A 52,620-nucleotide genomic window follows, 5' to 3' on the forward strand; every position below is an offset into this window, starting at 1 on the left:
ATATTTTAAGTTGGCTGAAATGAAGAGGGTTTATAATGTGGCTTTTTAAGGTATTTACTTCACCATTTGTGTTCTCATAGCAGTGTTTAAACACACCTGAACACCAGTTCTGCTCCCTGCTGGTATCCCAGCCCTAAAGAACAGCTTTGACATCATCAGTCAGGCAGCTCTTATTTAGTTCTGCTCTTACCTGTAGAAACTCACAGACTCGGCAGAGCAGCTTCCCAAAGGAATTCTCTCTCCCAGGAACAAAAGAACTCACAGCACCCCTGTCTGCAGTCTGGACTGGGGCTTGGACTTTTTTTTTTTTTTGAGGGGGTTGTTTTTTCCTTTCTTTCTTTTTTTCCCCCCATTATGTTGCAGGTAGTTTATTTTTTTTTTGGTGCACGGGTTAGAGATCGCTGGCTGAGAAAATTTTTGGTTCCTAATGTGCATAATTAATTGCTAATTTGCATAATTGCTAATTTCCATCAGAAAGCAGCAGATGGTAGTGTCCAAGGAAAACCCTAATTCTAGGAATCTTCTCTGCAGCAGGAGAGACAGTGAGGGTTAAAGTAAATCATACCCCAGAGATACTAAAAAAAAAAAAGCAAGTGACCCTTCCCTTCCACATCACCTCAGGACCCCAAAGGCCAAAAGGGCTGTGGCTGGTGCACTGTGGGAGGATTGATTAACAGCAAAGAGCATTTAAGACATTCTGACAGCAACAGTACAGGAAGCAGAGGCATGGACTCATCAATGAGCTAAGAAGTATAAAGGTTTAAGAGCAAGAATTTGACCCAGAGCTACCTTTTTTCTTCTTTTTTTGGAAACCCACCAGCACAAACACTGACTTGTTATCAAGAATTACAAAATACAAACACCTCAGATTCCCCTTGGAGCACTATAACAAGTAGGTTAAATAGAAATTTCTTAGGAAACCAGTTGCATACAGCCTATATTTTACAGAGTGCTGCCCATGGAGCCTGAGAAGGTAAAAGAGCAGTTTGCCCAGCTTTGGGGAAGCACCAACCTTTGCTGGCCATAATGCCATGGAAATAAACAGGGCTCACACATCTGCCTGAACACACTCAATGAATTCTAGCCTAAAATAAAGCCTTTTTGCTTTCTAATAAGCCTCTGCACAGCAGGCAAGCACTGGCTAATGCAGCCCCACTATTCACTGGCCCTTTGCCCTCTCCAAATGCTGCCCAGGCAGGCAGACACTGCTTCCTGCACCTGCCACAGCCAGACAGCCAAGGGCACACGGGAGGGAAAAGAGAGGAGACTCCCCTGAGGAATGGGGCAGCAACCTGCTGTCACGCTGCCTGTGGCAGGGAGAGGACTCCAAAGCTGGATCTGCCTCCCCACAGGGCAGGTTTGGAGCCTAAAGGATCCATGAATCCACAGCAAAACCAGAATATTGCACTCAGCATTATTTGGGACAGAAAAGAGGTGTCTGCGATACGATGAAAAATCACAGCACAGCAGGGAAAAAGGAGCAGCACAGCCAAGAGCTGGAGTCACGTCAGTGCTGTCCTACTGTTCTGAGCACAGGATTTCACCCAACACTCCTCTCTCCATGTCTGGCTCAGACAGGAAGTTTCCCATGTCCATCTCCAGCTCTCTCCATCCACAGCCCTCACTCTAACACAAAGCACTGACCAGAAATCACACACTGTGTGTAGTTTTAGGGCTCTCACCAAGAGACAGGCTTGTGATTCAGAGATGAAGTAGGACTGACATAGCCCAACAAAAATCCAGACCTAGAAGTTAACAAAGCAACACTGCCAAGGGAATTCACGACAGCCAAATGGAAAAGACACAACTTCCTCCTGCCTTGCCCTTCTCCAGTGCACCAGCCTTTGCTTTCCAGACAGCTCCCTTCTCCCTCACACACCTCTCCTGAGAGCACATCCAGCTCTCAGCAGCCTCAGCTTCCCTGGTTTTCCCTCCTCCCAAATCCACCTCCGAGGTCAGCTCGCTCCAGCTGTCAAAACAGCTCACGGGTCTCCGAGCACACAGGATGATTCCACTGACAACTAGGTCACATCACCCACCACCTGCAGGGAGCTGCTCAGCCAGACGTAGCTGCCACATTTGCCTCCAATTAGCCACAGGACCCCCATCACTTGGGCACAGGAGATGAGAGGGTGAACCTGCTGCAGTGTGATCAGCAATCCAGGGAGCACCAGAACCTTGCAGGTTTAAAACAGCCCTGAGACACTGATGGATCTGGTTACTGGGTTGTGCGAAGACTTGTCCCCCCACTAGGAAAGGCACAGCTGAGCTGGCTTAGCTGGGATTAAATGTACACTCTGCAATTAGTGGTACACCCAGCTCCTTCCAGCACTCACAGCCCCATCTGCTGGGAGTCCGGGTATGGAGAGCCCAGAAACCTGCTCTAGTCACAGGGAACCAGGCTCACACCTGATCAAACCCACCCAATCCTAACAATTCAGAGATGCAGAACTCACTCTCCTGTGTTTTGTTTTTTTTTTTTTTTTAGTGCATTCCTGGCCACAGAAAGACACACACTTCTGCCTCGCTGTTGGATGGCATTCAAGCAGCCCTTGCTCTAGGTGGAATTTTAACCCAGCTTCCCTGATGGAAAGCACAGAGAGGAAAATGTGGTTTGACTAGACTTGTTAAAAAAACTAGAAATACACCTCTCCCTTATTTTTAGCATCTGAGGGCTTTTTTCCCCTCTGCTGTTCAAAGAGTGAGAGACAGGCAGAAGAATCTAAAAAGCTGCCAGGAATTAGAAGGTGAACAGGGAAAACTTGAAAAGGAGCAGTTCAACTAAATACACACATTTTCTGTAGAAATAGAAAAGTTCTCCTTAAATACAGCTCCCATTCAGAAATGGAGGGACATATCTGCAGCCCAAATCCTGCAAGTATTTCGCAACTCCACTGCTCCCAGGTCACAGACAACAGAGCAAGAACTACTCCAGCCCACAGAAAGCAGTGGAGGCAGCTCTAGGAAGATCTCAGATGAACAATAAAACTCTAATCTGCTTGAAGAATCCAGTTTAATTTTACCCCCTGTCTTCCACCCTGAAATACAGATAATTTACAACAAATCTGGTTGCACTATAGATATTTTCACAGATCAGCTCCAGCCCATCACCACACATTCTTGCACTGTGCTTTCCCCAAGACACACCAGTAAATATTAGCTCTTAAAAAACACAAACCAGTTTCTGAGCCCTAACAGCACATAGGTATTCTGTAATAAAACTTCTCTTAAACCTTAGTTTTGAGCCTATTAGTAGACCCAAAACTTAACAGCCCCTCTGAGACACGTGCTGTAATTTGCACTACCTTTACATTCTAAGCAAGTTCGATCAGCATTTCCTTAGCACAAGGAATGACTTGTAATTTAAAAAACCCTTCTGATATTGTCACCTATGACACAGCAAGGTCCAGAGGAAGTAAAATGCTCCCCCCTGGGTGAACAAATCCAGCAATCAGCACAGGTTAGAGAATCCAAAATAGTTACAGCTGCTTTAGTAATGCAGAGTTTCAACAGGCTTTAAAAGGAGTCTGAAGGTGTTTGAAGTTCTGTCATGCAGTCTGTTAAACCACATTTAAATCTTCACACGGCCTGATGAAGGTCAGGGTGGGAAGCACCCTGTCACAAGACCACCACATCTTTGTCATCCCTTCCTCCAATGGCTGCAGGATGTAGGTGGCTCAGGACAATCCACAAAAAATGAACTTACAAGAACTATCCCTCAGATAAATGCAACTGAGTCCAAGGTTTCTGTATTGGGCTAAGCAGAACACTGGGAAACCACAGCCCTGTGGATATCCATGGGAATGTGGTTTTGGTGCTGCAGAGCCCCTGGGCTAAAGAACAGCCCCCAGGCACAGTCACCCAGCCCCAGTATTCCTGGGAACTGCTCTCTCCTCATGTGGCTGAAAGGGACACTCCAACTGTTTCAACACTCCCTTTATAGCATAACTTTGCTCTTGGTCTCTCAGGAAAGACCAGCACAGACAACATCCAGAGAGCAGCACATCCAGCAGCCCCATCTCCTAAAACTGTTGCAGTTCTTCACTGTAAAATTACAAAAAGTCCACAGCAAGGCCACCATTTACATTATTTTTAACAACAACAACAGCAAAATTAGAGAGAATTTGCACCCACCTTTTCTTCCAAGGACTTCCTGGGCAGCTCTGAAGAGCTTCTTGCCTTCCACGTCTGCTCCTTTCACAAGTTCTTGAGAACTGGTTAAGGGCTGCCAGTGCTACTCTTCATACAGCTGGGTGATAAGAGCCCCCCAACAAGCCTTTATGGGCTGCAGCTGCAGATCTCCCTGCTCAGGGCTCAGCTTTTCCACTGTCACCAACTCACACCCAACAGCTCGCAAACCACAGGTTTGTGTTGTGCAAGATCCATGTTAAATACACTTTTAACACAAATCAGCCTCCTAGAGAAGAAATATTGCCTTTACTTAATAAGAAACTGTTTCTTTAGGGTTTGCTAGGAAAAGGAGCTGTGAGATCCTAAAAAAAAGTAAAGGTATTAAAAGTATTGAAGTAAATTTAATGTATCTGCTACCTGTAAGTAAGTAGAACAAAGCTGTGTATCAGCTCTAGGTAATTCTGTTCCAAGCCTTTACAGCATGAAGGAAACATCAAGGGAATACATCAGGTTTGGGACAAGGACATCCTATAGCAAAGGTTTGCCCTGGGTTTGAAGCCTGACAGGCAGCAGACCCAGGGTACTCCAGTCACAGAAATCCCAGTTCCAGACTGGTAACATATTTATTGCAAAGCAAGGACAAGCAGAGCTGGGAGCCCAATGGATTGTCTGTTCAACTGGCCCCTGAAGTCACAGAGATCACCACAACCAGGTGTTGATGTGTTTCCTGGCAACCTGACACAAAACTTTCCATCAAAGCCAAGCAGCAGCTCTGGGACAGCAGGGGAGACAATGCTCAGTGCTCAGCCAGCCCCAAATAAAAATACATCAAACCCCCATCAAGCTCCAAAGGAACAAGAGTACCACTGAACTGGCAGCTGCAAATATCAAATATCTGCAATGCTAATGGCACAGTCACATATCAAGGGTAATAGATCTTTATCCTTTGTTGTCCAAGCTCTTTTTTAATAAATCACAGAACCAGGAAGATGCAGGAAGTTTACAGATTGAGCTGCCCTCTTGGAATGGGAACTCTGGAGCTGCTAAAGCATCTTCATAACATCCCAGTGTGCTGCAGTGCCTGCTCACACTCTGCAGTCACACTTGATAAAAAAATTTTCATACAGTACCTCCTGGCAGTGTCACTGTTCTTCCCATAATTAAAACACTTTAAAAATGTCTCTTAAGGCTTTTTCTTCTCTCCAGCTCTCATCCTCCAAAAGGAAGTCTATTGATTTAAGGGAAAACAGTACTTCTTAAGGACACACCCAGCACTTGTTAATTCAAGTTCACTGCTTGGCTTTAAAGTCATTTCTTCCTCTTCTGCTTTAGATCTTTAGTCTTCTTAAATTTCTTCAGTTGCTTGGGTCCTCTCGCTATTTCTAATTTTCTTTTCTTCTCACTGGGAAGCAGAAACAAAATCGCTGTTAAAAGTACACTAGACTGTATTTCAGCTGGGAAATTTTTTTTTGTAAAAGGGGGATGAGTATCTAATACAGAAATGTGGTTGGGAGAAAACACTTTCAATTTCTTGGGTCATTTAAACTCAGTGCTAGAAAAATCACAACCAAGAGCCTGACTTAAGATTTTCTAGTGTCCTCAGAGTCTCTAACCCAAACTGAATCCCAAATGATATTGATTTTTAGCTCATGTCATTGCTTTTCAAGCCGTGTGTCCTAAAGGCAATTCAAGTCAGGCATCTGGAATGTAGAGTGCCCAGAAAAAAAAATTACCACTAATGGTTTTAAGCATACAATTTAGTTCCTGCACTGGATTCTGATTAGAGCAAAGGGGACAGAGCTCTGATCTTTATAAGCACTGGCAAGACTCTCTCATTCCTGGAAGGCTTCTGGAAACTCACAGCTTCCAGCATTCAAGGGAAAAAAAAAAACCAAATAATCAAGAAAGGGTGGAATTGAGATCACATAATTACTTGAGCTGTCAGGCGCCCCAGGAAGGGGAAATAAGCAGACAGGCAAGTCTCAACTATAAATCCCCAAGGAAAAAATGAGAAAAGACTCCATGCTGGGCAAGGCAGAAGAAAGAAGATGGATGAAAAGGAAGGAATTGCAGAAATGCAGATATTTTGCAGGCTTAAGCTCACATTTAAAAGAATTATTCTTTCCTGAATTTGCATTTTCTCCAGTGGCACCTCCACAGGCTCACATCCAGTGTTAGTTCCCAAAGCAAACAGGACAGTCAGGTGGAAAGAGTGACCCAAGGGAGAAATAGGAGCAAGTTCTGAGTATGATCAGGATCAAGACTTAACCAGATCATCAGAAAAAAAGTCAGAATCAGCAAACAAGTTACACGAAGAGAGGACTAAGAGCAAGACAGAACCACTGGATACTAGAGCTCGCAGGGGCTCACACTTTAATTTCTCCAGGAAAACCGGGAATCTTTTAAGGATACTAAGATCAATTTATCTGCATTTAACTCCTAGGCTTCACTCTTTTGGGAAATTATAATAAAGGCAGCAGGAAAGACCAGAGAGATCTCTGGGGGTTATTGCAACTTCCTTAACCTTTTCACGCTGACGACGGAAGCGTTTTGTCCTGCTTTGCTCAGCACCTCGTTCCATTCTTCATCATCCCCCCGGATAATGTATCTAAGAGGGAAAGGTAAAGGAAAATTCAAGTCAAATTGTTAGCACAAAGTGAAAAAAATAAGGTGATTCTGTCATCAGGCACACACAGCTCTGCAAACAAAGCCACCCAACCAGATCAGAACTGGGAAACACACACCAAGCCAGGCTCGCAGTGCCTGCATAGTACAGTTTGTCTGGATCAATCTGGGAAAAACTGAAGACCTACAGCTTTTCTTTTGAAAAGAGAAATTAAAACAATTGCCATTCAAATGAGCTCATGTTCTGTGGCCCTTGTCTGGGTGTTCAAGTACCCTGGAAATTATACAGAGATTTAACCGGGCAAAGCAATCATGGAGCAAAATGGAGTGGGTGCTCTCCATCTCAAATTCTTGGGAGATTTAGAATAGAGGAGGCTTTGTTCATACAAGGCTGAACAATGCTGGACAAAGCCTTTTCAAATCAGACAGCTCTATCTCTTCTATTAGTTTTCTATAACCTGTATTGAAAAGTGTTTAGAATAGATTTTTGTCTCTCTCTTCTCATGGATGAGAACAGAAATCTATTTCTGAGAAAAAAAAAGGGAGCATGGTCCAAAATGACAAATAGGTATGTAACAATGCTAAGAAATGGAATTAAAACTTTTAAAACATTCTGGTTATATTATTTTCCTTGTGTGACTGACTTGCAAGTCACTTCAAATCGCTTCCATTCTTATCCTTTCTTCAAACAAGACAAACCAAGATTCAAAGAATCTTTTTATTCCTTTTCTCCTAGCAGAGATCAATCTAAAGCCAAAACAGACAACTCTCCTGGGATGTCAGTAAACAGGATTTATAAGATAAAAAGTGGGAGGAGAGAGAGAAGGGAGAGAATCAGTGGCACGTGTAACTCCTCTTGGTCCAGAAAGAGAGAAATCTGCTGATACATTGAGTAAAAGAAGCTCTGGTTGGTTTTAGTTTGGGGAAGGGGGGCTGGTTTGTTTGTTTTGGGGTTTTTGGTTTTAGTTTGGCTTTGTTGCTGTTAAAGAAGAGAATATTAAAATTAGCCAGGTACTATTTTCACTGGAGTTGCACACACAGGACAGCAGCCACCAGGATCTGGGTATCCCAGTTTGAGGAAAATAATGACTATTTCTAGGAGCACAGGAAACTGTAAAATTAGAAACAGTCCACAGCCAGGCAGCTTGTTTTATCAGTCCATATTTTACAACTAAATAACTTATATACGTGGAATATAAGATCAAGATCAAGGCTGACACAGAGTAAGAATAATTGATCATTTAAGTGACATGGCCACACAAGACCCCAAAAGTTTTCCTCAGCAGAGCAGTATATTCTTATGTCACCCAGGTAGGATTCTCTTACCCACTGCTAATTCTCATTTATTGATGGTTTGCAACTACAGCCTTGTGCACGAATCCCAGCAAGACACACTAGTGTCCTGGCATCCAACTGGATATCAGGGACTCATACAGATGAATTCTTACTGTGTAAGGTCCATCTCCTTCAGCTTCATCACTTCTTGCTTGTGTTTTTCTTGGAATTCCTTTGCAGCTTCCTCCTACAACAGGACAGCACAGCAGATGCAATAAGTCCGAAGTGCAATAGCAATGGGAGGAAAATGCCTTTCCCACTGAAAAAGGAATATATCCCTTTATAAACAAACATCAGATGATCCTGAAAAGCTTCTCTCTGTTATATAATTGCACTTTTACATTATTTCTTTACATATAATTGTAATTTTCTGTGAAAAATCCACACTGTAGCTTAACAAAGCATGACTCTACAAGCACATAATGCAAACCTGTCAGGTTTTAGCTACCAGGAAATGACAGACAGGATGTGGAATTCTTTCCATCCAAGAAAATTTAGGTTACCATGCTTCTATACTCTAGGGAACTCCATGAAATGTTTACATATCTATCAAGAAGAAAATTTGTAATTACCAAATCATCATTTAAAGATTTCAGCGTTGGCTCCATTACAACATCCTTTGTTGCTGCCATTTGCTCCTCCACAGCTTTTTCCTGGACTGTGTTGAACAGCTGAAAATGAAGTGACCCAACACATGTAAAGACCTGCTGATGTTTCTTTAGGGTTATTGCTTTAAAACAAAGAAATGCTGTCTGTCTCCATTAAACTCTTCTAACTTTGCAAATACAATCAGGCAGTTGTTTTTCCATCCTTCTGAAATAAAAAGCCCAAGGCTGCTTCCCGAGGGCAGGATTATATACAGCTTTTATAAAAAGCATCAATATACAATCAGTCAGCACTCAATGTCATTCACATAAATATAGAGAACTCACAGTTTATTAAGCATCATTTATCACCTCTACAATGACAAATGTCAGGCTGCAGAAGCTTTGCTACTGTATCTTGAACCTTAGAGAGAAAGGAAACCAGAAAACCACATCCAAAACTTTCCAGTTGTCTCACTGGACTTCAAGTCTACATCTGCATAACACTGGAAAACATTTTTTTCCAAGAAAGGTTGAGATGCCACCAGTGCAGTGAACGGTGGTAAACAAACGGCTCAGGCTCAGCTGGCAACATGGATTTTATGCTCAGCACTTCTGTCAGAACATTTCAACATTCAAAACCACAAAACAAGCACTGTTATTTGCGAAAACACTATATACAATCAAGGAATGGTTTGGGTTGGAAGGGACCTTAAGGATCATCTAGTTCCAACCCCCCTGCCAAGGGAGTTTTGATTTATAAATCAAGGCCACAAATACCTGCTTTTTCTACTGGGATTTCCCCATCTTACAAAAAAGTGTACAGTCAATTACTGGGGACTTGTTTAAGATGCACAGTTCTGATTCAGCTTTCCATTAGTGCCATACTTTCTGTTAGTGTTGGAATTCCACTGTGGTCCAATAAAACCAAATCAAAGCTGTACCTGGACTACTTTGCGGATGATCCTGTTGAAGAGGCCCATCAACTGACTGCTGGGCAGTTCCACCTCCTTTTCCAGCTGGTCCAGAGATTTATGCTGGAGGCCAATCCCTAGAAAAAGGGCCTAAGGAAATGACATGTTATAGAAGCTTTAAGAGCAAATACAAACACATATTCCCCACTACAGTCCCTGTGTTTTCCCAAGTCCTGGCTCTGTTCCAGCCATACCCACCGACTGTGCAGCAGAGAGGGAGATATCCCCCAGCTGGTTGAGGAAAAACATCCTGGCAATGGTAGGAACCATGTCCATGATGAGGTGATAGTCCACCATGTTGCGGGAGTACATCTCCAACCTCTTCAGGTCGTAGGGGATGAAAACTGATTCCAGCTCAGCACGGCTGATGGCTGAGGGGCACAGCAAAAACACAGCACAGGTGTTAAATAAAAACACAGCCCAGACTGTTCTTCAGAGCTACCCAGGATCTCAGTGTTTAACACTTTATTTTTCCTATTATTGAGAAAGGCCAAAAGCCACCCCACAGGTTCCCCTCCCAGCACAATTCAGAATTCAGTAACACTGCTACCCAGGCTGGCTTGGTTAATCCAAGTCTTTTCAGGCAGACATACATCCATATGAAAAACACTGCAACTGTCAAAACAGACCAGTATATCGACTTAAATATGCCAGAGACTGAAAACAGTGAAGGCTGAGAAACACAGTTTGCCCAGTCTTTAACTACATACACTGGTTTTGCCGGTTCTCTTGTAGCAGCAACCAAAACTCTCTCACCAAAGAGACAACTAAAACCCACAAGACACAGATTACCAAGTTCTCTCCTCTGTTAAGGATATTGAGAAAGCAGAAACTTGCTTTTAAGCCAGAAGTGGGTGTTAGAAGTACCTTGTCTGGCCCCTTTTGTTAGTGCTTGCTTTTGGAAAGAGCATCACATTCCAATTGCCAAATTCCTGATGACAGTGCTCTTCCTGAGAAGCAAGTTGCTCTGCCTGTTGCTGTTCAAGGCTTCTGTTTTAGTTCCATACTGGATCTAGCAGGTGTCAGTCTCCATCTGTGCTCTGTCATGCATTTAGCTGTCACAGTCAGGAGCCCTCTAATTTAATGTTACTTAAATCTTAGATCAAAAAATGTAAGGGGGGAAAAAAACACTCCACAAAAAACCCCAGCAAAAACCCCATCACTACCTGTTTTCAGTGGCAAAAAATGCTGGTTTAGCTTTTAATTAGAAACAGAAGCATTTTTCTGGATCATAGGAACACTGTGACCCAGGGTACTCACGTGGTTGTGGCTGCTGTTTGATATTTTTGTTCTGCAGAATATTCAATGCCAACGAGGGAGAGAATGTGCTGAACTGGTAGGAAAGCAGGGAAAGGAACCGCCTCCTAAAATCTACAGCACAGGACGATACAATAAATTACCTCTGTGGACCTCTACGATAAATATCCCAGAGAATTCTTCTGGAGTTAGGTCAAAGTTACCTTTCCAGAAGGCAGTAAGCCAAGGCTCCTGTTCAGAGTCCTCTTCATTCAGCATCTTCAGCATGATGCAGGAATGCTCCCCAGTCAGGTCATTCTAATAAATAAGATACAATTCTATGATTCTGTGATGTATTTCCCACCATCCCCATGAACCTTTTGCACTCTGTGCTCAGCTGAGGAAGGCAAATATCTTCTAAATCAGCAACAACAACAAACATATCAACTGCTACTGATCACCACTATCTAATGGAAAACCTATGAACTGCTAGAATTTGGTAAATCTCAGTTATTTTAACAATAACCCACATTAATTTTAATTAATAATTAAAAAACTGCACCTCTGCTCTGAATCTTAAAGTGAAAACTACTTAAGAGCCCCACATTCACAATCCTAAAAACTTTATTCCTTTAGTTAACTAGACAGGCCTAAAGAACAAAAATGAACATAAACCAAACCCTAAAAGTAGCGTCAGAAAACATTCCTGCCCCAATCACATCTCACAGAAGGTAATGGAAAGATGCCCAGGGACTTCAGTAGGGCTGGATTTTCACTCAGAAACAGTGTGGTACTTACTGGTGTCTGCCTCAAATAAACTGGCACAAATCCAGCACGTTTCCAAAACCTGGGAAAAGAGGAAACACTCCGAGAATTATAGAGCTGTTGATTGTACAGTAATACTTCTGGTTAAATGCAATTTATCTACTGTACAAGGACAACTAGTGAGTCTCTGAAACATCCCACCAACTAGTGAAAATGAACACTGAAAGCAGTAACAACCATCAAACTGAGGTTCTACCTCAAAGAAGTGAAAAATGATGACTGCAATACCAAAAAAATCAACAAACTTTCAAAGACAGACATGATATCAGTTATTGTATTTCACATGCCTCCTTTAAAAACAGGCAGATGGGGTTTGGACCAATAATACTGTTGCAAAATGTGGAATACGTAAAAATTTTCTTAAGAAAGGATGTTCTTTAATGTTTCATATTTCAAAGCCTAATCGACGAGAAGGGAGACTTCAATGACACACTTAACATCTATCAAACTCCTAAGGGATTTTATATAAAACTATGTGGTAAGATGGAGCTAAAACTTGAGAAATATTAATAAATTATTTACTGCTGCAGTGACTCAGCTTCTCCATGGTAAGAAAAGCAAGAAGCAGCTGCAGTTGCTGGCGAAAAGCATTTACATTAGTCAGGAAACAAACAACTAACTTTGAAGTCAGCAGGTCACAGGAATTAGTGTTTAACTTCTTCCTACTTATTACAGGCTGTTCTTATATCTATAGCCTGGAAAAATTGAGCAGTTAAAGCTCATTATCTGTTTAGAAGGGTCACAGAGGCAACCAAGAAGGGAATGAGTTTGCCCTCAGAAGGAGTCTGAGGAAAAACTACCTGGAATGATGCACTTAGGATCAGTTCTATTGTACATCACAGAAAGGTCTTACAGGAGAAGTTGGCTTGGAGCTGTTCCAGTTTCAGAAACTGAGGTAAAGAGAATATCCAAGGGCTAAAGCATCTGCATCTATATAATATACATTATTATATTTGTGATTTACATAGTTGTATTTTTGCATTGGATGTAATTAAGAAATAGAACAAAGTCTTACTTGAGCAATCTCGGTGTCAGGCCATAAGACACACCGAGATAGTCCAGGTTCTCAGCTTGTCTCTCACTCAGTTTGAGAAGCAAAGGAGGCAAATCTTTGCGAGGTGTCACAACCTCTTCTAACAAACCAACAGTCTGAAAAAGAAAGTGGAAATAGGTTAGCAGCAATCCTCACAGAAACCTGCAAATTAAAGCTCTTATTCTGTATAAAAATTAAATGTCCTCCTTACAGAGAGGAATCATTATGGAGACTTACAGTGAAAACTACACATCTTAGCACAACAGAAAACAAAAAATGTACTAAGTTCCATACCTCACTGCTTACAGTTGCAATTTCTTTTGGTTTTTGAATTGTTTCTTCTTCCAAACATGGGAATTTGCCTTCATAGTACATCTGCAGCAAGGTCAGAGCTCTGCTGCCATAGCCCATCTGTGGAGCAGGAACAAACAGCAACGTAAGCAAAAACATGGCTCTAGCTTTTAAGACAGAGCAACAACATTCTCCCCTCAAAACCCATTAACAATCAGTGCAGACAACACTCAGTCACTGCAAAATGTACTTTGTTTTTTGCTGTTTTGCAGCTCCATGGAGAAGGACATGACAGAAAAGTACTTTACCCCCTGATAATCCGGGTGGACCGCAATGCGAACAACGCGCCCGCCGGAGAGGCCCCCGAAATCCGGATCTTGGAACTACACAAAGACAAAAAAGTCAGTTTAAAGAACACAGATGGGTACTCTGGGAATAAGAAATAGTGCTGAAAGTATATTTGGGGTGAGGACACAGTCAAATTACTCACCTGCTCTGAAATGGTCCAGGGAATAAGATCACCAGAGGCTTTCTTTCCCCTCGAGAGGCTGTTCATGATGGACTGGCGGGAGATCTCTCCCTCCAAGCACACCTGCCAGGGAAGGCCAAAACCAATTAACAGAGAAAAAATGTCTTCTCCTACAGCCACTCAACTACATAAGAATCCAAGTTTATACTCAGATGCTCTCTCACCTGAACAACAGCAAGTACTTCTGGTAGTGAATTCTGGGTTGGTGGAACGGGTGGCAAAAGGCAAAAAAGATGGTGGGCAGGTGCATCAGAGAGCATCTGGAGGTCATTGGGCGAGTTCTGGTGGGTAAAGATATCAGAGAGTTGAAAAAATATTTAGAGAATCATTGACTATCCTGAGTTGGAAGGGACTCACAAGGATCATCGAGTCCAGTTCCTGGTCTTGCACAGGACAACCCCAAGAATCACATCATGTGTCTGAGAGTGTTGTCCAAATGCTTATTCCATGAGAAGGGCTTCAAAGTCCAGTGTAATGGTAGTAGTATGCTACTAGTATGTACTACCAGTACAATGCTGATGGATGGGAAAGATCCCAGGGCAACTCATGGCTGTCACACTATCAGACAGCATCTGCTTTTCTCAAGTGAAACCTCTTGCTCTAATATGTATGAAGCTGAATTTTCTATTTTTATACAGCTCCTTGCCTCTTTAATTACCAAATCTTAATTTTTGTTTTAAGCCTCAGATTTTTAATACTCAGTACTTCAGTACTTATGGACTTCACCCCTCACATTTACTAGTCACCCATGGTCTTGAAACCTTGAGATGCATTATTCCTCTTTTCAGTAGTACAGTGGTGCTACTCTTTTGGTTAACTTGAGGCTCCTAGAACACGGTAAAAAGAACTGCAAAAGAGGTTCATCACTGACAAGCTTCTAGACTCATCTAGAATTTAGCCTCCAGAATTTCTCAAGACAAAAATATTCCAGTAAATCCAGTATGTTCAGCCAAGACCAAAGCAGAGATCTCGGAGAAAGGATATAGCAAGAAGCAACAGAAGCTGTTCAGAAATCTCAGTGAGAACAATTAGGTTGGCATAACAAGCACTGCTCCCCCCACAAAATTCCCCAGCTGAAATTTTGATAGAAGCAGCACAAACTCTACCTTGTAGTGTGAAGCCACATAGAGGGCCATCAGTCTCTGCAGAAAAACTTCTGATGCTCTGTGGTAACAAAAGAGTGTGTCTCTATTTACATAGTATCTAAGCACAGGGGTTAAGGAAACAACCTCCTTGGGAACAGGGAAAAAGCTTCTCGGTTTATTTTCAATATTGGGGCTACATGCTGGCCTGTGCTTTTTATCTACAAGAATGAATGACATTGAGCAGTGTTTGTAGCTTTCACACCTTTCATCTGTAAAGCCAAAGCTTTTATAACTCCAATAAGGACTTCCCTTCATGCAACCCTTTCTTAGGATTGTCTCTGGAGTAAAACTGGAGTTGGGTAATGTCCTGGTAAAATACACACCACCAGTGCCATAAGGCAGTGGTAAGAGCTTAACTCCAGAAGTGTGGTCTTAATAAAAAGATGATATGCTAAAATTATCACACTAGCCAGAGAACCAACTATTAATGAGCTTAAAAAAGCCTCCTTCACCAGAAAGCAGTATATTTTGGTCAGGGCACAACATCTGAATAAGGATACAGGTCACATGTCTCGGGCAGTGGGCAGCCAGAGATGATCCTGGTGATGTTGAGACAGTCCAAACACAGCAGGTCATTGAGCCACTTCTCAACTGGGTCCCCAGGGGCGTATCTGATGGACTCGTGGAGGGAGACCTCGTGTAAGGTACGAGCTGCAAACAGATGGCAGAGAACATGTACTGTTGGAAGTTACAGCTGGCAAAGAATCCAGTAAGATCCATGTCCTTTCAAGGGCTCCCAGATTAGAAAATTTTTAATCACGTAGCTTTCATCTCTTGAAAGCTTTTCATCCGAAAATCATGAGGGGAAAAACAGAGGAGAGTTCCTGTATTTTCTGCTTCCCTCCAGTTGCAAAGCACATGGATACATGGGATACTCACAGGGCCACATGGCACAGCCCAGAACTGTCCTACCTGAGGTGAGCTTGGCCGTGGCTGTGGATTTGTTCTCCGCTGTCATGGTCACCTGGGTCTGGGCACTCTGCTGGCGAAGCTGCTGGATGAGCTTCAGCGACAGAGAGCGACCTGTGCCCTCATACCTGGAAAGCAGGACACAAAATTCTGAAGCAAAGAACCAAAGAGCAATCCTGATTCACAGGGAAGCTCCAGCATGGACCCAGACTGCCACCCAGAGCCATGTGCTGCTTTGGGGACTGTCAGGGCCCCAGCCACCTGCGAGAATCGCTGCCTTCTGATGTTCTTGAGAGTGCAGGACCCTGGTAACTTTATAAGCCTTGCCAAAGTGGAAGGAAAATGTCCTTCTTCCCTCTCTAACTGCAGAATCCTGCTTATATATTTGCTCCTTGTGGCAGAGCAGAAGTGCAAGTCCACAGTGGAAGCAGCAAGTACTGACTCGTTATTGTACCAGTATGTAATAAAACAAGTACTGTAGATAATAATCCACTGTCACAACTGCTTCCCCAGGCACACAGTTGCTGCTCAAACCTTACCCATTGATTGTAGAGGCCATGAAAACCAGGTAAGGGCCCAGCAGGTTTTTCACCAGGGGTAGAGGAATGGCAGCAGCTTCATCAATCACCACCAGTTCAGCCTGCCCCAGTTTCATGGAGTCAGCAGGGTGTATGTACTGCAAGGAAAGAGAAGATACTGTCACTGCCAACAGCAGCATTCCCTCTCCTGGAATTAGGGAAACGTCAGAGTTGGTAAAGTTGGAGCCCTGAAAAGCTGTTTGCTGTCCTTGTTCCCCACAGCCACCAAGCCAGAGACTGAGACATGAAAAAAATCCAGTCAGGACAGGGTTTATGCTACCCTAGTAAAGACTGGGTCTTTTATTTAGCACATTTCCACACAAATTTATCTGCAGAGATGATGAAAATAGAGGAAATCTAATCACTAAAAACATATGCTTTTCCTTCACTGTTCCTTTCACCCTTCTTTGCTTTTATTTCAGCTCCCACAAGGGAGCTTTGTAATCTACAAGTTATTCCCAGAAAGAAAGAAGGTATTTTGTGAAAGTCACTCATCCAAAGGTTTTGCCTTAAAGCAAAATCCTTTAGGACAGTTACACAATCACAGAAAATGAACATGCTTAAAATCAAAACAATTACAGTGTTGGAAAAACCAACGGTTAGGAATAAAAAGTAGGAAGGCAAGAGATCAGTTACCTGGATGGTCTGTCTGTGCTCCTTGAACACATTCACTCTGACTACTGCCTTGTTAAACTCTGGATTTAAAGACTGAACAATCTCATAGTCCAGATGTTCCTGAAAGAAAACACTGTTAAAGCCAAGATCTAAGAAAAATATCATTTACCATCATCATCAAAATAAGCTCACTAAGAGGACACTGTTCTTTCACATTCTAGTTAAAAATTCTTATAAAAGGTTCAGAGGCCTGAGAATTGAGAAATTATTTACTAATGTTATCAACTGCTTCACATAGAAACTGATTTACTCCACTTAGAGAAGGAAACATAACTCCCCTATAATTCATTTTTTGCAGAACATTACAAAAAAAGCTGGTAGCAAAAATAAGTAAAACAATCACAGATGAGATGCAAAACTTACTAAACAGGAACACTATGAAAGTATTGTAAAATAGTCTGCTCCCCTTACCTGATACTGTAGTGCATCAAAGCCTTTAAATATGAACTCAAAAAGAGTGTGAAGGTTATCAGGGCTTGGAGACGTGACAAAGATATTGGAGTAACTGCAGAGAAAAATAAAACAAGAGTTTAACTATTTTCCCAACAAATTTTAAATACAGATTCTAAATAGGATGTTTTCTTTATCTCTTTCTTTATGAGAGGTTGATTTTACGTAATAACCAAAATAAAGCAGATTTCTGTAGACAATCATCTCAATTTATGTGCAATTATTCTGAGTATGTGAGTATGTATGAGACTGTGATTTTCTTATTACTATAAAATATAAAAACTTGAACAACAGTGTACACAGCAATCAAAACATAAAGGAATAAAACTGAGAGATTTAGGACTGGAGATGACAAATATATTCAGAGCCTGTCATCTTTTTTTTTTTTCAATTAATGGACGCAGATAAAGCCTGGGAGATTGAAGGGGGATCACCTACCCAAAAGCTACTGCTCCAGCAATAGCCAGGCCCAAAGCTGCAGATTTGCCACGTCCCCTGGCTGCTGTTAAAGCCACAGTGCTGCGGAGAGTCTTCTCGGAAATGGCTTCGATAAACTTCAGAACTGCTTTTGCCTGAGGATTATGAAAAATAAGAGCAAACAGAAATCAGCTGTGTTTAAATTGCATTACTTGGAATTAAACTGCATAACTGGTTTACTGGCATTAATGGCAATTACTGTCACATTACTGTGACCTGTCAAGCACAGAGTATTTTGGATTTAAGCCCCACACCAACCTGATCCAGGGTTTTACAGCCATCCACCAGAACTCCCACGGGCTGGGTGTCCTGCAAACTCTCCTTCAGCTCCCTCAGCTCCAAGTCCTGTGGCCGGAGTCTGTCTTCCTACAAGCACAGGATTGACCAGAACAGGATGAGTAAAGGACATTTCAGCACAATTATACCTTTGTGAGGTCTTCTGTGAGGTAGAAAAGGAGATACAAAAGAAAATGTTACCACAAGAAAAATATAATCCCTACAAACACAAAAATTTATATGGACAGACAGATATTTAACAGTTCAATTTTCAGGCATCTTCAGAAGAATGGTTACACAGAGAGATGTGTCCTGGCTTCCCCAAGCTTGCAGGAAAAAAGAAAAGGATTTTTCAGTAGATGTTAAGAAGAAGAGACCAAGCAAAAAATTTCTCAATAATTTAATTAACTTTTCAGTCTTCAGGCTGTACCAAAAGTGTATGATCTTTGTTATACTTGTGCATATTGCAATGTAGGGGGAAAAACTATTGCAGCAGCAATAGATCATTTTTCAAAACCACTATCATGATTTTCGAAGCCAAACAATAAACCTGGACACAAACACAGTCAACTTAAGATGGGAATGAATTCTGATTTTCCTTACTGTCACTCAAAATTCCAAAGGCACTACTTTACCCATCCCACAGATAAGCATCTGTGCTTCTGTCAGTATTGTTCTAATGATAAAGGAGAATTGTTTTGTTTTGTTTTTTAAAACTAGTGGCCTATTAAAATGTTTTTACATCTCTGACAGAGCCCATGTTGGTATTTCTTGTGCCACATGACACAGTTCAAAAGGTAAAAGTTTTCTGTTTAAAACTGGTTCCATTTTACTGTAGCTTTACACCTGAAAATGATAAAAGGATACACTTCCAACAATGCAAGTATGTGTGGATTATATTCTGGGAATGTTTCCCAAGATTCAGAAATTCAGAATTCAGAAATTGAAACTACCAGTTTCCAGTTGCATCCTAAGCTTGTAATGTACTTATTTCCAAAGTATTTTCACACTCTCCAAATGTCAAAAGGTCTTTTTATTTGTCTCATCCCAACTGTCCATCAGCCTGAAATTTCTATGTACTTCTGAAACAGCAATCACAATTAAGCCTCACCTCACATGGAAAACAGCAACACAAGAAAATCAATAAATATGGGAAAGCACCAAAAAAAACCCCAAAAACCCTCAAAAAACTAACCAACCAAACAAAAAAGCTGTGACAATAAAAAAACCAAGAAGGAAAGAATATATATCTCCCAGTGCTCCACCCACACCAGATGTCATTTTTGCAGAACATTCTACTTCCTCTCTGCAAGCCCATTATATTTGATATAAATCAGGGTGAAAGGAAAAATTCTTCGTCTTTAAATCTTAAACATATCATGGGCCAGCTCAAGACTGATTTGTCCCAAGAGGAAGGGGTGACATCCCTCACTGACCTGGGACTGTGGAGGGACAGGAGTGATGTTTGCAATGTGACTGGAGATGGGCAGGATGTTCAGCTGGTCATCAATCACCAGGCAGTTCTTGCAGGAGGCCAGAGACAGGATGAACCTGAGCAGGAAAGCAAAGGCAGCGCAGTAAAAACTCCACTTTTTGGTAATTGTTTCAAACTCTTTTCTAAACAAAGACAATTACAGGTACTTAGAGCTGAGCTCCAAGTTCACCAAAGCAGCCAAAAAACCCTGTTCCAGTGCAAACCTATAAGATGCTTTCCTATTAGGAATACATGATGTTCCTCATGCTTTTCTGGGCCAGATAGCCCAGACCCTTTCCACTCTCAGTAACTCACCTCTCATTAAACCTTCCCACCACATCCTGGTGTGCCTCTGTTCTGTATCGAGAGTGAACATCCTGAAACAGAGAGAAGACATCCCTCTGGAGAAGGAACAGCACTGACAGTGACATCTGCAAGACTGTGACTCCTGGTATAATCCATCTTTTCCACTCTTGTGGATCATAGCCTCCCTTTCCATCCACAGCACGCCCCAGACAGAATCCTGATTTCCTGTTTGCTGTGACACACCCACATTTTCCAAATACTTGTTAAAAATGGACTTTTACTACCAATACTTTTATTTATTCTGGCCTGACTTAAAGGTCAGCTCTACCAGAATTTATCAAACACCTTGGGGATGCAAAGAAACAACATTCTATCACTTTAATTCACCCACTGCTTAGTAACAGAAACAGCTCCTGCTCTAGGTGTAAGTATATTCAGTGTGAATATAATTCCTATCTGGAAATACATAGTAGTTGTGGAGCTGATCTCACAAAGCAACAGGTCACAAAACACTCAAAAGACCTGTTTTTTTTAACTTAAGTTGCTGATACATGGGCAGATAGAATAAATACTTTTCAAAACTATTGTGGAACTAAAGAACACAGTTACATTTGTGAATGGCAGGTGTTTCTTCCTTGCAATTCCTTCCTTCCCAGCAGCATTTCAAGGCAGAAATGCCTGAGCATAAGACATTCAGTCAGAGGTGACTGAAAGACCACAAAGGGAGATCAGAGCCCATAATAAAAGCAATAAACAACCACTTGGCATCATCACAATGCAAAGAAAACAGACACATCATGTAGAACGTGCCATGGTCATTGTGTACAGCTGCTTCAGGGAGTTCATTGTTCTCAGGAGAATCACCACAATTCCACCACCTTCCACTGTTTCAACAGTTCTGGCCAACAGGTTTGGAGTCAGGGCTTCAAAATCCTAGGGAATAAATAACATTTCAAAGTTGCCTGGAGTTCATCAGTCCTACTGGAAGGCAGAGAAAGCCTAAAAATATTATTTAATTCACACTTAACATTTGCATTAACAAATGTCCTGTTAAAACTTCTACCACCTAGGCCGCCTCACCCTCACAGAACTTGTAAAATTGGAGTAACAAAGCAACAAATACTATTCCTGCAAAATTTAAATTAATCAATACCAGAGCAATGTCCTTTTTGAGTCCAAAGTCGAAGTCCTCACCTGAAGGACACACATTCCAAAGGTGTTCCCAAGAATCTTGTGGGTTTCATTGTAGTAACAGTAGCGAATGTTTGTGGCTGCTATGAACAGCTCAAAGGGATCATCATCCTTTATGTTTAAAGTGCCACTCTTAATCTTCTTCTGGAGTTGCCTCATCCTCTTCTTCCTGTGGCTGGAGGACCAAATCACACAGAAGTTTTCTTGGAAAAAGGTTAAGTTCAAGTCCCACTGGAAGTCAGAGCCCAGTCCTGAATATTACTGAGGTTAAAAAGGTGAGGGACAGATTGGTCCAGGGCAACAGATTAAAGTTAGAGTTACAGAAAGAAATCAGAGGTACCAAGTGCTGGTGCCAAGTGTATTATGAAGCCAAATTTAGTTTTGGATAAGGAAACACACGAGGTTTCTCTTACCTGCTGAAGCCCAGTTCCTTTTTGTAACACCACAGGACGGAGGGCCTGGCCTTCACCGTGGCTTTGGACAGCATGTGATGCAGGATCACCACCTGTCAGAAACAGAAACGCTCATGAACAAAATCAAAGAGCAAAATATCTGTCCATATTTTATTTTATAGCTATGTTTTCTACTGTGCAAAACAAGGATCCTGTGATGTGTTGGGAAGACAACCTTCCTTTTCACACAGTCCTGTGTGTCTGTGCCTTCTCCAGGGCTGCATGACATTGATTTATGCCCAGTTTTCCTTAGCTTTCTTTGGCAGAACTGCTAAAAACTGCTCTGACAGAAGGAGATTATTCCAGGCTAAATACAGTTCCTAGTATTTGTATCTTACAATGGATTTTCCACGGAATATTTTAGTATTTCAGTGAAAACACTGAACACAACCAGACTTCGGATATGCCCTGACAGACCTTACCCATCCACCTTACCAGTAAATTAATGACAACTTTCTTGTACTGCCACCTGATCAACTCCTTATTTTCCAAGTTTTTTTGTAACTAAGTTACAAATCCCCTGGAGGATGTGGCACCTGGGGACACGGGTTGGTGGTGGGCATGGCAGTGCTGAGGGAATGGTTGGATTCAGTGACCTCAGAGGTCTTTTCCAGCCTGAACAATTTTATGATTCTATGACCTGACTTATCCTAAAACATCACGTGTTTGCCGTGCTGTTCTTCCCTCTCCCCCATGAAAAACACAAGCCTAGTCTCCGAAATGAAGCTAGACTGGCAATCACGTTCTTGTATACAACGCTACCAAGTGGGTTCATCTGCAAGACCATTGAGTACATAAAGCACGTTTTGAGCCCAAAAACATCGCGTCTCACAGCAGAGCTGAGACAGGGAAGAAAGCTCCAGCCGGCCAGAAAATGAAAGATACTTTCCCCCAGCTTAAAGTAAATAAATGAATAAACAAACAAATAAATGATTTACCTGTCCTGGTTCCTGCTGGCCAGAAAATTAAATATACCTTCCCCCAGTTTAAAGTAGGTAAGTAAATAAATAAATAAATAGATCCCATTTGCCTGTCCTGGATGCTCATGAGCTTTCTCAGACCGATGTCTAGGGGCAGGGTCTCTAAAACCCGTTTCTAACCCCCGCGCGTGATGCTGGCGGGTTTAACCCCCGCTGCAGGAGGGAGAAGCCTGTGCCGGGGGATTAGGGAACCCCCGGTTCGGTATCACGCCCCACCCTCCCGGTAACTCCGGGCAGCGTTACCTGGTCCTTGCCGCGGTCTCCCACCACCACGAACAGGCTGCGCTGCCGCTCGGCCACGCCGTTCTCGATGAGCACGCGGATGCGGTTGTCCACCTTTCGGCGCTGCATGGCTGCGGGCCTCCCTGAGCCTCCCCCGGCTCCCGATCCCGGTCCCGATCCCGGTCCCGATCCCGGTCCCGACCCCGGTTTCGCTCCCGCTCCCGGCGCTCCCAACGCACCACGTGGGAGCCACGTGTGACAGAGCGCGGGCGCCGCGCGCCGCGGGAGGACCCCGGGGCTGCCCGCGCCGTTCGCCTGCGCCGCACACCCACACAAACATCTCTAGTTCTTTTTTAAAGTATAATAATTTAAGGTAATTTTCCCCTCGGGAAAGCCGCAGCGGAGTTGAGGAAGCACACACACTGGAACTACGCGCACCCCTGTGGCCAACCGGCTCCCAACAGCCCTCACAGACATAGACCAGCCCTCACCTCTCACAGCTATTTTTGGGTTATTTCCGTGGGGTTTGTGTTACTCGCTGTAAAAAGGGGATGAAACCAAACTCCAGCCGCAATGGCAACACCCATTTTATTTTTTAAATCTCTTGTTCTACAGGAATCTTGCTTGCAAACCCTAAAGACCATGTTCCTCTGATTTTATAAAGGTATTTCTTTTCCACCCACTACAGTCCTACGTGAGCCAGACACTGAGTCTGGGTGGCCTTTGGGACTGCAGAGAGGAAAACCAAAAAATATATACATAAAAGGGCATCTGGACACAGTTTTCCCATGGAAACATGACCACAGAAAACAAAACACACATACAGAAACTAATAAACCTTTAGGATACATAACTATCTGATACCAAACCATGAAACCCCCCAAAATGTTATTTTGCTCCTCAATAAATCTAGGTAGAGCTTATAACGCTTAAGCTCTACTGTTTAATAAAACCGTCTCATTAGTTTTACAGTTTTCTATATAAAATCCCAAGTTGCAAAACTGTGGAGCTTCAACGAAAAAATGATCAACCTGACTTGAAATTTCAGCGACTTTTCAGAAACATGACATTGATTCTTAAACTGACAGTAAAACTATTCCTAACCTTTCAATACCAAAGTTGAGCCGAGCTATTTGCATAGATATATTTATTCTTAGCTTTTAATACTGCCAAAATTTGGTTTTTAACTCGAACATTTGAACAATGAAGCATTTAAAACCAGGTAACATCATAGGAAAATTTTGTTTAATACCACTGGGTGTATTTTGGGGATATTTGTTTTAAAATATAACAAAAATATGATAAAACTACTGAATTAATCATAATAAAGGCTTAGAATAGGTTTTTTTTTTTAGGTGAACCCAGACAGACCCTGTCACTGAGACAAAATCACCAATGAAGTGTAGCAAGACAATTCCTGAACGTACAGGTACGAAATATTTGCTTGAAAGGACATAAAACATTTAAATAGATTTATTTTTCAAGTGTTTACATAAGCCATGGACCAATTGGTTTCCAACGTTGAGTTTAAGAACTGCAAAGACATATATACAGGTATGTTTAAGGCCATCAGAAAATTTAAACTAAAACTCTGAACACTTATTTTATATGGTAGAAGCATTGCTAAAATTTATTCTAAAACTGGAGAGCTTAAAAAAAAAATACTTTTTCATAATAAAAGTCTAATGGATAATGACTAAAATTTAGCTTGAGACCAAAATTCCAGGTGTACTTTGATTCACTATTTGAACACTTTTTATAGAAATGAGAACTGAGCCAGTTACACCCATGTCATTGTTTTATAGACATTAAAAAGTGAGGGGAAACAGAGCGTGGCTTTTAAAATTAATAACTGCAGCAAGAGCAAACAATAAATTTAATTCAGAACCAAATGTGAAGTTAGGCTGAAGTTTTCCTAATACAGTTCTCTTATGTGCTGCTCAGAGTGGCTTTAGGATGTGGATTTTGGAAAACAGATTTCCTTCCCTCCATTAAGGCTAAACCCAGAGAGCCACAAATAATTTTAATAGCATTATATTCAAGAATTGAGTTTTCAAAGATTGAAAACTTTTCCTGTCCCATCCACATGGAAAGCAGATGGAATATCACTGAAACACGTTTTAGAAATTAAAAGTCTAATTCACAGTGACAAACCTCAGCTCCAGCTACAAATTTGTGTCTTCAAGCATCCATTTCCATCTTTGCAAACACTTTAACCAAGAAGTTTCACATAAGCAAGAGACATAATGTGTTTTTATCCAAGATGGATCCAGCAGCCTCATTACCTGGGCTGGTTAATGAGTTCTTGAGTCCACCATTATATCCACAGATTTTTTTTTAATAATATGAAGTTCAACCACTTTTCAGTATCATTTGTCATCTTTTCAGTATTTATCTACAGTTAAAACCTCTTCAGTAACTTCTCTCCAAAGTAGTCACTCAAATGCCATTTGGGGAAAGAAGGAAGCTCGATCCATTCTCCAAAGACCTGTAACACAATCAATCTGCCTCAAAAATAAGGTCAGGACATTCTGAGAAGACACATTAAGTTCTCTGAGAGTTTCAAATCCCAGCAGAACGCATTTATTGGTTAAAACAAGAAGCCAACAATCCTCTTCCAACTACTCTGATTGCTGAGATGCAAAAGGCAGTATCTTGAAAAGAAAATAGGAGTTAAGTGAAGTTTAGAATGCTCCACAGCAAAATCCCAAAGTTGTACAGTGTTCTTAATATACGCAGGAACAACAGAAGTAAAATTCAGGACACTGGCCTCAAGTATGAGACAACAGCTCTGATTTCTAAGTTTTTAAGTTTTAGGATGTCCAGGAAGAATCCGAGTTCCCCAAACACAGTAACAATAGGTATAAACATCTGAAGTAATTGAGTGATTAATACAATTTGCTCAAGAAACCTTGAATTACAGCCAAGAAGCAGCAAGAGGCTGAAGGCAGAGGTTTGTTCTCAAACACACCCCACTGCACGTTATCACAGCCCAGATAACAAAGGCCCTGCCAAAATAAAATTCTCAGGGTAGCTGTATATGCAAGAAGGCAGCCAGAACTAGGCTCCAATTCTCCCAAAAACACTTCTTGGAAGAATCAGGTAAAACCACCAAAAAGGTGCAACTGCTGTGTGTACCTGCAGGCTCAGACACAGCACTGTGTTATCCTCACTCTCTCCAACACAGGATGTTTCCCCACAGGATAAACACCTCATCCTGGGCTCTGCAATAGAAGCAGCCTTGAAATCCCACCACTTTGCCTCACGATTAACTTCTTGTAACAGTCTTGGTTCAAGATATGACCTTTTTTAAAGGAAACATACCTAGGAATGCTCACGATCAGGATGGGACTCAGACCCAGAGCCAAGCTACAGAGTAAGGATAATCTGGAGCTCCCCTGAACAGGCCAGAAAAACAGTGAGTGGACCCATGTGCCACAGGGTGACCCCAGAAGAGCTTTCGCTACAGTTTATTAGATGAGATTAAAGGAGTAAGTGCAAATTCCCAGCTTAAACACCTCTCATGGACTTGTTCCTCCTCTCCCTCTCCCAGAAAACAGCAGAGCAGCTGCTCTAAAGGCTGTTCTCACACCAGAAAACGTTTACAAACTTGTCAGGAGGCCCCTTATCTACCCGATGTTTTATTTTAAGTTGGAAAGAAACCCCAAACCAACCCCCAAAACTTTCAGTGGAATGTTCTGATCCATTCAGGAATCTTTAATTCAATATGCTGCATGTTTACTGCCCAACTACAATCAGTTACTTAAGGAGCATTTGGTGTGCAATGGGAAAAGCTGAACATCTTGTGTTCTACCAACCATTTAAACAGGAAGCTGATGCACAAACAAGAAAAAAATAATTAAAGGAATTCACTGTTTTCCTACATCAGTTCGACATTAAAAGGTTTGTCTTTTTATTTGTTTCCAGTTAAAAAACAGTTGGGTCTATTATCTCAGTAATAACCTCCTAAAAAAGACACAGAACAGCAACTTCTCCCCGGCTGCAGTTTTTGGATTGTGATACTGGTACGGAATGTTTTTAGGCCTTGACTCAAACTGCTGCTCCCAGACATCAGCACCGTTTCAGGATGCCTGGTGTGGAATATTGTCTTCACAAACTTATCACTTCCCGCTGCAAAACCATTTTTCATTTGTGCTCTTCACATAGGACATGGAAAAGTGAGATCACCACCTATTTGTACGGAGTTCCAGGTTGTTCCACCACGAAGTCAAAACATCTGACTGCAAGTTCTGAAAGTTCTGAGTGAAAACAACCTTGAGTTTTGTATAGAACAGTTAAACAACACGCAGCTGTTCCTTAATTTCACCTTTCAACAGGCAGGAATTATTTGATGAGCAATATTTAACATAGAGTATATAGCACTTTTCTTCTCGCATGTGCTACAGAATGCAACAGAACTACCAACACCTCTATGGAGGCAGCATCAAAATATTCTCCCCACTGCAGAGAGAGTGCATGTGCGCAGAAGGCAGGCACAAGTGATTTTTCCAAGGATTATACCACAAGGATGCAGTAAAACTTGAGTAAGACTTGTTATTTTCCAGCTCCCAGGCTTATGCCATTGCTTTTATACATCGCTGCCTTGACGAAAAGGAAAAGTCCACAAAAATAAAGGTTTCCCAGAAGTCACAGCTAGTAGAGTAAAACCAGGAAAACAGGAGGAGGGTTTACATCTAGTCAGGAAAAGAGATTATTAGGGAGAAAAAAACCCAAACAAATAAAAAACCTTATGAAATGTCACCCCATCACATGGAATCTGTTTCAGTCGTTGAAAACCAGTGTTCCAGGATACAATTTTTATAAACATGTTTTATTTGTCTTGCTTATACCATTAGAACTGTAACTGCTGGCTGTCATTTCCCTTCAAAGGGGAAATCAACTCAAACACATACTGGTGCTTTTCAAAAGAGAGCAATTAAAAGGGCAGCAGCAGCAGCGGGCATTTGAGATTTCTTCAAACCTTCAAGGCTGCAGGAAAGACAAAAGGACATGTGACCAAAAGTGTTATGATTATCCATTAGAGATTTCCATCAGTACCGGCATCAGTTATTTAGGTGATAATACAGCAAGGTCAAGTATTAGTGACAGACAATGTGCAAGTCATAAGGAATGATAGAGAATACCAATCCTTACAAAAGTCATTGCTATCAAAGGAACTTAGAAGTGTTTCAGAGAGATACCTAAATACTTCACATCAAATATACAGTGGCCATCCAGATTATATCTCACATTTGTTGCAAAATTTTGTTGAAGTGCCAAATCAAAGCTTTGTTTTTGGGTTTTTTTTCCTTTTCTCCTAAAAAAAAAAGTTACACAGTTACATTAGCAGTTATGCAAGCGTTCTTAAATCCTTAGCCACAGGATTCAGGGCCCTGGTGAGGAGGAGGCTGCAGCTAAGGGTGTTTCTTTGTCAAAAACTGGCTCTAAGCCCATCTGTCTATTGAGGGCAATTGCATCACTACACATCTTTAACTGTTCAGTGCTTCAATTTAATAAGAAAAAGCTGAAATGCAGTTGCTCTACCAAGCCACACTTCACCTTTTCCATCCTTTCATGGGCACATTAAGTTTTGTCAACTGCCACCACAGTAAATATTTATGAATTTACAGATTTTATCCCAATTTGTTAAATCGCTTTTAAATGTCAGAAGTGAGTCTTTACTTTTTTCCTGCCACTTCAGTTAACCATGGAGATTGGATCACCCTGGAAATTGCCTTTTTTTTTTTGCTTTACTCTTAGCAAGGGTGAGGAATCTGAATCTCATGTGCAAGGCTCAAGATGATGCTTAGGACAGAACATGCAGAGTAAACATTGTTTCGTTCCTTTCAATATCCAGGTAATATAAAGCTGGCAACTGTAGTCCTGTCATTATGGGTAATGAAAATAGTCCCTTTACAACAAACTTCCTGTAAGGGAGAACAAATAGATAATAACTCTTCTGGTAACATGTATTGTACACTGGCCAGCGTGTTTTTGGCGTTGAATGTGATCCTGTGAACGTGTTTAATTCACTTGCTGAGCGTTCATCTGAGGCATCCCTCTGTTTGGTCTTGGGGGTCCTCCACGACCTGGGAAACACAAAAAGGGAGTTGAACTATGAAGTCTGAGCATTTAAAAATATTCCTAAATGTTCTGATGTAAACTGGGCTTCCTAAAATTCATTACAATTGGGCTTCCTAAAATATATGGCAATAGTAATCAAAATAAAATTTAAAGTTCAACTACAGCCTCATTATGTCTGTGGGTTTTTCTGTTTTGTTTCCTAAGGCTTTCATTAATAAAAAGCAGGTAACTAGTTCTGCTACATTTAAAGTGTCAACAGCAATTGCTGTTTTAGCCTCTTTTCCAGGAATTCCTCATTCAACAGCCAACACAACTTCCACCACAAGTTCAAAGGATCCCAGTACAATTCAAGTCAGCAGGGTCCTCAAGAGGTTCTCCAAGACCCTGCTCAAAAGCAGAGTCAGCTCTGAGGTCAGAGAAAGTAAACTTCAGTTGTGAACTGCTGAGTAAGGGGTGAGGTTGGTTTCTAAATCCAGAACTCTGGAGTTGGATCAAAAACTTCCATTCAGCCCAAATCAATTATTCACTACTCAGGAAATTACCTCTAGGAGCTCCCCGAGGTCCACTTTGTCCAGAGCCACGTTTGAAATTCTGTTGATATCCATCCTGAGGCAAAGAAATTAAAAAAGTTATGACATAAAACATGGGCACTGTTATTAATTGCAAATAAAATAAGGAGCTTTTAAAGCAGCATACACTGACAAAACATCTGTGACTTCAACATGCAGCATTTTATCAGTCTGCATTAATCTTAGAAGAATTAGTTCTTACTTCTACTAGTGCCTAGCAGCTGTAATAAAATGTGCAATGACAAATGCTCTCTCCAGTTACAGGATGTGTTGCTCAGTATAAATAAGAAATGTAAATAGATGTATTTAGTGTTTAAATTTTTCAAACTACACTGAGGCAGTTCGTGTTCATTACCAATAAAAGAAGTCCTTGGCAGAGTTTTCACTAATAGATTTGAGTGCTTTTGTTTTTTCCCCCACACTGTGGTCTCTTACCCGCTGGTAATTTGAGTAATCCCGAGGAGCATTGAACTGGGGCTGCGTATAACCACTGTTTGGAGTGTTGGAAAAGGAAGGACGGTATCCATCGTATCCCCCTAAGGAACAGGGCACAAGTCTTTCACTTGAAAATGGGAACTTACTACTCGACTTTCTGCTACTGTATAAAGAAAAGCAGTAGCGGGATTTTAACTAAACCTGAGCAAAAACCCCCACCCCTTTAGCAAGGGCTGTTTACCTGCACGTCAAGCAAATGTTTGCAACGTCAGGGTTAATACTATTACAAGAAACAAGAACAAAGATCTAGTAAGAACTGGGAGGAAAAAGCAATTCAGTGCATTTCTCTGGTAATCTGAGGTTTGATTTACAGAATATTCAATCCAGAACTAACCATGATACTAGGATCTGTATCTAACAGCTGTGACCGCTGCACTCATACTACAATCAGTTGTATTTTTATTATACAGGTTTCTTCTCTATTCCCCAGCCACAGGAGAGGAAAAGAACATGGCAGATAGTACCTGTGTCCATTAATCTAATCCCAGAACACCTGACAAGGAAACCATCTCTCCCTCCCATTCTAACAATGACAGCCACATATAATCATCTACAGGAACCATGAAAATCCTCTAATTTACTCAACTACAGCATCATTCCTCCACTCCTGTCGATTCCCTCAGAGTAGTGACTTTGACACTCTTTTGTTCTTACACTTCTACATTACCCAGTCTCTTCTGACTGTGGTCAAAGCAGAATTCTAAAATACACTACTTCTACTACAAATGGAAATAAAAACATTTTTGAACCATCAACTAGCATTTAAATTCCTCACTTGAAATTCTGTTGGTTATTTCTGTTATTTGCTTATACTTGCAGTAAATACCTAATACATCCCAATATCCTCGTAGGATATCCAAACACACATCTAAAATTTAAGTTGCTTAACTAAAGCAAGCGGTTTTATTGCTACACATTTCAATATCACATAGAGATACTATTACAGTCTAACAACAGCAGGTCAGCTTAACATTTGCTACAGAGGTGCACATTCAGAGAGTGCTTGTGCAGCTGCTCACCTCTGAATCCGTTGGCCGGTCCCCTGTAACCGTTCATGAGCCCCCGGGCCCCACGAGATCCCCCACGGGACACCCCTCGGCTATTGTAGTAAGGCTGGCTGTTCCTGGGAAACCCAGTGTTCTGCTGGGGAGGTTGCTGGTGGTTGCCTGCCACCTGGTGAGTCTGGTCTGGGGATCCATGGTAAGTACCAACCACTGCAGTGCAATGGGAGGGAAAAAAAAGTAGTATTAAGTCTGTATTTCTTTATGTTCCCACATATACTCCCTTCACACTCAATATTCAGTTAGAGAGGAAAAGGATCTGGATCTTCTTTACTCAATACCCAGTATTGTTACCACTTCACCCTTGTTAACTCTGTCTGTCTCTGCATCTGCAACTTTCATCTCAGTGGACTCTGGATATAGACTTGATTTTTTCAAGCTGCTACCCTGGAAAGCATTTTGCCTGCTGAATTCAAACCCTGTCTCACTGATTTCACCAGAAGGTTCTGGCCCTTTGAAAACCTTACATCATCTGTGAGAAGCAGCCCACATTTGCTCTCACTTCTGCCTTACTATTCTATCTCCTGTATAAAATGCCACCTCAAATAGCATAGTTTTTTTAAAAGCAAGTTTAAGGATCTTCCAACCTTGTACTCTGCTCTACTGCTTCCACTTTAGAATAATCATGTTCATGCTTTTTTTAAACCCAGAGAAAACCCAATCAAATGGCAAAATTCTTTTAACAGCTGGAAGTAAGATATACTGAATTTCACACTGTTGGATATTCAAGCTGAGACAGAGTAACAAAACTTGGTATTGTCAGGGGAAAGCTTTGCAAGACTAGGAACATTTGAGAACATGTGACATGCTTCGCTCCATCCTCTAGGCCTTCACAGCCTGAGCACCTGCTCTACATTGAGGCTGTTGCCATCCTAGTTTTTGCTAAAAGAAGTTTACCTGTCTGGAGTTGTTCTTGCTGAAGATCTGATTGTTCTACTTGGTGAGGTTGACTGGAGAAACTCTGGTTGTAACTGGCCTGGTACTGATTTTGCTGCTTAAGGGTTTCTGGCTCATTAACAGGAGGAACAGGTGCATTCATGTTGAATACCTGTAAAGGCAGAAAAATGGTTCTCTGGTCCAATTAATCTTTACAACTTTTCACATAAAGTATCAAAGTCTAAGAGATGTGAATAACCAGACTATTCTATGCAGCTACATGACTGATTCCAACAAAATGAATGACCACCAAAAGAAGAATTATTTGATTTAGTTTACATTATTTTATCTTTTTATTAATTATTATTTACTTACTGTTTGCATGGATTGGAATGGAGCTGCATTGACATTGATTCCGCTGCTATGCAAAGGCTTGCTGGATCCAGCCTGGAACACCTGGGGCTGGGATGCAGTGGGAAGTGATGATGAGGATGGGGTCTGGTCTGCATTCAGTGACATTGAAGCCTAAGAATGAAAAGAAAACAACATTTTAGCAGCTTTTGAGATACCAAAAAAAAGTGGCAATGCCTGAGCTTCAGCTCTACAAATGACTATTTTCTATTTCAGCTCAACAGCATCATTTGCAACAGCACAATAAGAGAGGAAAAACCTTGCAGCCTTCTCCCTAGTTGACTTGAAACACAACTAGAAAAACTTAAGAAAGGAAATGTATTTCCTGGGCTAACTGCTGGTCAACGTAAAAATCAATTCACATTTCCTAAGCCATCATCAACACCGACACTCACAAACTAATGCTGGCACGCTGAATGTAACTAAACAATCTTGCAAATTAAACCTTACTATGAAGGACTTACTGGTCACAGACAGGCTCAACATTCTGAAATTGAAGGGAACTGGAGCAGCCCTACTAATAGGCAACTAAAACTACCACTTTTTACAAGGAAACATAGACTAATATTGATATCTGCCAGGAGAGTCCTTCCCACCCCTCTGACACCTGACTTGCCTGAATCTGGTCAATTGATTCTTTCTGTGGCCGTTGCTGTGCTGTGTGATAAGGCTGATACATGTGTTGGGAGGCTGTATATCCCTCACTTGTAGAAGAAATCAAGGGAACCTGACAAAATAAACCCCAAAGTCCCCAAAAGTCAGCTGATGCTCACCCACAGTTTTATAGAAAGTATCTGACAACCCCCAGCACGGGTGGTACTCTTTAGTCCAAGTCTGTAGAGTTCTGTTTAACCAGCAGAATTAACCACCTCATCTTGACCAACATTCTAATATGAGCTCATACAGAAGTGGATAAGTGCTGGTTTCCCATGGATTGAATCTGCTCAGTCCTCTGCTCCTTTAAAGAGTCCAGTGAAAACTCCAGCCAGCAAAGCAGAGGACTTTGCATTTAAGGGTATGGGGATTTCAAGAGGAAACTGATAAAACTGATGGGGCTGTTCACATCATGTTGGAATGTTCAGAAGGAAAGACTAAGTTTAGCTACTGCTTGTAAGATCCTCAAGAGAATCGCTGGCAGCACTGGTTGAGACAAGGAAAATAAATTTAAAAAAAAATCCCACTGGATTAAGTCACAGATATCAGTTAAAAGTAAAATAAAAGTCAGTGCAGAGAAAACCCTCTGCCAAAAGAAATTATTCTACGCCTACAAAACAACAAAAGGGGAGAGCACTAACACTTCAGGAGGTACTTACAGAGGAAACTCATAAAAAAACCCTCACTCCTGTTCCTGTATGAATGAGTGACAAACCTTGCAGCTCTATCTGGATAGGACAAAGCAGGCAATTTATACTGCCAGTACTCTGAGATACATAAGCTATCCAGATTTTTTCTTTGGCTTTCAAACACCTACAGGGATCACACCCATTCCTCAGAGATGCCACATGGTTTAACACAAAATTAGGAAGTTCTTTAATCACTAGACAACTCAGTAAGAAACTGAAGCATCTTCACAAGAAGGGGACCGTTTATACAGTACAGAATCAAGTTTAAGAGGTCCTACCTGAAGCTCAACTGAAAATACCATTCAACTCAGTATACAACTCCAGTATAAAACACAGCCCAAAAAGCAACTGGGAATAATCCTTAACGGACTAAGTGAATAAATCAGAACAGTTAATCCTTTAAATCTATTCCTGCTGACACTCACTTGAACAGACACAGGCTGCCCTTTAACTAAGTTATTTTGGTTTTGGCCTTTCTGTTGCAAATAAATAAAGGACTACCTGCTTCTAGCTAAATTACAAGTATTACTACACGACTTAACATCAAAGGGAACACTACTAGGCAAAGGTAAGACTCCATTACTGAGAATCTGCAATGTCTGCAGAGCACAGAATCTACCCAGTTACACTTCTTAGCAACAATGCTGAAGAAATAATGGAGATAACCAATTTCCCAAAATTAGAACTTTAACTTTGAGTTTCTCATACAGTTAGGAATTAAATCCTTTTGTAACAGTAACCAGGTTGAATATAAAGCTCAAATCCAAAATAAAGTGTACTAAACATTTTACCTGTGTAGCTTCTGGTTGCACAGGAACTTGAGTAGGCTGGGCAAGTCTTGACTCAGCATGAACTGAAAGAAAATAACTTCACTTACTATACAATCAAACCTTTTACAGAACAGCATTACTGTCATATCTGCTTCAGTTATCTGAAAGCCAATCATCATAAGATGATGAAGCCTTTAGCATGCCAAAGCTATACTCAAATTACCAACTCCATGCAAAGAACATTTTTTTTTAGTTGTCCAAAATAATCCAAAGCAAAATTGTACTTTGCTCATTCAAAAAAAAATGTTTCAGATGTTCCACATTTCTAAGCAAAACCTATAAGCAAGTGAGAATTGGAAGACTAAAACTAGTATACCTTTCTGAGAAAAACACACTTGACCAGGATTGTACCATTACTTGTGGTGATCCTTTTACTCTGCAGCAGTAACTGAAGCATTTTTAAAAGATGACTTGCAGGCTTCCCCAATATTTATGTTTAGGATTTACCATTACAAACCTGGAGGGCAAACCATTTGTGGCATGTCCAAGCTCTGTGCTGGGTTCATGGGCTGTGCAGATACAATGGCAGGATCAAGTGTTTGGTTCTCAAATTCCAGCATGGAGTCCTGAAGGGAAGAAATTAAAAAGCAATTAAAAAAAAAATCAAATCCAATTTACTGTCTGTTAAAAATACGAGCACTCAGAACAGAGAAATACCTGCATGAAGTTGTAGGGGCCCTGCATCTGGGCCATGAGGTCCTGTACTCGCTGTCTTCTCACCAGAGGATCTGCCTGAGCCACAGTGGGGAGTGTGTGAGGTTCAGGAACAGGAGGAGATGTCGCTTGTGTCTGTTGCTGCAGCGAATTTACAACCTAACAAGAGACAAGCAACCAACTCAAATTTCAGCTCCAGTCAACACAAAAGTGACTTGGTAGTTCTTGGAATTTATGGCTATTGCCTAACTCATTATGGATGGAATTACTGTAGTGATGTTGAAGAAAAGTACTACATCCTACAGTCATGCCAGTATCAGTGGCAGCTACTGATCTCAGCAGTCACAGGATTATAGTGCTCTGTTTTCTCTCCATCTACTCTTTTCCCCATTAATAAAACGTTTGTTCAATACTAGGGGGATTTTTTATAGCAGGATTTGAGACAGCAATTTATTAGTATTTGGAAATTTAAAGAAAGGTGGGGAGGAAAAAAGCTTCAGAAATATGCACAAATGGGGAACAATTATTTTTAGTAAGTGCAAGTGGAGCCAGAATTTTTGGGTCTTTTTTAAGACTTCAAAATGGTCAATTTTCATAGCCACTTTTATCCTAGCAAACTGATTTACTGTCTCAGGGAACAGCAGGCAGCACTGCATGACAAAGATTGCAAGGCAGCACCATGGGGGGACACCAGAAGCCCAGAAGCAGAAGCACAACTCACAGTGGGCAGGAAAGCTCAGATTTACCAGACAGATTCCAATATGGCAACACATCAAATGTGCAACAAATACCACCTTATCAGAGACAGCAGAGCCACCAGGAAAGCTGGACATGAGCAGCTGAGAACATCCATCATCAAAGAGTTTGAAAACAAACAGCAACAAGGACAGCTGAGCTGCACAAAGGAGCACTTGGATGTCCCTAAACCAGTTTAGCTTTGAAGCAGCTCCCAGAATACAGAAGTGCCCTTTTCATGTCAACAAATGTCCTTTAACAACACCATTGTCAATAACTTGTCTATCACTTCTCTATTCCCATGAGCTTCTAATATTAATAATCTTCCAGATAAACAGGAATGCCTTAAACTTACAGTTGCACAGGATATAAATTAGGATACATGCACCTGAAAGTTCAAAATATTTATGTGAAATACTTGATTTCTCATTAGAACTGCAGGAGACAGACTTTTGTACAGCAGTTGGGACACATGACAAACCAGTCCTATTATCACAGGTCTGAACTTTAAACTTCAAATTGCCACTAAAGCCTGTACTTTTTTTATTTAGATTTCTCAAAGAAACACACAGCATCTTCCAGTATTCCTACTTCTTGCTCACACTTCCAAACCTTTTTTAGATATGACAGTCTGCACATGCAATTGCCTCAGCTCCAGTGACTTGATCCCTGACCAAATCCCTAGCCATCTGTAACAGAAAATATCAACAAAACTAAAAACTAACCACAACCTATAGTCCCTTTTCAAGATTCCCTTCAGATCCAAATCACTGCTATTAGCATCCACAGAGAAGCAATTTGATAAATCCCATCTAAGTACCAAGCACAACTGCTCTGGTCTGTCACACAGTCCCCAAGTTTCACAATCTTAACTGTTTCCAAATAAAGAAATAAAAAATTATCTGAAAATGTTATTCAGATCACATATAGAGACCTTTGGCACATTACAGAGTTTGAAAGTCAAAGAAAAAACACAAGCCAGATCACTGGGTGAAACTTGAAACCATCAGCTACTTGTCTCCTGCAAAATTATTACCAAAAATACTCTTGATTATTTAAGCACTATCATTAAACTTATGAAGTCCAAGTCATTCATAACAGTATCTTCAGGATAAAAATACAAGCTGATGGAATCGTCAACAACACACAACAGGGACAAAATGTTATCATTTTCCTTTTTCACCAATAGTACAGTACGAACTTCAGATGGTGCTTCAGATTCTAGATCATCTTTTTCATCACTCCTCTTTTAATGTCAAGAGGAATCGTTAGGGCCTATTCCTTTAGTCTTATCAGCACTACCAGGTACTCTGACCTAGTACAATCATAGTAGGATGAGACTGCTAAATAAATTTCAAGATGAGTGTGTTCAGTTGCCAGTGGACAGGACAGTTCTAAATTTAACAGCTTTCTAACAGTGCTGCATGAAAAGGTACAGAGATTACTCAAATAAAAGGATCATTACTCAAAAATCAAATTATTCCTGACCATGCATGTCCATTGATCCTGGGGACAGTGCAGCACAGCACAACTTTATTTCAGGAGAGCTGAACCTGTCAGTAGAATAATATTTGACTCAAACTGTAGGCTCCCCTCTGACACCCTGCCCTTGACACTGGCAGCAGAAAGAGCTGCCAGACACAATCAGGAGACTGACAGGGGGAAAGGGAAAACCAGAAGCTTAATGAGACCACAGACCAACCAGAATGAACTCGTATTCTGACAGTCTGAGAACAGGTTCCAATTTGACAAAAAATCCATCCAACCAACACTCCATAATTTAAGACAGAGAATTTTGCATACAAACAGATTCAGGTTATTCCTTTTTACAAAGAAAGCACTTAAAAAAAATCAATTAGAAGCCCACCAAACAACAACACAAAACCCCATAAATTCTATTACCAGTAAAGGACATATTCACCAAAATGAGAACATCATATAATCCAAATACACTTGGAAAATTCACAAGCAAATTCTTTAATTCAAAACTTCAGAAGGTCCATACAAAAAATGTCCTGTGAGACACCATCACTTCTCAAACTACAAACATACCACAGAAATCGTGACTGTATCCCATCTACTGAAAAAGAGATGAGTTTATGATATCCTTCCTCCTCAGGAACAACTATGGAGATTTTCTGAGCAAATGTTCTCTTTCAGCTTCCAAAATTCCCAGCTATCACTCTATTAATGCCACAACCATCTTGAGCTGAAGAGCACAAAAGCTCTGTACATTGTGCACCAAGAGCTTCCCTAAGGACAAGTCAGTTGAATTCCCATGAGAAATTGGACTGTGATGCCAGTAAGGGCAGTAAAACCAATGTCAAAGAGAGATATTCTCAATTTCCCCATTTATGTTACATCTGAGAAAATAAGGTTCTTAATTACAAAGAAACAGTCTTCAACTCTCCATTTTTTACATGATTCCTTCTTACAATGTCCAAGATACTGGGACAGAAAGGACAACCTCGGTGTATATTCTTTGTATTGTTCTATGACAACAAAGCTCAGACTGCAGACTTAGCAGACTAGTAAAGATGCATGAAAAATGAGGAGTTTCTGAAATCTGAGATACAAATTTACAACCTGAATTGTGTCTTCATCCATAGCATTAAGAACTACAGAGAACTGAGCCACTCTGGACACTTGGTGTAAACACAAATATACTATGGGTGTAATTCAAGTTAGATTGAAGCCAATCAATTAATAATTTTAAAATGCTGGCCTTTTAAGAATATTTCAATTGAGCATGACTTTTATGTGTGGCTTGGAGGGTTTCTTCAGTTTTTTAAAAAGACTTCTTAAAACACATTCAATAGCAGTGATATTTTTGGTTTAAGTAAGGGAATGGAATACTATGACAATAAACTACCAAAAGTTCACATCCATGGTAAAGTTGTCTGGTTAGTTCTAGAAACCTCACACCCATCCTTAGTTAAATCTTTCAGTGGTCCTGAACACCCTAAGATACAAATTTCAGCCCAACTCCATGTAAAATCAGGCAGGATCAAAATGGCTGCTCTCTTTTTCACCACAAGATGCTGAACATTTACTCTACTCCTACACTTAAAACAGCCTGAAGACACCAAAGAAGAGTCTAAAAAATTGACAATCTGGACTTTGCTGGTAAAGTGAATGAAAAAATGAAATTTCCAGCACCTGAAAGGTGCTGCTCATACTTGTTTCTAACAGATGGACACAAATCACATTCCAACATATTAAACATTTGAATGACTCCATGGGACTTGTCCTTTCCAGCACATGAAGAACATAAATTCTAGAGCATAAACCACTGAACTGGGAATGGATCCCAAACCCAGTGTGCCACAAACACAAGTGACAATCACTCAACTGCAAAGAAGTAAAAGTGAAATACTTGAGGAACTGTAGTTCTTGGAAACAGAGACGACATACAAGCATATTTTAACATAAAATTATGCACATAAGCAACCTGAAGGAGGTTATTAGTTGAGTTACTAATTTCAGCTCCCTCTCCATGGACCTGCTCAATGAAAGCACAACTATGCCATGCTGTCAGCAGCTGGGCAGATAAACTTGAAGTTCTGTATTAGCAGCTAAGTTCTCCTAAAAAAAAGGCTTCAAAAAACTATTTCAAGTCTTTTTTTTATGCCCAAGACTTTTAAGTCCTGTTTTCCCAAGTAAGCCACTAATGAACAAAAGCAAGTTCTCTGTAAACTTAGCCAGACTGCATGAGTTTTATTTCTTTTTATTTTAGTTACTCCTGAGCTAAATATGTAATTAAAGAATGAGTGGTAAGTCCAAGCCTACTTAAATATATGTATTTTTTTTATATATTGGGGGAGAAGGGATGCAATACTAAAACCTCTCATGAATTGTGAGCCAGCAGAAACAGGGATTGCAATTTTACCTGCAGTACACAAGATCTTACCTCAACCGTTTCAACTGTCCACTCATCTACCTGTTCCTTCTCACTACTGCTGAACTGAGCCTCTGCCATGAATTGTCTGTTTACATACTAAAATAAAAATAAGAAAGGGTATGAAAGTAAAAGTAAGTGGCATTAAAGGTATACAAAATGACAATCTTTCCAGTGAATAATACCTCAGTTGATTCAACTTCAGTTGGTTCAGTAAATTCTTCTGCTGCATCAGGTTCTGTAAGAAAAAGAAATACATAATTTATGTGGGAAAAACCCACCTTGTATGAGAAAATCAAACAAGAAAACCAAGCAAAAGACCCAAAGAGAAGACACCCCCCCCCCAAAAAAAACCAAACCCAAACCAAAAAAAAACCAACCCCAACAAACCACAACACAATCCCACAAAAACAAACAAACAGAAAAACCCCACCACCCACATATGTTACAGATCAAGAAGATACAAAATTAGATGAAAAATGCTCTTCTTGTATCTAAGAATGAAGAGAAAATGTCAGGGGCAATAACAGAGAACTAGTAATAAAAAATAACCTCCAAGTTTTGAATTAGCAAGAAAAAACCCCACATTAAATTCCTGCTGGGGAGAGTCATGTTCAGCTACCCCAAGCTTCTATTTTCTCCATATTCCAAAAGGAAAGAAGTAATGATTTCTTCCTAAAATTGGATACAATATTCCCAAGTTTAAGTGTGTAAGCTTGAGACTTTACTTCAAAACTGTTCCCTCGTAACAAAGGATTAAACCGGTGGGAATGACCGAAAAATGGGAAAGCCTCAGGCAGGCAGAACTTTAATTTGCAATGTAATCATTGTGAGGAACCCAGAGACAAGCCAGTACAACACAAACACCTCACTCCCAGGCATCCTGATGTTCTTACCAGCCTCTGCCACAGTGTCTTCTACTGCAGGGGCAGGTGCTGCCTCCTCCTCCTCACACAGCCCGTTCTGGTGGTTGTAGGTGCTGTCGAAGTAACTGGTCTGAAGGATCCGTTCAACCACCTCCTTCAGGGCTTTGTCTAGGAAAGTGCAAGTGAAAGATTAACACTAACCCAATCCTAATCATCTCTGCCTTCCTTCCCTAAGATCACAGAAATTTTACTACCCTTTTGCTGGGGAGATGTTGCTGTCCCAAGCTAATGCATGACCACTATTGTTACAGGACTTCTTACTAGGTTACATTAAATAAATCAGTAAATAACCCACTTTCTTAAGGGCAAGATTAACCTTAAGAGCACATAATACTCCTCAGAAGATTTGTGAAACACTTTGAAGTGTTGTTTTTTTTTTTATTTTATTTTATTTTATTCCTGCTATTAAAAAAATCATCTCTGGTTGCTTAGTTTTCAGTTTGGAAAGTTTTCAAAACTCACTGAACTTTCAACTGTCTCTGACTTGTTTGTAATTTCCTCATTAAAAAAACATTACTGTAAAACAATTTCTTACAAAACAAATTTACACAGGTACCACCTTTGTGAAGGTTCTTCCTCTGTGGTGAAGTGGCTCAAATCAGCCTTTGAAAACAAAACCACTTTCATTCAATGCCTTAGATGAGTGGTTGGGCATCTTAACCCAAAAGAAATCAGCCACACTGGCAAGGCAGCATTACTGGAGATTACTGTGGAGATTTTTATTTCTGCAAAAAAGCAGACCACTGGCATGATCATACCCTGGTCTGCAGAGTTCATCAATGAAAATATGGCAAAACCAGAATGCTTTCTGCAGGAGCCAAGGGAGAGAGAACATCCCACTAATGAAGGCCATTAAAGTTTATGTATTAGATGTTATTGACAAAGCTCCTTGTTCTCACACAGGTTTCCAGAAAACAAAGAATTGCTACTAAGCACCACCAGCAGCAGAATACTGCTGAAACAGCAGGTTAAATACTGAGTAATGCTGTGTCAGTATGAAAAAATACACTACACACTAAGCCCACACTTCAGAAGTTATTGTTAGTCCAGTCAAGATCTGAAAGAAAAGCAGTTACTCTAAAAACTCACAAAGACAAGTAGATGTCTAAGTTCTCTTATATCAGAAGTGTATTGTAATTCAAGCACAAATTCAGTGTGCTGTCTCTCTTCATACTGAGGCTACACTTACAGGTCGTTCCACAAACTGGTTTTTCTTTCCCTTCCAGTAAGTCCCACAGGTGAACAGATGCTTGCTCATACTGCTCATTCAACCTTAAAAAATAATTAGTAAGAGTTAATTTCTCACTAAATCTTTCAATTACTACAGTAAATACATGAGGTGACTGACAATTAGAAAGAAACGCTCTTTGCTGTAACCCTACCTCACGTTCATGTCTCGTTCAGGGTAAACCAGCTTGTAGAACTCATCCAGCATTGTGAGCTCCTCCTCTGTCAGCACTGGGACCCCACTGGAGCCTTGTTTCAAGTCGCTGCGAACTTCATCGTCCCCCAGCTTCTCCAGAATGAACTGCAGCTCCAGCACAGTCTTTAAACGCTTCTGCTCAGCCTCCTCCCGCATCAGCTGCTCCCTGCGAGCTGTCTTCTTTATTGTCTTCTGGATCTGAGGGATCCCAAGGGAAAAACAGATTGGCAATGGCTTTTATTGCTAAGAAAAGGTACAGAGATATTCACCTATCCCATGATAGGAGGAGGGATTCATTGGAACTACCAGGAGAGCAGCTTAAAACAGAGAAACAAAAGTATTCTTCGTTTTTTCGTGTACCACAGGAGGGAACTCATGGAATGTTTTGCCATGAAAGGCTGGGGAGATAGATGGGATCAGCCAGTTCAAAAAGGGTTTAAAGGAATTCTTGGACATGAGGTCCCCAGTCAGACACTACAGGGAACAAATCTGCATCTACCCTGGCATTCTCACAGATGCTGGAAGGGAGTGGATGATAATCATCAGCCTTGTGCTCTGCACTGAACCTTCTAAACCTGCAGTCACAACACAGGTCTTAAATGCAACACTAGTCTGAACCCACAGGATGTTTCCTCTAATCTTAATCTAAGTATCCCAAATTCAGCTTGTTTCCTTTTTTGTTTAAATCTTCTCTTTCCAAGAATGTAACTTGTGACAGTAACTTTCTCTCTTTGAAACATCTAAATTTCTTTTTTAACATCAGAGACATATTTTAAAATCAACTGCATGAGAACTAACTATAATCAGGAAAAACTGCAACCAAGTTTGAAAGCAGAGCACCAATTTGGGTTCACTGACTGCTGTCAGCTGACCAGGGAAATGCCTCAGGACAAACTTGTCCAGAAAAGACAAGTTCTCCATTACTAACATTCCATAAACATAGATGGAACCCTGATGCAAGAAAAGCCAAGGAACAGCTTGGCTTAGAGTCCTACAAATTTACAGTCAGAACAAATGGAGAAAGTTGTTTGTAACATGTGGATGCTGATGCCCTTCAAATTATCACATAGTCTGTTCACAAACTAAATACACTCATTAGACCAGTCTGCTGCACTAACACCCGCTGCACAACCAATTCTTCCAGTGTTGCTGCTCTTCCCATAACTTTTTAGAACTGATTTCTTGATCACACCTATTCTGCATCCTTGATGAAACACCAACCCAAAAGATTACTCGTTTTACTAGTGTTCAGTTCACTTATCCTTCATGAAAATAATCTTGTCTCAGACTGTAGTTTCAGACTATTTGCAACTAACAAGACAGGAAGAATCTTGTAAAAAAGGAAATGCAATGCTTTCAAGTGCTGAGACTATACCATGTCAAGAAATGAAAGCCCTCAGTCACCTGGCAGAGTCAGAAGCAGGCCTGTGAAATCCTTTCTTTAAGAAAATTGGCAGCAAGTGACCACCTATAACATTGCATGACAGGCCTGTTCTGTGATCCCACTGTTTTCAACACTTATTTTTCTGTCAGAAAATTATGTCATTATTCTTGTTTCCATACATTTATGTAGTGCATTAGGAAAATCTTTTAGAAATCGTCTTCAGAAAACCTGACACCAACTAATATACAGAATAAGAGTCAAACATACAAGAAACCATGACCAATTAATCTCTGTAAACAGAGGTGACTACTGACTGCACCAATGAAAAGGAGTTTAAAGCCCAAAGGTTTGGAAAACAAACATGGTACGGCTTGATCTTTACTTACATCTTGGCTCAGAGCCATGAAACTCCTCTGCAGTTCTTTAGCAAATTCCAGATTATTTGTCACTTCCTGGTATTTTGACACTGCATCCTTAAAAAAAAATCCAGAGAAAACCACAAGTAAATGTAAATCATCACAAATAGAAAAAAAACCCCACAGACTTTTAACAAATAAATCCCCACATTTTTAGTTGCTAAGTGAGACATAGCATCCCTGAATAGGACTGCAACTATGGTAAGTAAAATTTTGATTTTCCTGGGCTTTCTCAAGTCTGGCAGTCAAGATATTGCCCTCCTAAAACTTAATCATGAGCATCCCTCCTCAACATGACACGTCAGTTCTCTGCCCTGCTCCTCAAACAGCAACCTTTATCTTCACAAGATGCCATTACACAATAAAAATACACAGATATTTCAGTTTTCAGCTGGCACAGAAGGGCCCAAGTGAGGAAGCCCTGGCAGATGAAAAGAGCACATGGACCAACGGAAGCAGCTCATAATCTTTCAAGTGTCAACAGCTGCAATAGCTGCAAGTACCTTTTTTTTGCTTCACTTTCTCAGTGTTAAAAATCATCAAGAAAACACTTGATTACTGAGCATCTGGTAATCTCAAGTATCAATATGCATGTTTGCATCACACAACTGAATTTAAATTCTTATCTGTTCCGTATTTACAACAACTGCAAAACTGCTGTTGAACTGAGCTCTCCAAAAACCTACTTTAAGAACCAGCCCCAACAAGAAGAGAAGCAGCACAGAGCTCATCTAGAGCTCCACATCTGCACTGAGAGCTGGGACAGACACACGGACAGAGCTTATTATTGGTCTGAGCTGCATCTCTAACTAAACTACACAGGGGAAGTGAAATCCATCCCTTCCCTCCCGTGCAAGAACACAGAACAATTTAACAGAAATCTGGATAGTATTTTTTTGCTGTTGTTTTTACCAGTTGATCTTGATTCAGACGTTCTCCCTTGTTCATTCGTTCCTGGTAATCATCGAGTTTGCTCTGAAAAGCAAGAAAAACGCTGTTATGAAGAGTCTAAATCCAGTTACTGCCTTTTTCTACTTGTGCCAACAGAATTATGTACTGTAATATTCCAGTAAACAGAGTAATACCTAACACAAGCATGAAACTGTCATGTAAAAAGACCACCGAGAAAAACTGTCTTCTGGGTTAAAAAAATGTAAATACTTCCTAAGGGATAAATATTTTAACCTTTATTTGGTTATCACAGTATGTCTTCATGACTAGAGTGAATTTCTAAGGAAATACACATTCCTGCCAAAGGGAACACCACTCTCATACACATTTCCTTCAGTCTAAACATCAGAGAGTTGAACTGAGGTCTGAGTTAGAGCTCATTACCACTGTATCTCTACACCACCAAAAACATGACTGCAAACCTCCACTGTCAACTCTATTAGGATTCAGAACTGTAATTCTCTGTAGTTGCTCAGTTAAAAGAGCTGTTAAGAATTCAAAATAGTTTCTGATCCTCTGTGAAGAATGCCCACCAACACAATTCATATTAATAGCTCTAAAACAGTTTCCTTCAAGAGCATTAAGGACTTTTTTTTCTTCATGGGAAGAAACTGAAAAAGGAATCATTAGGCTAATTTTCAGCAGATCTAATCTGCTTAAATAGAAACTCATGCAGAACACTGACATGACCAAAAAAGCAGGTAAAACTCCTGCATGCCCAACACAGAGACTCTACAGGCTAAGGAGAAAGGGTCTTCAAAAGGAAGTAAAGTCTATAAGAAGGACATACCTAATTATTAACCTGTTTTCATCATTTCTGTATTATCACACGATTGTATTTTGCATGAAATTTGCCTTGATCTAATAAAAAAGTTAGTAAAATGAATCCTTAACTATTATCTTCCCAATCTAGCATAACATGAAAAGTGAGAGGAACACCTAATTTTTGATGTGAAAGAATCAAACCCCTGATGCAACCACTGTTTTAGGGTTTATATTTCCCACTGAGTGACTTTTTTTTTGGTTGCTTTTGGCCTTTGTTTCATTTTACTGATAATTTTTTAGTTATTTCAACTTTTATGCTCAATCTCAGATCTTACAGAAAGCTCAAAGTCTGTCAAAGTTTACCAGAAAAGCCCCTCTTATAAGGTATTTGATGCCCAGCATCACTTGCTGAAACACAAGCACCCTCATGAGACTCAGGCCTTTTGATGTCACCTAATGCCCAGTTTATTTCTTTGGAAGTCCTACAGGTCAGATACAAAATTTAACTTCTTCATCGGATAGATGAAAGGCAAAGTCAAAGGAAGAACTTCCTGAGCTTCAAAAATATATTACTGGGAATTTCCTGCTGGGGACAGACACTACATGGTAACAGTTGTTAAAGACAGCAGCCACAGTTTAAAACACATCAAAAAAGTAGCCCTGAAGAGCATTTGCCACATTGCAGATCTCCCACAACAGGAAGTAAGGTTAGTTTACTTCCCTCCACACTGATTTTAGAACAGATGCTGACATGGTTGGGCAATCACAGAACAGTTCTCATCATTTTCTGAGCGTGGCTGAACTGTGAAGCCAGAAGGGAGGGGAAAAGAGCTCCAGAGCAAAGCCAGGCTTACCCAGACCTTCCCTGCCTAAGGGGGCTTAAATCCTACAAAAACTGGCTTGCACACAAGGAAATGTTAAACTAAGCTCCTGCTCGAGTCCCTGACTCCCCTGCTGCAGATCACAATTCCCTTGGTCACACTGACGCAATTCTTTGGGAGGCTGCACAGTAAACACACTGCAAGCACCAGTTTAAACAAGGTCTACAAAAATGCATTAAACAACCCCAACAAATTCTGTGAGCCAGTCTGCAACACAAACCCATAAACAACAGTAAAACAAATAGGGTAGAGTATCATATTCCAGAACACTACTTTGTTCGAGAAAACATATATTGCAAAATAATGCTGCAAAGCACTCACATAATCCATTCTGGTGGCCAAGGGCACGAGGGTGGGAAGAGACAAAAATCTCCTAAATAATTACAATTCCTGTATACTTTTTCCATGCTGCTGCATTTCAGCATAGCTGGTGTTTTCAGATTAAGATATTGCAGTAACATGTTTAACAATGCACAAGGTTTTCTTAAATGGTCAATTATTTAGAAATCTAATGTAAATGCTTTGCTTAGTTTTATTTGAGTAAAAAACAAAGGGATAGAAGAAAAGTTACTTGTCTTCACTTGTTCTTCATTAAAAACATTCAGATGGGAAGGTAAAAGCAGAGGAAGGAAAGCCTTGTCAGCTGCAATGCAGAGGACAAGCAAATGTGCATTTAGTTGGACATTATCACAACGATTTCGAATGCCAAGTAAGCATTTTCCTATCATCCCAAAGACACTCTGAGATCCAAAGGTTGCATTACACACAAATATTAAGTAAAATGCCTCCTTTTTAATCTCTACCAGCAACCTAAGAGCAGCATTAGTGCTGTAAAATAACTGCAGTAAAATTCCTGCTTAGCAACCTACTGCAGTGCCTGCAAGAGGGGAAGATTTTCCTGATTTTACCCCCTTACAGAACCTCACCCTCACTCATCAGATAGAGATCTCCAAGCATAAAAGCTAAACCAGCAGAAAAAATAATAATCCAGTGGCAAAGTGAGCACATAAATTGTGTATTGAACAGCTCATGAGTCAGCAGCTCCCAGTTGTACAGGAAGCAAGCCACCCTGCTCCAGCTTTTTCCACTGAGAAACCTCAAGTATTCTAGAGTTTCCTGGGAGAAGAGCACTACAAACAGGCTCCCAGGGGCAGGGGGAAGGTGCTGGTGTTCCTTGCTTAACTATGCCCTGGATTTTACTTGAATAGGAATCCAAAATTCAGTTACTTATTGTGGCAACAGACACCTTCCCCTCACACCCAAGTTCTCTTTACCTCCTCTGAATTGCCTAAAAAATGTCATCCTGAAGTGAAAGCAAAAAATGCAGTCCCATAACATTACCTTCCAAACCAACAGTGGTTTTAAAAATGCCTGACCACTCAGCCATGCTTGTACAGTCATTTACAGTGCTGTGCTCTAAACTGGATCACTGGAATCATCAGATTAAAAATAACCCTCAAAAAAGGGGGTCAGGAGCAGGAGGGAGGCTCTATATTTAACCAGATAATTTCAGTGATATGGTTATAGCAATGACAGCAGCACAAGTGTGTGTGACAAGGTGCTAGGGGACAAGGTAACCTCTTCAACCAGCTGGAGTGACCCTTTTGTAATGCAAAGTTCACTACAAGCAAAGAAAAGATGAAGGGGACATTGCAAGCCTGTTTTCTGAGATATCTCAAAACCTGCATGGATGCTTTTGACAGCACCAAGCAATGAAGATAATCCAAAATTTAAATTAGCTGTGTAATACATTTTGCACTGAAGCAAAAGAAAAGCCAAGTTACAAACCATAAGTTTATTAACCTGTTTTACATCTGTACATTGTAATTTCTCTGCCTCCACCATCGCCTTCACTCATTCATCTGTTTAACTTTGCAGCAAAAACTGCCCAGAAACGACCAAGTGAAACCCTAAAACCAAATCAGTCTTCCCATTGCCTCAAAAAAATAGGCAGGTAAAAAAAATCAAAAAGGTAAAACACTTAAATCATATCAGTTTAATTAAACATCAAGTTGAGAACCTCTCAAAACCCACCACAGTTCTCACACTCCTGTCTGGATACAATTTCTAATTATATACACACCCCCCCCCCAACAAGTCCTGAGAAGTTGTTTCAGTCCTGAGTTACAACCAAGATTTAAGGATGCAAAAACAGCAATACTTCAGAACACAAAACATTTACAGGTCTCCTGGTTAAACTGAATTTATTTTTGAAATAACAGCTGTAGATGCTCTTATGTTTTTTTTTTCCCCAAAGTCTGGTAAGTTTGACAGCTGAGGAAAAAATACCTCCACACTGTATTAGTTTGAGACTGCAGTTTCATGAGCAGCTTACCCCGGAGGAAAAAAAAAAAGCTTTCTCAGTTACCAGAATTAAATCAGAGGAGTGGAACTCCACAAGTTTTGATACTCTTTCCAAACAACCATCACACTGCATTTCCTACAGAAACTAGGAATCTACAGGGAAGTTGACTACACTGCAGGAGACCTGGATTTTGCTCTAAGCATTATTTATGTTCAAAATAAATTGCTTTTACAACAGGAAGTGAGTTCTAGAACACAAAAAGGGCTCTAGAACACAAATGAGGCTCTCCCAACACATTGTGTGTCTTTTTCTTCTGAAAGAAAAAGCATCAACAAAACATCAAAGCAGCATCTGAAAACCTTTAACCAGAACGTGTTTCACAGCTTGTAGGACTCACCATATATCCAGTTAACACAAGTTGCTGTGAGACAAGTTAAAAACAAAACAGACCACACTGAAACCTGGAAGCACCAACCACCACATGATTTCACAGATAACCTGCCTGGATTTTCACACATGAAGCTTGATAACCAAAGTTGCTGTCAAGAGAGGTTTCAAAGATATGGGCTTTCAATATATGATTTCAAACAAATTTTACAAATTTGTTTCAGAGTAATATTTAATTTCCAAAAATAAATTCCAAACCAAGCTTCACAAGGAGAGCTTCTGGAGACACTCATGTGCCTGGAACATCCAAGTGGCCCAAACAGTGGTCAAAAGCACTTCAGAAAGTTGCTACCAATGGGCAATTCAAGTGTGGCACTTCCTGCCACCATTAACTGCACCTACAACGGTGGAAAACTGATCCCAGCTTTTACCGGAGGTTGCTGTTTCCCATGGGAAATCCAACATTTTATTGAACCAAGTCAGATCAAGTCAAATATCCTCTGCTGCTACATGAGAATTCTTGCATAGTAACGACAGCAGCACTTGTTAACTCCTCGTTTTCCACTCCAGTCAGGGTTACACTCAGTAGGAAATTCAGTCAGGCTGATAAAGCAACAGCAGCTCAAGTTACCAGCCCCAACCAACATGGGCCATCTTTCCAACTTTGCTGAGTTTTTAAAGATCATGTGCTTTACCTCATATTTACAGCTGCCCAAGACTAATCTCTTGTGAACACCTGCCCATACCCTAAATCACGTGTTAGCAATAATTGTTTTGCCCATTGGGCAGAACATTTGTTTCATCAACTGTTCTTATACATCTCATGCTCTGTGACACAAGGTGAAAGCAAAAATAACTGGTTTGTTTTTTTTTTTCATTCATCACTAGAACAAAACCCAAGTTCAACCTACATTCATTTGCTTGGAATTTGGAAAGTTTTTTCCCTCTAAAACAAAAAAAAAAGGTGGGAAAAGAAGAAAATAATGCAGGTCTTAATGAAGTATTTTTCTCCTAGGCAGGATTGTAACCTCAGACACCCAACGAACACCGGGAGGAGTTCAGGCAACTTTTAAATTAACTGAGTTTGTCAACATATACTTGAGTTCAGGTTTGAATCTTCTGTAGAGAAAATACCCCTTTGATTACCCCCTTCCATGCACACACAAATATCCTGTCATCTAAGAAGAGGAAGAACGCAGGAGAGCATTCCTATCATCTCCAAATATAAAGCCGTGAGGGGAACACAGACATTATCAGGCCGTGTTTTCACATCCATTTATGAACAGCAATTCAGTTTACCCTGGTCCCTTTTAATGTAAGCAATACTCATTCTTCAAATGAGGTCACTTTTAGGAAAAGAAAATGAAAGTGTAACTAATAATCTTATATTTACAGTTTATACAGAAACATTCAAAATAATATAGAACAAAGCTATAAATATTATTTCACTTTGTGTATTGTATTTTGGTGCTCATGCCATTTTATCCTCAGACTTTAGAGGGAAACAGGACACTAAATTTAATTCAAAAATTCTATTTTCTTCATAAAGGGTGACCTTTCCTCAACTAAAAGCTACACACTCATATGATCTAAAACATAAGATGGTCCCTCTTACAGAGCAATCATTTTTCATCCTTCAGAAGGATGGGTCTAACTCAACTATATTTTTGTATTCATTCTCAAACACAAAGCTCTCAAAAATACTCTCTTCTGGCCTTCATTATCAGCTGCTGACAAAGAAAGGATTAAATGTTCACCTAAGCACAAGTTTCAGTGACATTTACTGGATTTCTCATCTGTGCAGCATCCACTGTAACTTTACTTCCTGAATGGTTAAAAAAATTAATATATACTTGTCCAAAGATTCAAACTAAAGGAAAACAAATGAACTTGTGTACACTTACCAAGAAGTAAAATAAAAATACTGAGGCCCTCGTGTACAACAGGCTTTGTTTTAGGACACAAAGCCCTCAATACTCTTTAATAAAGAACACTGATTTACTACAAAACTCTTGACTGAGGAATCAAAGTAGAGGCTCAAGCCTGAAAATTTGTAGTTCTATTTAATACATCAAGAACTACTGACTTCTGTAGTGCTTATCTGAGTCCTAACTCAGTAAGTTTCCCAACTTCAGCCCGTTAAGACTTAGGAGTCTGAACTTTAATTCATCCCTGTGAGATCACATCCAGGTTTCCAAGACCCAGCCATTTCCTCCTCTTTAAGCTCTCCTCTGCCTAGCACAGAGTACCCCCAAATTGCCTGAAGTAATTTTAAAGGAATATCTTCCAACAGAAGCCATTTCCAGGAAAAAAGGGCACTTTGTCCCCTTTATTCACTTGCTGTGACACTACATTTGTACTATGGAAGTTGACTAAAAGTCCACTCAGAAAGGAAGGGTTAAGCCAAGTGTAAATTAGGTGTAAATTATTTATTTTCAAAGGTAAATAAAAAACTGCTCCCAAGGAAAGCTGACCCTCTCACCAATAACACTGGGCTTATCCTCCTGATTACTTCAAAGGACAGAATGTTCACCTACTAATTTCAGTTTTTAAAATACACATTTTTAGCATCATATAAGACATTTTCAGAGATTTTTGAGCATGTTGGCTGCAACAGTAATTTCAATCCATTTTTTTTAATTGAAACAATCAGAGACATAAAAATCTGCTCCCTTTCTTGAGCTGAGGACCAGTATTGTGTGTGCACATATCCACACATATTAATAACAAGTTTAAAACACAGATCCCGTCCTGTGTACGCACAACAGTATTCAGACAAAGATCTAAAGCTCGTCCTACTCCAAAATTTATCTAAGAGCTCCTGGTTTGCTGCTTTTGGTCGTTTCATTATTAAAATGCAGGAAACTCCCCTGCTGATTTTTTTTAAGTGGGAAGCTACACTACACGGTGTATTTGTAAGTGTATTATTTATACACAGTATATTATTTACGTACAGTGTATTATTTACAGGTAAAGCACAGCTTGTTTTATTTACAACTCAGCTGTACACACTGTTTTACTTCTAATATTCCCCCTCTGAAAATACTTGATATGATGCTAAAAATGTGTATTTGAAAAACTAAAATTTGCAGGTGAACATTCTGACCTGTCCTTGGAAGTAAATCAAGAGGATAAGCACAGTGTTACTGGTGTATCAAATACTAGTCTGCACTACTATGACCAAAAGTGCTGGTTAAAAGAAAAAAGGAGAGTTATTTTGCCTGTTTACTTCTAAAGATAAAAATAAAACTAGGGCTATGACACAAATTATTTTTCAGTATGAAATTATTTTCAGACACGAAATCATTTTCCACCAATCCCTAATTTCAGCTTGGCAATGTGGTGTTTCGAGGTGAGTCTTTGGGCTCTGTGTTAGTTATTTTACTGACGGGCAGCTCTGTAGGTTGGAAAGCCCTCAGAGGTTTAACGTGGAGCGCTGGCCCAGTGTAAAACATACCCGACACGTCCAGGACCCCAATCCTAAAAATAAGGCGTTGCAGGCGGGCCGAGGCCGGCGGAGGGCCGGGC

General features: G+C 40.5%; 2 protein-coding genes across 3 annotated transcripts; both read right to left on the reverse strand.

The window, feature by feature from the left end:
- Positions 1 to 5,053: 5,053 nt before the first annotated feature.
- Positions 5,054 to 22,894, reverse strand: NAT10 (N-acetyltransferase 10). Its single transcript, XM_008922795.4, has 28 exons — positions 22,720 to 22,894; positions 21,458 to 21,549; positions 21,048 to 21,219; positions 20,664 to 20,786; positions 19,863 to 19,924; positions 19,510 to 19,624; positions 18,056 to 18,163; positions 17,759 to 17,892; positions 17,282 to 17,375; positions 16,832 to 16,930; positions 16,157 to 16,293; positions 15,621 to 15,745; positions 15,209 to 15,359; positions 14,670 to 14,766; positions 13,728 to 13,844; positions 13,525 to 13,626; positions 13,343 to 13,417; positions 13,038 to 13,154; positions 12,726 to 12,859; positions 11,684 to 11,732; positions 11,110 to 11,203; positions 10,910 to 11,020; positions 9,848 to 10,020; positions 9,620 to 9,739; positions 8,664 to 8,762; positions 8,205 to 8,278; positions 6,656 to 6,739; positions 5,054 to 5,533 (listed from the first exon to the last, which is right to left on the reverse strand). The coding sequence occupies exons 1-28, from the start codon at positions 22,825 to 22,827 to the stop codon at positions 5,440 to 5,442; spliced, it is 3,060 nt and encodes a 1,019-aa protein (XP_008921043.2). The 5' UTR covers positions 22,828 to 22,894; the 3' UTR covers positions 5,054 to 5,439.
- Positions 22,895 to 26,587: 3,693 nt separating this feature from the next.
- CAPRIN1 (cell cycle associated protein 1) lies at positions 26,588 to 44,806 on the reverse strand. Of its 2 annotated transcripts, XM_018081813.1 has the most exons (16): positions 44,716 to 44,806; positions 43,774 to 43,860; positions 41,963 to 42,201; positions 41,770 to 41,852; positions 40,551 to 40,688; positions 39,840 to 39,892; positions 39,667 to 39,753; positions 35,025 to 35,180; positions 34,825 to 34,933; positions 34,329 to 34,390; positions 32,159 to 32,308; positions 31,805 to 31,955; positions 30,866 to 31,060; positions 29,787 to 29,887; positions 29,325 to 29,388; positions 26,588 to 28,787 (listed from the first exon to the last, which is right to left on the reverse strand). In XM_018081813.1, exons 1-16 carry the CDS (start codon positions 44,749 to 44,751, stop codon positions 28,723 to 28,725), a joined length of 1,776 nt encoding a protein of 591 aa, XP_017937302.1. In that variant the 5' UTR covers positions 44,752 to 44,806; the 3' UTR covers positions 26,588 to 28,722. The 2 variants fall into 2 exon arrangements, with proteins under 2 accessions (XP_017937302.1, XP_017937303.1); XM_018081814.1 differs by lacking the exon at positions 39,667 to 39,753.
- Positions 44,807 to 52,620: the final 7,814 nt, after the last annotated feature.

This window comes from Manacus vitellinus, unplaced genomic scaffold (genome assembly GCF_001715985.3).
Source record: "Manacus vitellinus isolate BGI_N305 unplaced genomic scaffold, ASM171598v3 scaffold_57_pilon, whole genome shotgun sequence".
Classification (NCBI taxonomy): domain Eukaryota; kingdom Metazoa; phylum Chordata; class Aves; order Passeriformes; family Pipridae; genus Manacus; species Manacus vitellinus.

Coding starts and splice junctions, on each gene's coding strand:
- NAT10 (XM_008922795.4), bottom strand. CDS start 22,827: ATGCAGCGCCGAAAGGTGGACAACCGCATCCGCGTGCTCATCGAGAAC. Junction 9,740..9,847: donor CCCTCTCTGCTGCACAGTCG/GTGGGTATGGCT, acceptor TCATTTCCTTAG/GCCCTTTTTCTAGGGATTGG. Junction 8,763..9,619: donor TCATCCGCAAAGTAGTCCAG/GTACAGCTTTGA, acceptor CTTCATTTTCAG/CTGTTCAACACAGTCCAGGA.
- CAPRIN1 (XM_018081813.1), bottom strand. CDS start 44,751: ATGAACAAGGGAGAACGTCTGAATCAAGATCAACTG. Junction 42,202..43,773: donor TCATGGCTCTGAGCCAAGAT/GTAAGTAAAGAT, acceptor GGGATCCCTCAG/ATCCAGAAGACAATAAAGAA. Junction 41,853..41,962: donor GAACGAGACATGAACGTGAG/GTAGGGTTACAG, acceptor TTATTTTTTAAG/GTTGAATGAGCAGTATGAGC.